General features: G+C 43.6%; 3 long non-coding RNA genes, 1 other non-coding gene and 3 pseudogenes across 5 annotated transcripts; 4 read left to right on the forward strand and 3 right to left on the reverse strand.

Annotated features, from left to right (window-relative positions):
- The first annotated feature begins 12,399 nt into the window (after positions 1–12,399).
- On the forward strand, positions 12,400–17,762 carry LOC114492183 (annotated as a pseudogene).
- A 512-nt stretch (positions 17,763–18,274) lies between these two features.
- On the forward strand, positions 18,275–19,522 carry LOC114492182 (annotated as a pseudogene).
- Positions 19,430–20,823, forward strand: LOC114492181 (annotated as a pseudogene).
- Positions 20,824–21,632: 809 nt separating this feature from the next.
- Positions 21,633–21,796, reverse strand: LOC114493459. Its single transcript, XR_003684134.1, has one exon. It is a non-coding gene; the product is annotated as a U1 spliceosomal RNA (small nuclear RNA).
- Positions 21,797–28,749: 6,953 nt separating this feature from the next.
- LOC118496822 lies at positions 28,750–30,537 on the reverse strand. The gene is made up of 2 exons (XR_004899377.1): positions 30,461–30,537; positions 28,750–29,691 (listed from the first exon to the last, which is right to left on the reverse strand). It is a non-coding gene; the product is annotated as an uncharacterized LOC118496822 (long non-coding RNA).
- Positions 30,538–38,724: 8,187 nt separating this feature from the next.
- On the reverse strand, positions 38,725–55,961 carry LOC118496823. 2 transcript variants are annotated; one of them, XR_004899378.1, is made up of 2 exons: positions 54,176–55,961; positions 38,725–39,043 (listed from the first exon to the last, which is right to left on the reverse strand). It is a non-coding gene; the product is annotated as an uncharacterized LOC118496823 (long non-coding RNA). The 2 variants fall into 2 exon arrangements; XR_004899379.1 differs by lacking the exon at positions 54,176–55,961 and adding an exon at positions 40,049–40,162.
- LOC118496824 lies at positions 38,976–46,520 on the forward strand. Its single transcript, XR_004899380.1, has 2 exons — positions 38,976–40,227; positions 45,352–46,520. It is a non-coding gene; the product is annotated as an uncharacterized LOC118496824 (long non-coding RNA).
- Positions 55,962–60,948: the final 4,987 nt, after the last annotated feature.

Genomic DNA, 60,948 nt, shown 5'->3' on the forward strand with positions numbered 1-60,948 from the left:
ATTGGCACATTCAGTTGCATACTGGTTGGGGACAGTGGGCAGCCTGGGGGGACTTTGCCCTTCCTTTGGCCAAACTAGCAACACAAGACCCTTAAATATGGAGCAAACTAAGTGAAAAAATTAAGGAAAATTAGAACCAGAAGCATTGGGAAAATTTTGCCTTTATGTAAAATTTCCCAAACCTTTTCTTCTTAAAAGAAAATTAGCTAATAAACATTTACTAAGCATTGGTCATTTGTGGCTTATAAAACTTTCGAAGACTCGGTGGCACTCGCCATTGCACACCTGTAGGTTTGAATGTGCCCTTAGACCTCATCCAGTTTTTCCTTTCCCAGAGCATATGTATACGCTGTCATGTCATGGAGACCAATGGACCTCCAGAAAATAGGAGATTCTTTGTCAGACACATATCCTGAGGCTTTTTCCTTCCAGTGCGGCCAGATGTAAGAGAGCCCTTCTCTCCCACAGAAGGAACACAGGCTCTGCCTGCTCACTGTGTCCGTCGCTCAAAGCTAGCAAAGCAGTGGGGAGCAGTCACAGATGTGGGAACGACATGCCCCCGCCATTGTCATGATCTCTTGGCCACATTCCTCCTGTGCCCATGAATGGATTTGAAGGTAATCTATGAGAATCTTTTTTTCCTGTTTTTAATGAGTGTTCCTGGTTTTCTACTGAATCTTCAAATACAGCCTGTATCTTATTTATGGTTGGATATATCAAGAATAGTGTTTTCCTGCTTCTGAAGAGCTTAAAAAATAGGCCATATTCCTATTTTTCTGAGAATTTAGTTCTGCTTGTAAGTAAGGAGGTAAAAATAGCCTTTTCAACCTATGGTCCTTAAGTTTATCTTCCCTCTTCACTTTACCAGGAAGTCAACAGGGCCCGAGTACATTCGGGGTGGAGGTAAGAGGCGAGAAGTGAAGTGAAGAGGTTGTTCTGCACTTAGAGGCCTGGCGAGTGTTTCAGCCTGGAGCCCGGGATTGCTGCAGTAATCTAAAATCAACAGAAGAAGCAATCCAGGGCCAATGGGCAGGGCAAAGTGCACAGCGGGACTCAGTCAGGGCTTACAAATTGATCTGAGAGTGAAGTTATGAGCCTGCATAAAGCTTTTACGGGGCTTGATTCCAGGAACTAAGGTGACTACATTTCCAAGGTAGTTAATTTAAAGCTGGAGCGTTCAGAACTTTAACAGCTTTCTGTTTTCCATAAGTGGTTGGGAACATGATGGGCATTTGTGTGGTTTGTGTTCTATTCAGCATCCCCTTTTCATCTGGAGGGAATTCCCCACTGCATGTGGTTTGGGAGAGGTTATTGGACCAAGGGGGATTGCCCTCTCCCTACCCCAGACATCCAGTGTTTGGTGTGAGACCCAGGCTCAGTCCCTCCTCTCTGGGCTTTTGAATTTCAAAGGAATGCAATAAATATTCAAGAATATTTCAGAAGCCACTTATGTTGCCAGTGTCACCCTGTGGGCAGCAGGTGTACCTCAGAGACAAACTTTTGAATGGGGCACTAGCCGGGGCAGATTGTCCTGTGCCGTGACCTTGACTATGATCCTTACTGCCCATTCTTTCTTTGTTTCCAGCCCTCCCATCCAATCTGTGAACTATTCAATATCTTTCTAAAACATTCCAGTTTAGAGAAAATTAGCCAGGGCTGACTTCTGTTGCCAGCGACCAAGAATCAGATTGGGCCACCTGAAGTTTCTGTCCTCAAATCTAAAGAGGTGTTTCCAGTGCTGTTGGTTGGTCTCTGTTTGGAATTGTTTGGACTCAGGCGTGAGAGAAGCTGGCATGTTCCCAAAATGGACACAGCCAATGATGGAGAGAAATTTAGTTGAGTATGGGCTCAAAATAGTCAACAATTGCTGGTGGGAATCCCAGGCCACAGACCTAGGTGGCAAGAGATACTAAGTTTTTCATGTGTATAAATCAACCTATTTCAGTTTCATCTTTTCTTACACAGCCAGAAGGAAATACATTCCCGGTATGCTTGACTGGCCCCAAAGTCCCCTTACCTCAAGGGTCAGTTGGAAGCCCAGGGTCTCAAAGTGCCAAGATATGGGAGAGGCCCTCTGGTCACCAGTCATTGGACTGTCTTGGTGACTGCTGAGACACCCATTGTCCTGGCCAGTGCAGTCCCTTTAAGCCTGTAGGCTATTTGTTTCCCTGTGGCACTGTAAGCAAGGGAATCTTTGGCAAGGCTACTGCCTAGAGTCTTATCTCCCTTGGTGTACCTCAGAGATAAACTTCTGAAGATTCGGTCACCTCCTTAGTTAAGGAGATGGCTCTTGTCACTGAAGCTTCAGGAACCCAGAGAACTCTGTCTCTCTTGCCTGTCTCTAAGGATCTTTCAGTGTGATGAACATTCCACTTTCCTCACGTTTCCCTTACGAACCCCTACACGCAGCTTCTGAAGAAAAAAAAAAGAAGGAAGATGTCTCACAGGCAAACTGTGCTTTCTGCTCTGCTGCAAACCTCCTTGTAAACAAGGAGGCCCAGAACCTATCAAAAGGGAGGAGTATAGGGTAGGAGGAATAAAAACAAATTGATAGATTTTAAAGTTTTGCCAATAAAATGTAAAATTAATGAGGGGGAAATAAAATAGAAGTGTGAAAGGCTATGGGCTGCGTAGTAGAAGGATTCATTGTATTTGGTGTCACTATCTTCCGTGATTCCTTAAACTTCATAAAAGAGGCAATCTATCTGGGTATGAATACTGTCACTCCCTCCTTTCACACCCTAACTTTTAGAGTCAGGAATGAGGAGTGTTTCTTGTCTACATTCTGGAAAACAAGTCAGCATTTCTATCTCTAATTAACATGGGACTTCCACTCTAGCTAGAAACAAATATTTGTGTTATAAGTGAAAGTGCCAACATATGGGAGTGTAAGAAATGAAAGTGCCACATAATCCACAATCAAGCTTCTTACTGAGTCCCATGTTCCAACTGTTCCTTTGAATAGAATCCACTTCAATTGTGGGTAGCAAGGTGGCTTAGGTGACATATCTCTGCCAGCAGGTGAGCCTCATAATTCACTGATACCTTCAAAATAAGCATTTGCCAAAAATTTTAAATTCATTTTATATGCTGATTCCAAGAAGCAAAAAACCCACATTTTGAGAATTTACAGGTTTAGTTTATTCCACACATACGAAACCTGGATCCTGGTAAAACTGATGAATCACTAGGAAGGGGGAGAGGGAGAGGAATCTTCATAAATCGTAATTACTACTAAGCTCAAGTCACAGAAACTGATTCAAATGGGCTTAAACCATAGCAGGATTTATGTTCCATTTAACAAGGCCAGGGGTAGCTTAGGTCTAAGACTGGTCAATCCAGGGGTCAGTGGCATCATAGAAGACCCAGATTTGGTCCTTCATTCCCCTCTACCATTCTCTATGTGTTGGCGCTTCCCCTTACGGTCCCATGGCAGCTAAAGCACTTGTAACCATCAAGATTTCCAGAGTGATCCCTCACTGGTGTGGCTCAGTTTGGTTGGATATCAACCTGCAAAGCAAAAGGTCGTCAGTTCAATTCCTGGTCAGAACACTGCCTGGGTTGCGGGTTCAGTCCCTAGATGGCACACACTGATTGATGTTTCTCTCCCTCTTTCTCCTCCCTTGCCCTCTCTCTCTAAAAAAAAAAAAAAAACAACAAATAAAATTCTTTAAAAAATAAGATTTCCAGAGTGAGAGGAAAAGAATGATTTCTTCTTGTTTATCTTAATAGCAAGAGAACTTCTCTCAGAACTATGCCTCTCCCCAGAAGATCCCTTTCGTGTTTCATTGGCTGGAAATGAATCAAGATCACTCCCTTGGGGCTCGACCCAGGGTGCCCTTTCCACAGCACATGGCCATGGGAACTGTATCTCTCTTTTCCCGAGGACAGAAGGGGTAGATTTAGACGGGTAACAAGCAGTGTATATCATACCAACTTATACTCCATGAGCTTATAAATAGCTTCTAAATGTCTTTTATACATTTCTGTTCCTGTGTTTCTTGAGGCGCTCTCCACATGCCCTGTGCTTGGGGTTACCCCACCTGCCATCATCCTTTCCCTAATGACCTTAAGTGTCTTCTCTCTCTAGGCCACACCCCATCACATACCCACTGAGAAGACTGACAGAGAGCTCAGAAGTCTGTTCTCTTAGTTCTTTATTCACTTAATATATATTTATTGAGTGTCTGCCATATGTCAGCCTGGCAGAGTGCTAGGTGCTAAGGATACAAAGGTACTTAAAGCACAGCTTCTGCCCTCAAGGAACTTGTGGAGGAAGTCAGTAAATAGGCAAACCATCCAGTATGAGGATTGTTATAGAAACCACATTATAAGTAGGGAGTAAGAGAACTACTGATAATGTGGTTCAGGGACACTGGGAAAAATAAGTATTTGCAAGGTGGATTGGGAATAAAGCCACATTGCTGATGTTTCCCAATTAATGGCTTAAAAATGAATTTTTGAAGAATAATCAATTTCCAAATTAGGAGCCATATAAAGTGTTCCATATTAAGAGGAAAGCATGAGGGGAACAGGTTAAATTCTTTAGCTTTTCAAAGCAGTTGGTGACTTTGTCCTTTACTCATCTTATTAGAAACATCTCTTATATAGACTTAAATAGCAGTAAATATATGATGTTAAAGTACATTCTTTACATTTTAAAGTATATTCTTTTACATATTCAGTACACTGCTGAATGTTTCTTGTGAATTTTCATGAAGTTTCAGAAGAAACAAAATATTTTAGAGTGAGCCCCTTAGTGATCAGTCTTTCTTATTCAAGATTATTTTCACATTTTTCAGAGAGTTGTTTCAGGAGTTAGGGAGGTATTATGTGATTTGGAGGCTCCTACTTCAGGAGAATCATCCCAAATTCCCAGATGGCTTTCTTAGCTCTCCTTCAGGCTCATCTAGTCATTGTCTCCACAACTTAGTCCTTTGCTCTTTGCTATTCTCTGGACATACCCTCTCCCCTGGAGATGGCATCTGCGTATCTGACTCTCCCATCAAAACTACATGAATTATGCCCAGATTTACACTTTGGTTCTCTCTCTCTTCTATGTGCTAAATCACATTTCCATATGACTGGTGGATATTTCCAATTGAGCATGTTGCTACTAATTCAAACTTAGTACACTTAAAGTCATCATATCCTCTTCCATCATCTCCAGTTCTATTCTTAATATTTATCTATTCAAGGCCAGTCAGTTCAAGTCCCACCTTCCCTATAATGTATCAAGTGCCCGTTATGGGACTTGACCTATTGCAGACCAGAGAATAGAGTGGTGAACATAGAGCTAGGTCACGATGTATCGGGTAATGAGTGACAAATCATCTCAATCATCTTGCTAAAACTGACTTCTCATTTCTGATCTTCTAAAACCTTCATTGTCTATATAATGCAGATACAGCCATAACAATGGCTTACTTGGAAGAGAATTTGCTTTGTGCTGGGTGCTATTGTAAGTGCTTAGTACACAGTAACAACGACCCTGTGAGATTTCAGCACTGTTTCCCCTACCATTTTTTACAGAAGAGGAAACAGAGTGAGGTCAAGCAACTCACCCAGGATTACAAAGCTAGTAAGTGATGAGTTTGCTTCCATGAAAGCCAAGAAAATAAAATTATAACAAATTCTTTTTGGGGTAAAATAAAGCATTTAAACTTAATGTTTTAAACACCTACTTTATAATTTTCAATGTTTTATCAACCACATTAATGTGCTGGAAAAAATCAATCATTAAAACATACACTGAACCATGTACAAAGGGATGCGCATTTTTCCTTCGGCCTTGGGCTCCAGTATGGCCTGGCACAGCATTATTGGAACCTGTCTTTATTTGAACTTTTGCTGTTGTGTGCATCAGAGTTTTTCCATTAATTTGATTTTTAAAAATATTGCATTAAATTTTGTGCTGGAAGTGAGTGCCTTTCTCTTATCTTGTCCTTGAGTGGTAGCGCTATGATTCGAACTAAAGCCATCTGGCTCCAAGTCTGTGCTCCTGACCATCACATTACTGGTGTCCTAGAGTACTTGATTTTTGTGTCTATGTCTACATATCACTGCTCTTTCCAATTCAACTGGCAATGCCTTGAGGGCATAGACCATTTATTACACTGCCTTCTTTATTCCCAAAGCATCTAGCATAGTGTTTGGTCAGCAGGCAAGGATATTGATAAAGTCTGGCTGAAAGGAATCAAAAAACTTTTCTAATGGGCTGAAATTTATCATCACCACCAGCTACTGTTACCACAACTTGTAGTTTTGCTTTTTTTCTTATTGAAATTCCCCTCTTATATATTGCAATTAATATTATAAAAATAATTAACTGAACAGTCTATCTAATGTAAAGGTGATGAGTGAACACATTAATAATAACATTATGAAAATAAAATGATTTCTTCAAACCAGTGTTAGTCTTTGGGAAGAAAACCTACAAGTTCTACTTTTGTGAGTGATCAGGTCAGTGTAGTACAGAGAAGGTGCTATGTTCATCGACATCGACATCATTGCCAGCTCTTTAGTTACAATGTGGTAGTTTCCGAAGGCACAGCAGTTCTGTGGGTTTATGCTTTCCTACACACCTGATGTTCACCTCCTACACCCTGCAGGGCAACCCTCTTCACCTGTGGGTGTGTCCATCTCAGTGTGGTAACATCACGCCTGGCTGGTGATATTTTCTCCAGCACTACTTCTGGGAATGACATCAGGGGATGAGTATTTTCTCTCCTCCCACTGGATGACCAGAAACGTGGCTTTTTGGAGGTGGGATCAATGATGAACACAATTTCTTCAGGGTGCGTTACACAAAACCCCTTGAGAACTCTGCTCAGGGTGGGAGTCTTGAAGATAAAATGAAGAAAATGTATGGCACCAGGGAGTAGTCATAGCAGGTGACTTCTGGAGGGCTCCTCTTGCGGAGCGCTGTTGCTGTCAAAGGAGCCTACATCCTTCCCGCCAGTCCACTCCCGGGCTGGCTTGGAAAAGATACAAATCACGTTAACTTGTTTGTCTGCATGTTCAAGTCCTCTGAGCAGGTTTGAGCTTCTCTTGAATTTTATTTTGGAGTATGGTATACTTCCTAGTTTATTGATTCATTTTACAAAGAACTTTTAAAGAATAGAGCCAGACAAATTATCACCCGTTTGAAAGTTGGGGTTCGTACTGATGCTTCCTGATGCTCCTGGGTTCTGCAGGGAATAAAATGCTGTACTCAGACTGATTTGGAAACCATATTGTTGTCTGATGTAGTGTGAAGCATTGTGTAATTACCAAAACTTCACAGCTATTATAATTTGCCCAAGCTTTGTCTCACTGTGGAAAAATGAGGTGTAAGGAGAACTGAATGGAATTGTTAATTTGCTCCAAAGACAGTTTTGCTGAACATCATTCTTCCCGACAGATTTGTGCACTGGAAACCCTGCTCTATCCCTGGTGCAAATATAACTTCATGAATTTTGGGGGAAGACGAAACACTCCTGGAGGACACAGTATTTTCCTGATGCTGCCGTTAGCAACTCCAGGGCACCTTTCTCTGCATCGCCTAGACCACCATCAAGAATAATGGGGTGCAAAATTTTAAAGTTTAACTAACACTCAAATCCATTGTAACTTCAATTTTAATAATCTGAACAAAGAATTTTTAGATCATCTGAGCTATAGTAAGCTGGTAAGAGACAGTCTCCAAATACATGAAGGAGAGAGTAGCAAGAAGAGTTGGTACAAAGGGAGAAAAAAGGTCGCAAAGGGTAGACAGTGGCAGGCCCTGGGCCTAAGTCCTGGTGCTATGTGTTACCTCTCTGAGCGTCCCCAGGGGAAAGGGAGGGACGTTTTGAAAATAAGGTGGCCAGAACCTCATCTGGGGTCAGCCAGGCTCAGACCAGTGCACAGCAGAGGTCAACACGTATCTTACTACTCCTTCTGTATCAAGGCCAGTTCTATGTACAGTGGCAGGGTGCTTAAATGTAGAGAAATGAGGGTTTAAAGTTGACATCTAGCCTTAGATTTAGATGTCAAAAGGTTAAGAAAGTAATAACTGGGGAGGTCTGGAAGGATGTGATTCAAGAAACACGAAGTGAGAGCCCACCATGGGGCAGGCGCTGACGTGGGGCTGGAAACACAGACACCATCAGACATGATGCTGTCCTCACGGAGCTGTGATCTATCTGTCCAGGGTCATGTGGTTTCCACTCTAGCCTACTACAGGTTTCCAAGATTGCATGGTGTAGAGAAGGTGCAAGTACTCGTTCAGAACCACATGCTAATGTGGACGGGGAATTTAACCAGAAAGGCCTGCGGTGATAGCACTCCCTTCTCGTCCCCTACTCCAGTGGCATTGCCTGCACTTCAAACAACCTCTGTACCCATCTTCCCCATCTTCCACACAACGTTTCTTCAACACCTGCCTTGACTTTTCTCCTGCTGAGCTCTGCTCTACCATACGTTTGCCTCCCCAGAGAGCTCATTATAAGCCTCTATTTTTGTGCCTCTTACAATGAAAGCTTGTGTCACATACCTATACACAAATTTCAAAGGTTGTAACTCCAGAACAGTGATGGAGCAGTGCTCTTGGGTATGTTCGCCATCCAAGTGATGGTTCAGGGAAGTTGAGACAGGTCTGATCGGGTCAGCGCTGGCCAAGTGGATGCCCCATAAGCGTTTATTGATAATAACCATGATGATGATGATGAAATGACCTAGTGCAAGTTTATTTGGGACATTTTCTATTTATAAAGAGGCAGAAGAATCTCTGTGTTCATCAAGATCGGAGCTTAGGCTACAGCATTCTGGAGGTAGGTGCACACTTTGCAAGGCACGGAGTTTTTCAGTCGCTCTTCTCTACCTTGAGAAATAATGTTTCTGATCTAACGGTAGTTGAGGATATTTGAATATTGGGTCTTAAGTTTGGATTTTTAATCACAGCCTTTCCTGTTAATGTTATAACCTCTTTTAGGCCTTTGATCTCTGACCCAGTTCTAAATGGCTGGGATGCTGTTATCACAGCCTCTTCTCAATTTCACAGGAATGAGGTGAAAAGTGGGGGAAAGGTAGAAATAGGAACAGTGTAAATGTTGATATACCTACACCTTGTATTTGGAAAAGGAAACTCAGGTCTTCCAAACTGTCTTTTATCGTCTCTTCAAGGTTGAGAGCTCTACAGAAATACCCCTCCCCTTAATACAAAACAAACAAAAACTCTGTTCAGAGCTTCCATGCACTTTTGTGTTTAAAGACGGAAATATCTGTGGGACTAAAAGTCTTCAAGCCTCACTGCAGATCCCTGGTTGCTGTGGGATTCTATAAAACCTTGTATTGCTGAAAACCCTCCTCTGTCTTCCTTCCATTTTGAAGCATGGTCCAGCCTTTTATCAGATTGACAGCAGGGAAATGTTTTACCTGTTTAACTGGTTCTCACTATTGTATTCAGGTCTCACTCAATGTTTCAACACTGTGCTGGGTGTGGGAGGCGTGACTCATCAGGGGAGAGGGTATGAGCTGTGTGCACGTCCAGGGTGTTGCAGGACGATTGAGGAACTCCACACTCCAGCCTGGCACCATTTTGTTTCTTCTCTTGTTCCTTCTCTTAGATTCACTTGGCTACTGCTCCCAAGGAGAACCAGTCAGTTGAGTGTTCAAATATTAAATCAATTCCTCTTTCTGCACAAGTAGCCAAACAAGTTTTTTACTGGAAACACCGACTAGTGCCTGAGGAAAGCTGGGGGTAAGGAGAAGAAAGACTAAGTTTAGGAGGCAAAGGAACCTGTAGGAAATTGCTTCTCTGCCTAATTACAAGTCTGATGACACTTTTTCATTGTCTGTGATCTTTGTGCATAAGCAGACTAAGAAAATATTTTAGTGAGAGTAACCTCACATTAATTTGTACCAAGAAGCTTCCTCTTTCTGGTCACAGCACCATCTATTTGGCCCAGAGCTCAGAGAGGGACCTGGCCCCTGGCCATCTGATTCCCCTGAGTGGCATTTTGCACATAATACCTCTTCCTTTCACTCTCTTTCAGACTAAGGGCTTATGCAGAACTCTAGTGGCTACAGACCTGCTACAACTGTGGGAAGAAGTTAGTTGAATGGGAGCTGCTACAGTCAGATGAAGCTGCACACAAGTGCACCCTGGTTCCTTCTGTGGGCAATAAAGTGATTCTAGGGTAGTAACCTTACTGGGTGATCTGATCATAAATTCCTAACTGGGCAGGTCATGGTGGATAGCCATGCCCCAGGCACATAAAAGAAGAATTCCCAGCTAACATCATACTCAATGATGGAAGACTGAAAGCTTTTCTCCTAAGATCAGGAACAAAACAAGGGTATCCACTTTTTTCAACGTAATATTAGAAGTTCCAGCCAGCATGATTAAGCATTAGAAAGAAATAAAAGGCCTCCAAATTGGAAAGGAAAGAGTAACATTATTTCTGTTCACAGATGGCATAATCTTCTATGTAGAAAATTCTAAGGATTTTACACACTTGTGTATACATACACCACAGCCAGAGCTGAAAAATTTAGTAGCTGCAGGATACACACTGACACACAAATGTCAATTATATTTCTATACACTAGCAATCAAAATCTGAAAAGGAAATTAAGAAAATAATTCCACTTACCATGGTATTAAAAACAATAAATGCTTGAGAATATTTTTTTTGAGAGAGGAGAAGGGAGGGAGAAAGAGAAGGAGAGAAACATCGATGTGAGAGAGAAACATGGAATGGTTGCCTCTCGTACATGCCCTGATTGGGGACCGAACTTGTAACCCAGGCACTGGCTCTGACTGGAAATCAAACTGGAAACCTTTCAGTTTGTGGGGCAATGCCAACCAACTGAGCCACACCGATCAGGGCAAGAATAAATTTTTTTTAAGATTTTATTTACTTATTTTTAGAGAGGGAAGGGAGGGAAAGAGAGAGAGAGAGAGAGAGAGAGAGAGAGAGAGAAACATCAATGTGTGGTTACTGGGGGTCATGGCCTGCAACCCAGGCATGTACCCTGACTGGGAATCGAACCTGCGACACTTTGGTTCGCAGCCCGCGCTCAATCCACTGAGCTACGCCAGCCAGGGGCAAGAATAAATTTTTAACCAAGGAGGCTAAAGACTTGTACACTGAAAATTATAAAAGGCTGCTGAGAAAATTATAGAAAATATAAATAAATGGAAAGACATACTGTGTTCATGTGTTGCAAGACTTAATATTGTTAAGATGAAAATACTACCCAAATTGCTCTACATGTTGAATGCCATCCAAATCAAAATCCCAACAGCACTATTTATACAAAATAGAAAAATCCATTCTAAAATTCACATGGAATCTCAAAGGGCCCTGAATAGTCAAAAACAATCTTGCAAAAGAACAAAGTTGAAGGTCTCACACTCCCTGATTTTAAAACTTACTACAAAGCTGCAGTAATCAAAGCAGCATGATACTGGCATATAGACAGACATATAGAACAAATGAATAGAATAGAGAAAAGTCTTTCTGCCAGAAACTCTTGCATATATGGTCAAATGATTTTTGACAATAGTGCCAAGACCATTCAGTGGGGAAAAGACAATCTTTTTAACAAATAGTGCTGGAAAAACTAGATATCCATATTCAAAAGAATTGGATATTGGATATTGAAATTGGAGTATATGGGACCTTATACCATATACAAAAACCAACTCAAAACAGAACAAAGACCTAAGCTTAAAAACTAAATTATAAAATTAGAAGTGAACAGAGGAAAACTTTTTTAAGACATTGGATTTGGTATTTTTATTTTTAGATATGACATCAAAAACACAGACAAAAAAAGAAAAATTGAGCTTAAACAAAATTAAAAAATTTAGTGCATCAAAAATCAGTATTAAGAGACTGAAAAGACAGCCCACAGGATGGGAAAAGATATTTGCAAATCGCATATTTGATAAAGGCTTAATATCCAGAATATATTAAAAATTGATCTAACTCAAAAACAGAAAAATCAAAACACCCTAATTTAAAAATGGGCAAAGAACATGAGTGAGGTCTTCTTGGCTCTTCCAGCCCAGCTCAGGTACCAAATAAATGCAGCTGCATGAGTGACCCCAGCCAACAGAATTGTCTCCACTCTACCTTAAGAATTGCAAGAAATAATAAATTGCTGTTGTTTTTTTTAATCGGCAAAAAACTTAAATATTTTTCAAAGAAGATATACATATAGTCAATAAGCACATGAAAAGATGCTAAACATTATTAGTCATTAGGGAAATCAAAACCACAATGAAATATTGCTTTACAAACCTTTGGATGGCTATTACAAAGAAAAAGAAAAAAGAAAAACAAACAAACAAGACTACCAGAAAATACCAACAATTGGCAAAGATGTGGAGAAATTAGAACTCTTGTGCATTGCTGATAAAAATGTAGAATGGCGCAGCTGTTGTGGAAAACAGGTTAGTGCTTCCTCACAAAGTTAAACACAGGATTATCATATGACCCAGAAATTTCTCCTAAAGAATTGAAAACATGCCATGTTCTTATAGCTCTGGGAGGGACTGAAAATCCAGAGCTCACAAGAGGCTGAGAAACCAGCTTCTTATCATTGCCTTGTTCATCACCACTGCCACCACAGTTGCTGACAAGAAACCTGGTCTTAGGCTTCAGTGGAGAACTCTTTCTGTGGGATAGAGAAGACATCTCTTTTTTAGTGGTTTGCCTTCTGGGTCTCAGTGGCACTGATAAGGAGACCTTCCTCTCTTAGAACCAGAGATTGCTTTCCATAATTCTTCCTGTTTGAAATCTATTAAGTCTTATGTCCAACACAACATCGTGTAGCACTGATAGGAATAAAAGGACTTACCCAGGTGTGTCTGGAAAATGTCCAGCCATTGTTAATATAATGAGACGGGTTTGTGCAACATCGATATAACCTGGCAGCCAAGGAGCGTGGAGTGGGATGCACATACATGAACAATGATGACTTCATTGTACTAGTCAGGGGAGGTTGTAGATGCCATTGAGCGAGCATGTGTACTGTGTAGCCACCACATTCAAAATGACTGAGTGAGTAGAGCAACAAATCTGCATCAAATTTTGTGTTAAGCTTGGACATTCCTCCATGGAAACTATGTGGCTGATACAGAAGGTCACAGCTATGGACAACTGGTGATTAGCAGCTTCATCATGACAATGCACCCACTCATGCATCATGCCTCATGCATAGTTTTTTGGTGAAACATCAAATCACCCAGGTCACTCATCCTCTCTACAGCCCAGATTTGGTGCCCTGCAATTTCTGGGTTTTCCCAAAACTAAAATCACCTTTGAAAGGAAAGAGATTTCAGACCATCAATGAGACTCAGGAAAATATGACAGGGCAGCTGATAGTGATTGGGAGAACAGTGTGAGGTCCCAAGGTGCCTACTTTGAAGGGGACTGAGGTGTCATTGTCCTATGTACAATATTTCTTCTATCTTGTATCTTCTTCAATAAATGTCTCTATTTGTCATAGTACATAGCTGGACATTTTCTGGGAAGCCCCTTGTATGTGATTAGAATTACTTAAAAGATGGTGAAAGAATTCTGAATTTGGAGACTTCTGGTCAGGATGGAGGTGTAGATAGACACACTTTCCCTCCTTATACAACATAAGAAGGATCACTACTAATTTCCAAACAAAAAAACACCCAGAACTGCCAGAAAATTGAACAGTAAGGAAGCCCAACAGCCAAAGACTTAAAGAAGCTATATTCATCCAGACAGTTGGGAGGGGCAGAGATGGGGAGCTTGGGCAGAGAGGACGAGGTGTGGCAGTGGCATGGCAGTGGCATGGAGGTGGCAGTGGCTGGCAGAACAGGCAGTCCCACATTCATGTGTGACGGATAAAAATTGGGAGGGATACCTGGGGAACAGACGATCCCAGCCCCAGCCCAGAATGTGCAGCCCAGATTTCCAGTGCTGGAAAAATAAAGCCTCATAACTTTTGGCTGTAAAAACCAGTGGGGATGAGGGCAGCAAAAGAAAATGCTGGTCTTTCAGAAGGTCCATTTAAAAGACCCTCATGGTCCTAGAATGTATGCAAACCTACCCACTCTGGGAAGCATAACTAGGGCAACAGCTAGAGGGGTGCCAGTTGTATATGGGAAGTGGGTGAAGTGACTGGGAATGCGGTGAGTGACAAGCAAACTTCTAGCAGCTAGGCAGTGGCATTGTCCCTTCTCCGACCCCTCCTCCACATATAGAGCCACAAAGCAGTGAAGCGGGTCGCCCTGCCCTGGCAATTACCTAAGGCTCCACTCCATACAATATAACAGGTATGCCAACAAAGGAAGTCAAAGCAGCTCTACCTAATACACAGAAACAAATACAGTGAGGCTGCCAAAATGAGGAGGTAAAGAATTATGGCTCAAAGGGAAAACAGAACAATCCCTGAAAAGAAACTAAACAAAACAGAGATAGCCCACCTGTCAGATGCAGAGTTTGAAACACTGGTGATAAGGATGCTCACAGAAATCACTGAGTATGGCAAAAGCATAAGGGAGGAAGTGAAGGTTACACTAAGAGCAATAAAGAAAAATCCATAGGGAATCAACAGTGAAGGGAAGGAAGCTGGGGTTCAGATCAATGATTTGGGACATAAGGAAGATATAAACATTCAACCAGATCAAAATGAAGAAACAAGAATTCAAAAAATGAGGAGAGAATAAGAAGACTCTGGGACATCTCCACAAGGGCCAACATCCGAATCATAGGGATGCTAGAAGGAGAAGAGGAAGAACAAGAAACTGAAAACTTTTTTGAAAAAATAATTGAAGAAAACCTTAATTTGGCCAAGGAAATGGATATACAAGTGAATGAAACACAGAGAATGCCAAACAAGTTGGACCCAAAGAGGATCACACTAAGACACATCATAATTAAAATGCTAAAGGTTAAAGATAAGGAGAGACTCTTAAAAGCAGCAAGAGAAAAGCAGATAGTTACCTACAAAAGAGTTCCCATAAGACTATGAGCTGATTTCTCAACAGAAACTTTGTAGGCAAGAAGGGACTAGCAAGAAGTATCCAAAGTCATGAAAGGCAAGGACCTACAACCAAGATTACTCTGTCCAGCAAAGCTATCATTTAGAATGGAAGGACAGATAAAGTGCTTCCCAGACAAGGTAAAGCTAAAGGAGTTCATCATCATCAAGCTCTTATTATATGAATTGTTAAAGGGACTTATTTAAGAAAAAGAAGATCAAAACTCTGAACAGTAAAATGACAACAAACTCATAACTATCAACAACTGAACCTAAAAAACAAAAACAAACTAAGTGAGCAACTATAGAACAGGAACAGAATCATAGATATGGAGATCATTTGGAGGGTTATCAGTGGGGAGGGGGAAGGGGGAGAATGGGGCAAAATGTGCAAGGATTAAAAAGCGTAATTTGTAGGTACAAAATAGACAGGGGGATGTTGAGAATAGTATAGGAAATGGAGGAACATGTATAAAGGACTCATGGACATAGACAATAGAGTAGGGGGTGGATTGAAGGTGGGAGGTGCTGGTGGGTAGGGCAGGGAGAGTAATGGGGAAAAATGGGGACAACTGTAATTGAACAACAATAAAAAAATGCATAGTATAGCAAATAGAGAAGCCAAAGAACTTATGTGCATGACTCATGGACATGAACTAAGAGGGGGATTGCTGGAGGGAAGGGGGTACCAGGCAAAAGGGGGCAAAGGGAGAAATATTGGGACAACTCTTAATAGCATAATCAAGAAAATATACTTAAAAATCAACAAATGAATACACGAATAAGTGGAACAATAAATTGATATTTCTCTTTCTTTAAAAAAAAGAATTCTGAATTTGAAGGTGGAAAATTAACAATGAACTACAGTACCATTGGAATTGCTGAGATTTCCCACCAGTTCTACCTCTCTGACTCTAGCATGCTGCCTGGTATCCAAATGAAATCTTGTGTCCCTGCAGAGTGCTGTGAACGTGAGACCATGTGATAAGAATTTACTCTCTATGTGAGCTCTAGACACCCACTAAGGTCATCATATTGTTATAAGCAGAAGAGGAAAATCTAATACTCAAATAAAGGAAGGGTATATACCACATCTCTAGGAGAGCCAGCAGCTGCATTTGACTTTGGGCCATTGGCAGCAGTCCCAAAAAATATATTTGGATAAAAAGACAAAGATTAAGTTGTGACATACCCACTGTACATCTTATGTGAGAATGGGGAGGCTTTTCTTACATACATTAGTGTGTTATACAGCCCTGGGAATATCAGGGAACTGTTACGTCCATTGCCCATGCATCCTGCAGCTGAAGATAACTATGGTTATAATGCCTGTGCTGTACTCTGCTTACCCTATGTGTCCAACTTCTTCGTGATTGCTGCTGAGTCAGGAATGCTGTATTGCTGTGTTGTGCTGCAAGGGGAAGAAGAAGAAGACCAATCATCAGAAAAGCCCTGGAATTGCAGGGCCGACTTCATTCCTTCTCTGCATGTGTTGGAGTGTGCTGAGTTGGAGCTTGTCCTGAAACTGGCATTTGTAGAGGATGATCCCTTTTTGATTCTGACTTTCCTCATCCCGTTAATCTTCACAGAAATCCCAAGTGTTCCTCAAGATATAACTGGACTCAGGAAGCTGGTGTACATACTGTTGGGCTAACTTGGATTTATAAGCTTCCAAAATGTCTTGGGTCAGATAAAGATGATAAGGATAGTCCAGGAACTTGCAACTGAACAGAAATGCTCTGTAGAACATGTCCTTTATACAAAGCACTGTCTTGCAGGCAGCCAGCTCCAATTCAAAGGCTGGGCCCGCAATGATCTGCACCACTAGTGCCTGCAAATGCCTCATAAGGCTTTTATTAAGCACAGTACATCCAGCGTTTCCTCCCCTTCATACCCAAGAAAATGTTGAATTGGTAGAGTATTCCCTCTGAATTCTGGCTAAAACCCCAATTCCTCTGAAAAACACATTAGAAGCACTTTGCAACATAGTGTTGAAAATCTAGCATTTTTTAAATCATCTGAAAAAGATATGGCTCCCAAAGAATGTCTTCATCTCATCAGCAGACCCATCCAGGTGTTCAGAGAACAGTACATTCTTAAACAGGACTTGGCAGAGAAAACGACTCAGCGGTAGGTCACATTATTATGTGACCAAAAAAAAGAAAAAAATAGAAGATCTTGAGAGAAGAGGAAAAGTCTGTGAGAAATGGTTGAGCACTTAGCTGACAAATATGAGGAAGTCAAGAAAAAACAAAAATATATCATGAACAGGATGAATAAAGTACTTCAAGTTTTTATTCTCAGCTCCCAGATCTCTCCGATAGCGAGAGAGAAATGAAGAAACAATTACAGTTAATACCTGAGCAATTTTGACATTTGGGCTCTGCCATCAAACAGGTTATTGTGAAAAAAGACTATTAGCAGCAAAAGATGGAAAAGGCACTGAGTCCTCAAAACCCCACTATTATTCTCAGCACCTACTAACCAAGGAATGTTCAGTCCATCCTGAAGGTGGAGGGTGAACACGTAGGAGAACTGCTGAAGCAAATTAATGATACCTGAAATCGTGTAAATTTCTGACACCACCAAGAACACAGTCATACCTGAAGTTAAACAAGCAAAGGCTTAAATTCATATTGTAAAACAAACAAGTAGCATTATTTAATTTATAAAGAGGTATTTGGATTAAAAAAATTGAAAACAGGGACTGAAATAGATATTTATACACCAGTGTTCATAGTGGCATTATTCACAATAGCCAAAGCGGTAGAAATAACCCAGCGGTCTACCAACAGATGAGTGGATAAACAAAATGTCGTATATATAATGATATTATTTAGCTATTAAAAAGGAATAAAATTCTAATACATGCTATGACATAGATGAACCTTGAAAAATCATGTTAAGTGAGATAAGCCAAACACAAAAGGACAAATATTTTATGATTCCATTTATCTGAGGTACCCAGAAGGTAGAACAGAGGTTGCCAGGAGTTTGGGGGAGTTAGTGTTTAATGGGTACAGAATTTCTGTTTGAGATCAGGATAGTGTGATGATGACACAAATGGTGAATGTACTTACTGGCATAGAATTGGACACTTAAAATGGTTAGTTAAAATGGTAAATTTCATATTACGTATATTTTACCACAGCACAAAAATATTCCAAAAAACATGCACATGCGGTTTTGCAGTCTTGCTTGAAGTCCTATGGACCCCGCATGCGCACTGCACCTGAGCGGCTGCACCCACCACAGGTTTTTCAAACAGAAATGTTTCTCTGTTCCTGAGTGCCTTTTGCTCAGGAACAGCTTCAGCTGCTCAAAAACTTAATGGCAGTTTAGATGCACAATGGAACCAGTGGAAGGCCATACACAGGAAACTGTGTGGCTTGAATGAAGAAGGATGGAGGAGAGCAGTGTGGGAGAAGAATATGAAAATGATTGAACAGCATAACAAGGAATTCAATCTAGGGAAACAGAGCTTCCCCATGGCAGCAAATGCCTTTGGTAACATGACCAATGAAGAATTCAGGCAGGTGATGAATGGTCTTCAAAACCAAAAGCAGCCCTGGCTGGTGTGGCTGAGTGGATTGAGTGTGGCCTGCAAATCAAAGTGTCACTGGTTCAATTTCCAATCAGGGCACACACCTGAGTTGTGGGCCCGGTCCCCAGTAGTGCAACCACACACTGATGTTTCTCTCCTTCTCTTTCTCCCTCCTTTCCCCTCTGTGTAAAAGTAAATAAACAAAATCTTAAAAAAAAAGTACAAGAAGCTGAAATTCCCCTAACTGTGGACTGGAGAGAGGAAGTCTATGTAACTCCTGTGAAGGGTCAGAGCTACTGTGATTCTTGGGCTTTTAGTGCAACCGGTGCTCCTGAAAGACAGGTATTCTAGAAAACTGTCAAACTTATTTCACTGAGCAAGCAGAACCTTGTGGATGGCTCTCAGTCTTAAAGCAATGAGGGCTGCAGTGCCGACCTAATGAATATTGTCTTCCAGGATGGTAAGTCCCGCCAGGCCTGGACTCCGAGGAATCCTATCCATATCATGCAAAGGTTGGATCCTGCAAACACAAGCCTGACAATTCTGTTGCCAATGACAGTGGCTTCGTTGACATTCATCAGAAACAGCGGCCCCTCATGAAGGCAGAGACAACTGTGAGGCCCATCTCTGTTGCTACAGAGGCAGGCTATGGCAGCTTCAGGTTCTACAAACAAGGCATTTATTATGATCCACACTGCAGCAGTGAAGACCTAGATCATGGTGTTCTGATGGTTTGCTATCACTTTAAAGGAGTAGAATCAAATAACAATAAACATGGGATTGTCAAGGGCAGCTAGGCTATGGCTTAGGGCAAGAATGGCTTCACGAAGATGGCCTAAGACTGGAACAACCACTGTGGAACCGCCACCCAGGCCAGCTATGCTACTGTGTGAGATGCTGGTGACAAAGAAAGACTTCATTGAGAACAGTATATCCAGAGGAGGAATTTTGTCCTAAAACTGACCACATTTTAGGCTGATCAGTAGCAGGAGCAGAGAGCAGCAGACCTTCAGAGAGCCCTGAGCAGCCCCACGGCCGCCAGCCCAGTTACCACCACACTGCGGGGGAGCTGCAGCTGCAGCAACTGACCCCAGTCACCATCACTGCAACCTCGAGCAGCCAGGCCTAAACTCAGCAGCCACCCGTACCCTTTCCTGCCCCCAGAGCCCCATCCTCAGCACTGTGTACACTGAGCCCAGTACCATGGGCAGCAGTGTAGGGAGCAGCGGCAAGCAGCGTCACATTGGTGGGACGAGAAGATCATTGCAACGAAGATTTTGGGAACACTAAAATGGTTCAGTGCAAGAACAGCTATGGTTTCATCAACAGGAATGACACTAAGGAAGATGTCTTTGACCACCAGACTGCCACACAGAAGAATAACCCCAGGAAGTACCTTTGCAGTGTAGGAGATGGAGACTGTGGAGTTTGATGCTGTTGAAAGAGAAAAGGGTGCACAAGCAGCAAAAGTTACAGGCCCTGGAGGAGCTCCAATACAAGGCAGTAAACATGCAGCAGATCGTAATCATTATAGACACTATCCACGTTGCAGGGGTCCCCCACGCAATAACCAGCAGAATTACCAGGAAAGTGAGAGTGGGGAAAAGAATGAGGCATCAGAGAGTGCTCTTGAAGGCCAGGCCCAACAGCGTCAGCCCTACTGTAGGCAATGGTTCCTGCCTTACTACGTGAGGAGATCCTATGGGCTTGACCACAATATTCCAACCCTCCTGTGCAGGGAGAAGTGATGGAGGTGCTGACTACCACAGTGTGGGGGAACAAGGTAGACCAGTGAGACAGAGTATGTATCGGGCCTACAGACCACATTTTGCAGGAACCCTTCTCGCCAAAGACAGCCTAGAGGGGACGGCAATGAAGAAGATAAGGAAATCTAGGAGCTGAGACCATAGGTCAGCAGACACCTCAACAGTAACCTTAATTACTGATGGGGATGCCCAGAAAACCCTAAACCACAAGATGGCAAAGAGACAAAAGCAGCAGATCCACCAGCTGAGAATTCGTCTGCTCCCGAGGTTGAACAGGGTGGGGCTGAGTAGATGCCAGTTTACTGTCTCTACCATCATCCGGTTTAGTCATCCAGCCAGAAGAAAGGAATATGAAATTCCTGCAATAAGAAGTGAACAGAAGATTGGAGCTGAAGACCTTCAGTGCTTGCTTTTTGCCTGTTGACCAGATAAGTAGAACTATCTGCATTATCTAGGCAGCATGGGGTTTTTATTATTTTTACTTAAAGATGTCTCTTTTTGGTAATGACAAATGTGTTTGTTGGTTTTTTTTTTTAATAAGCCTGTTTTTTCTCAGGCTTTATTAAAAAAACCTTTAAAGTTTTTTAATTGTTTCATATCTGGTCAAGCTGAGATTTTTAAGAACCTCATTTTGAATTTGTGATAAAAGTTTACAACTTGATTTTTCCCCAAAAAGTCAACAAACTGCAAGCACCTGTTAATAAAGATCTTAAATAATTGTAAACACACACACACACACAGAACAAAAACTGGCCACATTTTACTGCATGGAATAAAACACTTGAATCTTGAAGATCCAAGCTGTGATTTGAATTCTGTGATGTTTTACACTGGTAAAATGTTACCACTTCTTTAATTACTGCTGTAAACAGCTTTGTATGACTGACTTGCCTAGTAATTTTGAAATTTTATGTTTTAAAAGTATGTATAAAGTTTAACCTTTTAAAATAAAACTTAATTTTATATGCAACAAAAAGAAGTACACATACCCCAGCCTTGAAGAGGCTAATTAACTGAAGCAGTGAATATGGGTTGGGAACCTGGAATCGGTATATTTTAAAATGCCTTCCTGTCTTTCTCAGGCATGGCTATGTTAGAAAATTTAGGATTTAATCTCTGCCAGTTCTTTCTAAGGGAACCGGTGGCTGTCTGTGAGGAAATGTTCACCAAACCATGTGAAATATGTGTGTATTTTTGTAGATCTAAATGTATAAAACTTAAAGGGCTGTTTTTAAAGTCTGAGATCACTGTGACCACTCATGGTAAGGTGCCCACTCATTTAAGTGATACTGACAATCATTCAGTTTGCTTTTTATTTTTATTATTTTTTTCAGGGGAGAGCATGAACACAGCCCCCCATGACAACAAGTTATGGAGTCGAGTTTCCCCCACTTGGGGAAATCGCAGGGGTCAGCACAGCCGGAGTGCAGTGGGTGAGCCTGGCCCTGGGAAAACCACCACTGTGATCACAGTATCTCCCCTGCCAGGTAAGTGTAATAGTTCAGGCTGTACTTCACAAAATAAAAATGAGCCATCCTAAATTTTTGGAATTTTAATGGTTACTGAAATTCCAAAGTCTGGGAAACTGCTCCAGACACCAACATTTTGAAAATAATGTAGTAGAGACTATGTCTGCTGTTTATTTTATTTGCACAATAAGAAGTAGAAAGGACGAGTACATTTTCTGTTGTTCATAGGATCCTGGAGCAAAAAAATGGCAGAGTCAAAATTGACAGCATTAGGATGTTATTTCTCTTGCTGCTTGTTGCAGTGTTCTTCCTCAGCCCACAGGAAAGTTAGACCAGGAGGACATAGGTGGAGGTGGGGCCAGGAGGGTACAGAACAGTATAACTCTTTCTGGGGAACAGACAGAAAGGAAGTTGTCTGGTCCAGGACAGTGCCTTGAAGGCCCTCCTCATCCTGCCCAGTGGAGTCTGGGAGGTGAGGGAGGGCAGGGGCTGAGGAACAGCCATTTCTGGGGGATGCCTTGGCTTTCCAAAGAGAGCAGCAGGGGGGCAGAGGGGAGGGAGTGCTCAGTCTTTGGGAGCCCAGCCCCCTCCTTTAGGCGGATTAGTTAATTACTGGAAAGCACCTCTGCAGCAGGAAGATCTGGAGACACCGCCTGTGCTGTTGCTCAGGCCTGTGTGGGAGCTGGCATTTCAGAGACGCCAAGGCTCTTCTAGGAGGCTGTGGAAGAAGAAACTGCTCCTTCCTGCTATGGGGCAGTCCTTTCAGAGAGACAGTCTCAGAGAGTTCTCGTGCAGTGCAATCTGTTTCAAGAGGGAAGCTGAGTTTATTTTGTAAGATATTTGAGTAAATGAGCCACACCAGATTTTAGTTTTGTTTTCTATTTTTTGTAAGTTTTTAAAGTTTACATTCAAGTCATTTATACATAAACAAGATCACGCAACATGTTCTGTTTTGGGATTTTTTTTTCCTTTTTACTTTAACAATGTTCCCTGTGGCTCTTCCTGTGTTGGTGCGTATCGGCTTCCCCCATTAACAGCCACATTCCTTCCAGACTGTGCAGCTGTATTACAGTTTCTGTACCTACTATTCTAGCACAGGACACAGCTGTTTTGCTTTTTTTTTTTTACCACTACAGACAACATTATAACAAATATTCTTGTATACAAATTTGTGTGCATATGTATATTTTTAAAAGATATATTCCAAGGAATGGAATTTCTGGACCAAAAGACATGCACATTCAATTTTTGGTAAATAATATCAAGGCTCTCTCCTAAAATTCTGTTCTAATTTAGATAGCCACCATCATACTCATCAACAATGGACATTTTCAATGTTTTTAATTGCCAGTATCAGGTACAGAAAAGGCTATGTCATTTTAAATTTCATCTCTCTGATTTACTAGTTAGATTGTGCATCTTTTCATAAGCCTACTGATCATTTGGATTTTTTCAATTTTTTTCTTGAATTATAAAAAATACAAAAAAGGTACTCAAGTCGTAAGTGGACTACCTAAGGAATTAGTACAAGGTGAATTCTTCTTGTAATCACCACCCGGATCAAGAAATAGAATATTATCAGCCCTTCTCCCACTTCCCCCAAAGTAGTCACTGTCCTGATACCTAACCCCTACAGATTAGTCGTGCCTGTTTTTGAACTTTGGATAAATGGAATTAAAGAGCACGCACTCTTTTAGCCCTGCCTGGCGTAGCTCAGTGGATTGAGCTCGGGCTGTGAACCAAAGTGTTGCAGGTTCGATTCCCAGCCAGGGTACATTCCTGGGTTGCAGGCCATAACCCCCAGCAACCGCACATTGATGTTTCTCTCTCTCTCTCTCTCCCCCCTCCCTTCCCTCTCTAAAAATAAATAAATAAATAAAATCTTTAAAAAATATTTTTTTTTAACTTTTTTTTTTTTTTTAAGATTTTATTTATTTATTTTTAGAGAGGGAAGGGAGGAAGGGAGGGAGGGGGAGAGAGAGACAGACAGACAGACAGACAGACATCAATGTGCGGTTGCTGGGGGTTATGGCCTGCAACCCAGGAATGTACCCTGGCTGGGAATCGAACCTGGGACACTGTGGTTCCCAGCCCGCGCTCAATCCACTGAGCTACGCCAGCCAGGGCAAAAAATATTTAAAAAATATTTAAAAAAAAGAGCATGCACTCTTTTGCGTCTGGCTTTATTCATTCAACATTATGTTTATGAGTCATTCATGTTCTTGCCTGTAACTGTAATATATTCATTTACATTTCTTATTATATTCCATTATGTGAATATACCACAATTTATTCACTGATGGACATGTGGATTGTTTCCAACTTAAAGCTATTAGCAAATAATGTTGCCATGAACATTCTTATGCCCGTGTTTTTGTATATATGCACATAAAGTTCTATTGGATACATATCTAAAAATAAAACTTGGGGTTATGAGCAATGTTTTACCAACCTACCCTGGCCAATTATATTTGTGGATTTCTTATGAATATTCCTTGCACATTAAATATTGGGTTGTTTGTTTTTATTATTGATTTGTATGTGCTGTATTTATTCTGAATATTAATTCTATGTTATATCTGTTGTAAGTATTTCTCCTAGTCTTTACTTATATTGCCTTTTACTTTACAAAGCTTAAAACTTTACACAGTGAAATCTGTAAATCTTTTTCTTTATGGTTTCTGGGTTATATATCTTGCTTGGAAAATTCTTCCCTATGTCAAGGTGATAAATATTCTCTTACATTTCCTTCTAATACTCATTTTATTTTGATTTTCACTTTAGGCTCTTTGATCAGTCTGGAATTTATTTTGTGAGGATGAGAGACAGAAGCTAATTTATTACCTAACACTTGGGGAATGAACAAAATTATACCATTTGTTGCCTAGATTTTTTGAATATTTATTTTTCAAAATCTCAAGACAGATGACAACACCAAAGAGGTAAGAAACCATAAAAAATTAAGGGTTTGTTTGTTTGTTTGTTTGTTTGTTTTTACTGTGGGACAGCCTCTTCTATGTTGAGCCTAAGTTAACATCTCAACAGGCACATGCTCTAGATTGGCGGTTGGCCCCCAAACTGCCATGCGTACAAATGGCCAGTGACTGACTAGCCATTCACCGAGTATGTATGGAACTTCAAAGTGCAATTCTCACAGGCTGTGTGTCCAACGAGGAGGAAGACTCCATCCTGACACCCTCCAGGCAGCTGGGCCGCACACCAGACCTACATCGGGAAAACCACAACTGCTTCTTCCCTCCTAACACCCATATCCTCCCAATCTGAGTAGATGCCCTGAAATGGATTATGTGCTCTGAGCTCATCTCCAATATAGACAGAGGTCCAATTCAAACTTTATTGCAACCCCCAGGGTCAGCTTTGGTTTACTCATCTGACTTCCCTAGGCAAGACTCCCTGCCTGAAGGAAACTTTCTTGGCTGGCTTGGTGATGGGTGTAGAGTCACATATGGGAGAAGTGTGAACTCAGTCCATTTTCCCCCTTTGTCTAAAACCAAGCACTGGCTTGCCCTGCTTATTAACTTGCAGCACTCAGCGTGGAATTAATTGGTTGTATACATATTCTCCAGTTGCTCATAGTGTGAGGTGGTCTTGTCCAGCTTGCCCCCCCTCTTTCCTTTTTCCTTACACATTTTTGGGAAGGTTGATTACTTGAGATTTAGTTGATTACTTGGAGCTTGAGCTGGGGTGAGGAGAAGAAACGTCCCCTTAGCGTGACAAAGAGCTTGGTTTAAGACTAGTGAGCTGATGAGCAACTGTGAACTGCCTGAGCTGGTTTTCTTGGAAATTGCTCTGCTGGCCAAGCTCCAGAAATGTAATCAAAAGTGGCCTGAAATCACACATTTTACTGCTTGCATTCTTAGCTTTGTAATTTAAAGATTTGGCTGGTGCCTGTCTTGAAAGCGCAGAATTCTCTACTGTTAGTAGCTCATGTCATTGAGTGTGTGCATATGTGTGTGTGTGCATGGACATGTGCAGTGCACAAGGGCTTGGGCTTGTCTGCACAGGCATGTTTTGCAGCTGAACTCTTTATGTCTACTGGGCAGCAGTGACTAAAGAACAGTTTTCTTTGATTTCAAGAATCACACATCTGGGTTTGTAAGTCAGTGTTTGGGGGGAAACACAGTGGAGAATCTTGCATATAAGTGCAACTGATCCACTAAGCACAGGACCTTACCTCAGAAATATCTGAGGATAATTAGGGGAATTCACATACCATTTTTTGGAGGGACAGGTATGTTTGACCACACATTGGAGGAAGTGAAGATGTGAGCTTTAAGGAAGTCAAGTGTGAGACTACCACAGGCAGTTATTTATATCAGAATGATGTGTATTGAAAGCAGAAGACTTTCACTCCACCACTGTCACCAAACTTTTTTGAGAAGAGAAAGGGCATGCATTTTGCCCTATTAAACATCTACTGCACTAAGAGCTTTTGATACAGTTCAGATTTCTGGCAATCTGTACCCAGGCTCCATTGTCAATGAATGGGATGCTTGCACTCTTCCTTCAGCCTACTTTGCAGATCAAGTGGCTTACTTCCAATTGATTGATAGATGTCTGACTTGATTCTTGCTTCCTTTCCCAAAATGCCACCCACCTCCTCACGTGAGCAGCCTGGTATATAAGTGTGGAGGGAGAGGAATGACTTTTCATTATGTCTAAGCTCAAAATAAGGATGCTGGACTCTAACAATGACCAAAAACAATACCCTAGGAACTTTCATGTTTGCTATTATAACAAATGAAGCCTCACATAACTAGTGTCCATTTTTTATATCTCTTGAGTGCTAAAGTCTGTCCCCCCCATCTCATCAAGCTCTTCTGATTTGGGGGAAGGAGTGTGTTTTGGGACAAACATGTCAGAAATATGAGGGAGAAACTTGACAGTGGAACAAACTATGTGATATGCTTGACAAGAATTGAGAAACAATACATTGAAGATTTTCTGAGACAGTCTTCAATTTTAGGTTCATAAGTGACACTAAGAAGCCACAAAAGGGAAGTACCTTACAGCTTCATTAGGGCCATTAACAGTTAGTTTTCACTAAGGAGCCAACAGAAAATACTTCTGCACAGAAAGATGAGAGGCCTGTAGGAGGAAACCTTTGTCCTGCTTCCGCCAGGGGTAGATGGAGATTGGAAGGAGAGAACATGTGGTTGGTCATTTGCTTTAAGTGGGAAGACTAAGGAGATAGATGTCCCGCAAGCAGAATACAGAAGACTGGACCAGTGAGGAAATGCTAGGTGGCAGGAAACATGAGCTTGTTTGCATAAATGTTGAGATTTTTCTGGGCTTGCCTAATCCCAGGCCTTCAGACCTTGCCTTTTATGAGGGCAAATATGGTTTCAGAGTGAGCAAATATTAGTTCACATAATTAAAACCTGTTGAGTTGAACAGGAAATATTTAAGAGAAATCTGCAGGTACTTGCAAGCATGGGGGACAATAGCAGAAACTTGGTATGTCGGCTCCTTCTCCCCAGGGTTGTCCCTGGAATGAAGCCGCCAACGACAGGAGAGGAAACAGATGGTGTGTAAAAAGTATGAGCAGCATGGAAAGGTCCTGAACTTATTAATAAGCTGCTAGCCCTGGAGAGAGTGTAGCAGGCATCTGGGGTATTTGCATGTTTGTTTATTGGAGGGAGGAAGGCTTCTCACAACTCTCTTTCTCTCTAATTCATTCAGGACGTGACATTTCCAAGACTACTGCCATCTGAGGGTTTGAATCTGTTTTCAGCTTCCCTCCAGGTTTCGCCGTGCATGTTAAAGAAAGACGTTCCAGGATGACGTGAAAAAGGAAAGCCAGTCTGACTTGTAAAATGCCACCTCACACCATGGAGGGGCCATGTGACTTCTCCCTCCACACCACGCCACAGTCTTTCCATTTCAAGGCCTGGTCGCATCAGGACAGAAACCCTCATGCTCAGGCTTTTGGTGATGAACGGAAGGCGTGCCCTGCTCAAGCTCGGCCTGAAGTCTCTTTCAAACCCAAGTGGAGACAAATGGGTGTGTAACTCACCATAATCCATGGCAAGATATGATACATGCCATGAGAGAAAAATAAGCAGAGTGCTGATGGAAAATTAATCTCATTAGGGAGATTCGTTTGTGGTACATTTGAAAGAAGCCTGAAAAACGAGTAGGATTTTGACAGATGGGGAAGAGCGTCCCTGGCATTATTATGGTATTTATATTTGATAACATCTAAAGGGATCTGGACGTGCACAGGGCGCTTTGAGCTTTTGCAAGGCCTGGCCTCAGCACACTATCATGCTGTCAGGAGCGTCCCAACGAGTCTTTGGAAGACCATCTTTTTCCCACTCTCAACCTAAGTGGTTTAAATGAGGCTGACCTCACCCCAGGCTCCAGGCTTAGGCATGTGACCCAGACTAGCCAGTAAGAGAACCATATTTCCTTAGTTTGCTGATTGGCTCAAGGATGGGCATATGACCCATGCCGGGTGAGTCCTGATGCTTTTTCTGGAACCACTGGGGAAAAGGCTTCCTCTTTCTGCTCGGGTTTCTGCACTGGTAGAGTGTAATTTAGGAGCTGCAAGGGACCTATTTTGTTACCAAGAGGGAAAACCTGAGCTACGGAGAAATTCCTGAGCACCTGGATTTAGTCATTGAAACTTCTGTTGGGCTTTTTAGTCACTCAAGCCAATAAATTTACTTTTTCACGAGCCATTTTATGGTTTTCCTCAGCAAACAAAAAAGTCTTCGCCAAAATAAAAATCTTAAAATAATTTGCACAAATAAGCTAAAACAACGACGAAAACCAAACACACAACAAACAAAAACAAATACGTAACAGAAAATACACAGACAACTGTGAGGGTAAGAGGGGGTGGCAGGCTCACAGAGCAGGTTACTAGCAAAAGGAAATCTAACTATTGCTAACGCTTTTCCAGGTCAGCTTCTTTGGGCCCCAGTGACTTAGATATTGGAAACTTTATTTTTAAACCCCCTGGTCTGGCGCCTCGCACCAATATAGCTGGCTCTCGTGTGCTGGATATTTTTCCATGAATCAGAAATGAAATATGCAGCGCTGGAGCCACAAAGCAATGAAAACAGCTCGTTTGCTTTTCGTGTCTCTCCAAGCTCTGTTCTCCCTGGGTCACACGTCGTAAGTGAAGAGTCGCAGTGATAATTCAGTTTGGATTTATTAACAGTTGAACAGATGATTGAGAGAGGCTCGTTAATCACCAGAGGCGAATCCATTGCCGGAGCATGGCAAACAGAGAGTGGGGCAACTGCCTCGAGCCAACTAATTTTCTGGCCCTTCAGGGAAAATTCTTGGATGTTTAAGATCAAATGCCACATCTGGAAATGTGGGAAGGTGATTGCTTTTATCAAATGCCTATATGTCCTTGGTACTAAGAACAGCACATTGCCTGCATCCCCTTAATTCCATCAACTCCACCTGGTCAGGCCCAACCCTAATCCTGTGTCACAGGCGAGGAGCGAGGCAGGTACTCCCAGTTGCTCTGCAGCATCCATTTTCTCACTGTCCCCTACAGAGTCAACCCCACACAGGTACTGCTTCCGGTCCAAAGTTTAGTTTCTTAGAACAATTACTGTAGCCTCTTCAGCAGTTATCAATGGCAATGTGAGTCCATTCTGGCCAGTGAGACCTGAGTAAAAGTCTTCTGGGAGACTTCAGGGACAGTGCTGCTTTCCTGATACCGGCATCGCCTTCTCTTCCCTGTTCCTTCCTTCTCCCTGCTCCTTCCTTCTCCCTGCCTGGGACATAGAGACGAGGCTGCTGGCAGAGCAGTCCGGCTGTGGGGATGTGGAGGACAGCTGTGTTCTATGGGAGGTGGAGCAGGAAGACAGAAGGAAACTGGGATATTGCTGACATCGCAAAGCCACTGTTTCTGTCCTGGAAGCACTACTTTTAAACTCTTAATATGAAGAAAAAAAACCCCAACATTATTTGTTTAACACAGCGAAGTCGGTTTCTGTTATAGGCAACTGAATGCAGGAAAACTGAGCTGAAGGAGTTTAAGGGACTTGCTCTCACTTCCAAATAAAGCAGTACCTCAAAGACAAATAAGATGTAGTATCCACACTTAAAGAATTCAAGCCCAGTATGGGAGGCAGATACATAAAGAAACAATTGCAATATAATGTCTTTGGTGCAATGAGAGTGGTTTGGTAACCTGTGGTAACCCACAGGTTACCATGAGTGCCTAGGAGAAAAAAAAATCGAATGGAACAAAAGTGGAACAGAAGTTAACCAAGCAAAGGAGAGAGATGGGAAAGGGAGTTACAGCTCAAAAAAAGTAAGGAAGTGAGACACAGCTTAGCATATACAACAAGCCACAAGCTGGTGTGATTTGCTGGAGCGTAACGTGTAAGGCAGGCAATGGGGAGAAATGCAGCTGGAGAGGTGTTTTATTTAGCTGTTGCTGCACAATAAGCTACCCCCACAATTCAGTGGCTTAAAACTACATTTTAGCACTTAGCATAATTGTACAATCTAAGCTGAATTCAGCTGGGTGGTTCTTCCATTCGTGGAGTATCTGTTGGGGTTGGAACATCCAAGAAAACTTCTCAACTTCCATGTCTGGGATACATGGGATAGCTGGTACTGACTTCGCATCTCTCTCCCTCTCTCTCTCTCTCTCTCTCTCTCTGTCCACCCCACCCCCGGCATCCCCCTTCCCTCACCTTTCCCTGTGGATAGCTAGGACTTCCTCAAAGCATGACGATCTCAGGGTGGTTGGACTTCTTACATGGTGGATGGCTTCTCATTGAGAGAAAGAGGAAGCTGCCAGTTCATTTCAGATCTTGGCTCAGAAGTACCAGAACATCACTTCCACTGCACTCTGTTGATCAAAGCAAGTCACAAGGCCAGTCCTGAATCAGAGAGAGGAAGTAGCTTCTACTTCTTGATGGGAGGAGCAATAAACACATACAGGGAGAGATGAATTAACAGTGGTTATCTTTGCAGACTCCCCACCACAGAGATAAGAAGGGTACAGATGAAGGACAACCTTGTCTGCTGGTCAGGTAGGTTGATGTGAACACCAGATGTAGAGGATTTGCCCTGTCTCATATTTGGGATCTGAAAGGAGGATGCCTTTCAAACTGCCCTGACCTATCAGAGTAAAATAGAGTGGTGTGATTGGGCAGAGGAAGGGCTGGAGTTCAACTTCCCTGTGGCATGGACAGCACTCAGAGGTTCCCATATGTCATGGGAGATGGTTGAGTTGAGAGTCAGAGAGCCCTCTCTGGGGTCTGATGTGATGAAGGGCAAGGTGAGCCCATGACAGAGGTTAGGTGGGCCTCTCAGGCTGCAGGCTGGAGGGGTGGCTGACAGAGAACCCCCAGAGTCAGGGTGGCAGGGGAAGCTAAGCAGGTTGCGTCCACCTGGGAGAGAAGGGCTGAGGCCCTGGCTAAGCCGAGGGTCCAGAGGAGAAGCCACCCTGCAGCAGAAACCGGTGAGCATCTGGAGGACATGGTAAAATTGTTTTTGTCCCAAACTGAAATTGAGACAATTTTGGAAGACCCAAAACTACAAAGTTGCATTTCAGACATATCAATGTCTCTAAAGCTTTTCTCCAAAAAAAGTAGATTTCAATTATGGTATGAAATCTATTGATAGAAATGATAAAAGGGTTTTGGTTTTCTAAAACCAATACTATATTCAAAAGTAACACAGCTATGAAATAAGATAATCAAGAAAGGAAAGTTTTCATATAAAAAAACATTTGAATGAATCAGTCCAAACTGTTAGGGCATTTCCTCTGAGATGTTAGAATTGCTTTCTGAGTGCTTTTCTTACTAACGCTTTGGAACCCACTTACATAAACTGTAACCTTCTGGCCTGCAACCCGTGCCTGTAAGAATAGGCATGGGCAAATAAGCTCATGGCTTCTGCTCCACTCAGTCCTCGGACTCCCACAGACCTGCGTGGGGGCTGTCCAAGGGCCCTTCACTTGACTTCTCTGCTTCCGGCCTTTGAACACCAGCCATCTCAGACAGCGGGGTGCTTGTTTTCTTTCAAGGACTCCTCTGAAAACCTCCCCTCCCTTTTGGTTTTGGTTTTCTTATCTTGAGCATCTGATTTTTTTTTATGTCCCTTTAGCTCTCAGGACCTTCACTGCTAAGCTACCTCTTATTCTGGGCTTGTCCTTCTGGGGTTGGCAGTCCTGTCCCAGACCTTCTGCCCACGCCTTATTCTGGGCCAGGTGTTAACAGCCAGCTGATTGGATCAATAACCTGGGGGAAAGGCTGAGGTCTTGGAGTCGAATGTGGTACTTTTCACAAGTAATATGTTTACATTTTAATAGTGTCTCCTGTGGGGAAGAGCTGTTCATTTAAAGGGGTTTCCAGGGATTGAATAAGTTGGTTTGTGTTGAGGGTGGGGTGAGGGGGAAGTCGTCTGTCAGAGAGAAGGAGGAGGAGGAGATAAAGGAAGAGGACAAGGAGGAGAAGGAAGAAGAGGAGGAGGAGGCAGAAATAAGTGGCTCAATGCAACAAAAAGAACATAGAGAATACCTTCTATCCCTTCCATTCAGAGGCTAACCCTACTAATATTTTGTATAGATATGAATGAATATCTTTACCTCTAGAAGTCAAATTGAAACACTTCCATAAAACTCAGAAGTTGCATACATGGTTTCTATGTGTACCTTTTAGTAACACACTCCTTGTTTCAGTAACCCCACTTCTAGGAATTTATCCTAAAGAAAAATCTAGAATAATAAGAATAACATTAGCTATCACATACTGAATTTTAATTGTGTACCAAGAACTCTACACACATTGGCTCATTTAATTCTTACACCAAGACTAGAGAGCGGAAAACGTCATCCGTTGCCTGAGGCTGCAAAAGTTAAGGACCTTGTCCAGAGCTGGCAGGTTGGTCTGGGACTGGGGCTCAGTGTGGGGGTGGGTACCCCAGGAAAAGACCTCATCTATCTGGACCCTGTCAGAGATGAGTGTAACTCCTTGTCCCAGAGTCTCCTGTTCTCCCCCAGTTCTCCAAAGGCCCTGGATGGGGGTGGGGGTGGGGGGCAGTGTGACCCAAAGTCTGGCCCTCCTCACCGTCAGGGGTTGGGAGGCAGCAAGTGGCAGTGCCTCTTCCATGAAGCCTTCCCTCAGTCTCTCAGACTAATTCAGTCTCTTCTTTCTGTGTTTCTCTGGTGCTTTGGAGCTACCTCTGTACAGCACAGAAGATACCCTACTGCCTTCCAACTCATCAAAGTGTTTCTCAAAATGCGTTCTTAGGATCCCAGTCAGAATCCTCTGGGGAGCTGCTAAAAGCACAGACCGACCAAGTCGTCCACTGGTGACGGAGCCCGGGAACCTGCATCTCACAAACACGTAGTGGTGCTAGTAGCCCTCTCCTCAGAGCGGGGCTCTCGCAGGGCCCTCTGCGTTCCCCAGCGCACTCAGCACCGCGATGCCCAGCAGGCAGAGTGTTTGGTGAATTCAGTGCAGAGATGTATTTCTTAGGACGGAAATGAGAAAGGGGGAAGTGGAAAAAATGGGGTTATGGGTGTGGAATAACTAAAGAGGGTGTAATTTGAGAGCTGTTGTAGGAGAGTAAATAAAATGGGAACTCTCAGGGCTGATTTGGGGTCCCGACTGCTGAGATCTTTGGAGTGCTACCATAGAAATTCAGTCAACACCTCTTCCCCTCCTTTTTTTCTTCAGATACATACTTTAGTCGCAGGAATTTTTTTTTTTTGAAACCTGAACTTTCTATGCCAGAATGAGAAATTGTGTACAAAGTGGGTCACGAGGAAGTGATAACTAATGCACAGACTATTTTAACTGCTGAATCAGAAATCTCTACATTATGAAATATGCAGGAAGGAAAATAAGCAGATGATAAGAGTGGAAGGAATCCTAAAATAATATTTTCACAAACAATTCTGGCCCAACATATGTCTGGGGTGGGGGTGGAGGAACAGAATAAAATTGCTGAGCCGGAAATTTTTCCGAATGACGTGGGACCTCCTGAGGCACATGACCACCCAATCCCTCAGCCCAAAAGGCGCTGGCAGTGTCTTGGGGTCATTTCAGTTACTCTGCTTCATAGCACAGGCAGGCGGGGCTTACAGAAAGCAAGGACAAGAAAAAACAAAACCCACATACAAAATTTAAAATCTGGTTCCCACCATTTTGGTTTAATTTCCTTCAGAGATATTTTTTGTTGTGGCAAGGCATATATAACATAAAAAATCACCATTTTAACCATGTGTGAAGGTGAAATTCAGCGGCCAGTAAGCACATGCACAATGTTGTGCAACTGTCCCCACTGTCTCTTTCCAGGACTTTTCATCATCCTAACGGTAACTATGTACCCGATGAGCAGCGGCTTCCCATCCCCCGTCCTCCAGTCCCTGGTAACCATCCTTCTACTTTCTGTCCCTGCACATTTGCCTGTTCTGGGTACCTCATATAAATGGAATCATATAATAGTTATCCTTCTGCGTCTGCTTATTTCACTTAGCCTGATGTTTTCAAGGTCCATCCATGTTGAAGTATGTACACCAGAATTCCCCTCCTCTTTAGGACCGAGTAATTTTCCACTGCACGTAGCCCACATTTTATTCCAGTTCTTCACTTGTGTGTACCACTGGACCACCCCACCCCACCACCCTGCTCAGGCATACGTGGGGACAGAATTTTTTTGTAAAAATATTATTTTCAGATTCCTCCCATTGCTGTCACCCGCTTATTTTCCTTCTTTTATAATGTAGACAGAGATTTTCAATTCAGCTGTTAGGTAGTCTGTGGGAATATCACATTTTGTCGATCCCTTCCTGGGGTGATGGACAGTGGGGTTGTTTCTACCGCCAGCTGTTGTGAAAACGCTATCAGCACTGGCGTGCAAGTGTCGGTTGTAGTCCCTGTTTTCAGGCCTTCTGAGTATACACCAAGGAGTAGAGTTACTGAGTTATATGGTGATTTTATGTTTCACTCCCGAGGAACCACAAATTGTTTTCTCTGGTGGCACTCTATTTTACATTCCTACCAGTAGCACATGAGGGTTCCAGTTCCTCCACATTCTTGCCAATATTTGCTCGTTTCCTGTTTCTTAATAAAATAATGGCCATCCTAATGGGTGTGAGATGGTATCTCTTTGTGGTTTGGATAGATGTTTAAACAGAAATCATACTGAGGGCACATATTATAGGCAATTTCACATAGTTTAGGCTTTTGAACAGAAACTAAGAATCATAATGTACTGAAAATTATATGAAGTCATTCCAGAAGGTATCTAGACATGCAATATGAAAAATAGGGACATTTATTAAACAAGATACAAAAACATTGCACATAGGACAATGATGCCTCAGTTCTCTTCAAAATAGGCACCTTGGGACCTCACACAGTTCTCCCAGTCACCATCAGCTGCCTCGTCATATTTTCCTGAATCTCATCAATGATCTGAAATCTCTTCCCTTTCAAAGGTGACTTTGGCTTGGGAAAAGCCAGAAGTCGCAGTGTGCCAAACCTGGGCCATAGGGGAGCTGTGTAACCTGAGTGATTTGATGTTTCACCAAAAAACTCTGCATGAGACATGATGAATGAGCCTGCCTGTTGTCATGATGAAGCTGCCAATCACCAGTTGCCCATAGCTGCAGCTTTCTGAATCATCCAAATAGTTTCTGCAGAGGAATGTTCAAGCTTAACAAAAAATTTGATGCAGAGTTGTTGCTCTACCAGCTCAGTCATTTTTAATGCGACAGCCACACAGTACACATGCTCACTCAATGGTGTCTACTGCCCCCACTGACTAGTACAGTGAAGTCATCATTGTTCACACATGCTCATTCCAATCCTCTCTCCTTGGCTGCCAGGTTGCATTGATGTCGTGCAAACTGTTCTCATTATATTAACAATGGCTGGACTTTTTCCGGACAGCCTTCAAACTAAGCCTATTTGTAGTCCATCTTATCATGCACAGTATCTTTTTGTTTATCATGTTTTTGGTGTAAAAGTCTGCATTGTTCTATATTCTCACCTTGTGTTTTAATGTTTCTTCCTGATACAAGTTTCAAATCGTATCCAATGTTTTAAAAATAATTTTTGTACATGACTTTCAAAGATGTTTTGGCCTCTGATGACAATTGTTATTGCTTCTGGTATCCTACGGAAGCAGACTTTGAGGTTCTATAGACTTTTTTTTTTTAATTTTTAATCCTCACCTGAGGGTATGTTTAATCATTTTATATTTTAAAAAGATTTTATTTATTTAATTTTAGAGAGAGGGAAAGAGAGGGAGAGAAACATCAATGTGTGGTTGCCTCTCCCATGCCTCCCACTAGGGACCTGACCTGCACCCCAGGCGTGTGCCCTGACTGGGAATTGAACCAGTGACTTTGGTTCACAGGCCAGTGCTCAGTCCACTGAGCCACACCAGCCAGGGCTGTTTAATGATTTTAGAGAGAGAGGAAGGGAAAGGCAGAGAGAAAATTGATGTGAGAGAGAAACATCAATTAGTTGCATCCCATACACACCACAGTGGAGGATCAAACCCACAACATAGGTGTGTGCCCTGAGAATCGAACCCACCACATTTTGGTGTACAGGATGACACTCCAACCAATGAGCCGCTCAGCCAGGGCAAGAATCTTTTGATTCCATTGTTATGTGGCATCCTGTGGTCCTGAGGAACAAAGATAAGAAATTGTTTCTTTGAAGATAAGCTACAGTTTTTTTTCTTAAAACACTTAACTGTAGTCAAAGGACAGATCTAATGTATTGAAATACTCTGTTAAATGTTAATTTTCTTTGAGCCTAACCAACACATTTGATAAAGAGACACCTTTCAAGAGCACTTTGTCAGTAAATATTTGAAAGCCTCCTGTCAGTCAGCCATTGTGCTGGGAGCTAGGTAACACCGGTGAGTGGACAGGCCTCAAGCCCCAGGTGTAAGTGTGCAGGAAGGGACAGTTCCATCGTCTCTCCTTCCTGATTAATAACTGAAGAGACAACTCAGGAAAGTTCAGGGACACATTTGGCCTGGGACCAAATTGTATTTATCGAATTGATTTTTTACACATTTTTCCTAGAAGGATTTGTTAGTGTATAAGAGATACAGACTATAATGCTAACATACAGAAAGATAGAAACAGGACCAATAAGTAAGGAAGGCAGCAACACACTAGCTGTAAGTTGTGTATGTTTGACACAGTTCCTGTTATGTAATTACTATGTCATTAAGTTTGACACAGACTCTAGGGATGCATTTGCCTGAAAAAACAAAACAAAACAAAACAACGTTGACATAACCAAATTAGAGGCTCATTTACCTCAAAGAACCAGAACCCTGAAATTAATTATGCAATCCAGGGCTAGTGCAGAAACTCTCTGTTAGGGACCCAGATTCTTCATGTTTCTTCTCTGCCATCCCATCTTCAGATGTAGCCTTTGTCTTCGTGCTGTCACCTTATGGTCCCAAATTGGTCGCTGTACCTCAAGGCAGGAGGAAAGGGGAAGGGCCAAGAGGCAAGAGTTTTCACCTACCTCACTTTTTTATTCTGAAAGGAATATCTTGTCAAGAACTATGGAGAGTCTGAGATTTCGCCCTATTAACAAACTAAAAGTTAGTCTGCCATGGTTTCATGGATGCTGGCAGAAGTCGCAAGACTCCTGGGTCAGAGGTAAAGGACTTTATTACCCACAACACATCAAGTAGCAGGAGTATCAGCATTATTTGTAGCAGTTCTCCTTGCCCTCGAGACCCAAGGGAGCAATACAGGGAGGCCCGCAGGAATGCATTACAGGAGAAGAAACTGAACTTAGGAAACTCAAATCTTGCAAAATGGTCAGTAGGTAAGCTTGGCCTTTGCCCTGGACTAAAACAGTATCTCTGTCTTCCAAGATTTGGAGAGGCAGTATGCCTCTCTTCCAGGATTGTATGCCATACAACCATCCTTGGGAAGAGGATGTAAAACGAAAGATAGTGCCCCTGCTCGCAAGATAAACAGATACTCGAGAGACCAGGGAAAATTGTCTCCTAACAATACCCTCCTCAGGGACTTCTGCCTGAATACTATTGGCCAGAACTACATCATGTGGCCACCTCGAGCTGCAAGGGAGGGTATGAAATTGAGTATTTTTGGCTGAGCACATTGCTACTCTAAATAAAATTGTGGTTCTGCTAGTAAGGGAATGCAAGCGAGGCATGGAGCTTGGCAAAAACTGTGCACAACTATCTTCATCTGTGTTCCCAATGTCTTTTCCCCAGTGCATAACACATTTTATGACACTTTATTTATTGAACCTGCCAGAAATAATTTGTACAACTTAGAAGAAAACTCCTAGTTAAGTACCATTTTACATATTAAGCCATTGGTAATGTAGTGCAGAATTTTAACGTCACAACTGCATTACATATCTAAGTGTACAAGCCCATAAATCCTTAGAACTCTCTTCATTTAAAGAATCCGTATTAATTATTTTACAGGCTATTTTTTTGAGAGATGAGAATAACAATTCTTTTAAGAAAATGTTTATGTCATGAAATTTCCCCCAAATCTTTGAATGCCTATAGCCTAAAGGACACATTCTATTTTGTGAATGGATAGGTGTTCGGTAAGAGGTTTATAAATATAACTTTTTCTGCTTTCATTTATTTTAAGAAGATTTTTCACCTCATGACAGTCATTTGGGGCTGACAGTGTTACCATGGTAACCATGCTCCAAAATGCTGGTTGCCAGTAAATATTGATCCTTAGCACCTTTCAGTACGACGCTCACCCCCTTCCAGGAAAGAGGCTTTGCTCAGAGCATTCAGGTCAAGGAGCCCACACCCAGTGGCGAGTAGGTATGATAACAGGAATTGACTGGATTTTCCTCCCAGGAACCAGTCTAAGGATTCCATTGAGAATCCTGGCTCAACCCACATCATTATGGCTTTGCATTTCCACAGAAACAGACAGGGCATAACTTTATTTTCTTTTCAGCTGCATAGTGAGAGCTCAGTAGCTCAGTCAGTGCATCACCTAAGGCACTGAGGGAAAATTTCAGATGTGAATGGACTTGCCTTCCCCAGAGGCAAAGAAATTTGCAAATTAATTTTCAAGGCCCTTACTTCATGATTTTGAAATTTAAAAAGAAAAAAAATGTTTCTCCCCGGAAAGGGAGGGAGAGATTTTTGGTCTGGGCAGTGCACTGGGAACTTAATGATTGACCCGGATCAGGTTCAGGGATGTCGTGGAGTAGGCTGACCACAGTTGTCCACCTCTGTCCTGTAAGTGGGGAGAGCCTCTGCCCTTCAGCAAGGAGCTGTGAGGATGAGAAAGGGGAGACTGGTTACAGAGAGAGGCTCTGAGCACTTAGCTTCCTTGCCAAGAACTAATGGACGGTCTTCAACGTGCATGAAAAATGCGCTCTGCTTGGGACCAGAGAAGCCGCAACGAGGCCTCCACAGACCTGATTCGGTGTCAGTCTATTTCGGTGTGCGAAGACCTGGATGCACTTATTTTACTCTCTGCCGTAACTGAGAAAAAAACCAAACAACTGCAAAGGTTCAATGAGACAGCAGTCGGTCACGAGAAAGGAATTTGAACCGAGATAACGTTAGTTACATTCTATCCACGTGTTCCTGAAGCCCGTGCACTTCCAGTTGAACAAATGTGACTTGGCCTTTCATCATTAGATTAAAATGGAATCAGATCAGCATAGACTTTGTATAATTAAGAGAATCTACATATACACATGGGCACACAGGTGTCTTTTGATAGGTTAAGAACTACTGACAGAGTTAAAGGATCGTGAGATGTTTCCCTTTCTTATCATCTCTGTCCTGTGTCGGGAGGGGCCCATGTGTGTTTTAGTGAAATGTCCAGGGAGAAAGTGAAGTAGAAACTGTTCGCCTCTTACTTGTGGCAACAGCTCTCATCTGTGGCGCTCTGACTGGGAGCCAGGCACGGCCCTTCAGTGCTTTACAGCAGGATTTTGTTAAATGCTCATTAACAGTCCTATGGGGTGAATGTGATTATAAGTCCCACTATATGTTTGTGGCAACTGAGGCACAGAGAAGGTAAGTGACTTGCCCAACATCACACAGCTGGTTGTACAGGTCCCATGTCCCTTGTGCAAAATGACGTACGCCACAGCTCTCATCCCCACCTCCCACCAGCTTCCCAGCTCAGGGTCCTCTGGGCAAAATACTGCAGCAGGGAGGGGAGAGGACGTCAGGCTGCAGTATGCTGGAGTGGAAAAAAACAAAAGGGAGGTCCTTAAAGTCAAGGCAAGAACAGTGTCTCGGAGGACAGTGCAATGTCTCACCAGTGAGGCAGTGGTCAGCCTCCCCAGACTCAGAGGCCTGTCCAGGGTTTCTTTGCCGCCAGGGTCACGTTGCTCAACTGCCTGTAGGGTGCTGCAGCCCTGGAAAGGAGCCCAGGCTGTCGGGCTGCCAGGTCCTGGCTGGTTTTCCACTCAACGACAGAGGCGAATGTCATTCCTTGGTAAGTTCTCCTTCAAATGACCTTTCCGAGATAAGTCCTGTCTGTTTCACTGTCTACGCTCCTCAGTATTTCTTCATCAGCACCAAAAGGACATATCCTCTGCTATCCAACCAGTTCCCCGGTGTCCTTGGGTGCTGGGGACTGTTTGCACTCCTAGGGGAGTGGAGTCATTCCCAGTATTGCCTTTCTGACAGTGTTGTGACGCCCAAGAACAGACCAGCTTATCAGCAAAACACACCTCTTTTTAGTTGATGCTGCCTGTTTGCCCCGGAGAATAGAGCCCCGTGTAAGCCAAGTGCTATATGGGAAACACTTGGAACTGCGATGTCACCATCTGTTGTCGGAAACTGAAAAGCCGAGGGGACGTATGCCAACACCTTCTTTTGGAATTTATCTGCCCTCTCATTATAGGAACAGAGCCTCTTATAGCTCGGACCTTTCCACCATGTAGCATTTGGCTGTCAGGATAACGAATGCTCTGGTCCTGAAATGTGCTATCACAAACGTTTGTTTAGAATGAATATGACCAGACCAACCAACAAGCTTTCCAAATCCAAATCAAGCCCTCTGGGTTAAACCTACAAAGTCAGGTCTCATGGGTTTAGTTTTAAATTTAGAGCAATGCTTTAGAGCATAATTTAGCCCTGGCCAGTGTGGCTCAGTTGATTGGGCATTGTCCCATCAACGATGGAAAGGTCGCAGTCCAGGTTCCCTTGTCAGGAGGCGCCCAGTCCGTGCTTCTCTCCTGCCTTCCCCCTTCTCTAAAACCAATAAGCATGTCCCCAAGTGAGGATTAAAAAAATAAAAATAAAATGTTAATGCATAATTTACCTATTCCTCTGAAATCTAGAACTTCAAAAAACCCAGTTGGGGATAATTGTTCATGTCTGCCTAATGATGTTTTTATTTGAAAAGACATAATAGAAAGTAAAATTTTACATTTTTTACAATAGCTTTTAGTTTATTATTAAAATCAAAATAGGAAAATTCATGTGAAAGAACTAGATAATTCTGAAAGGTATTCTTTATATGAGGACACAAAGTAACACAGTTTGTTGGTATTATCAGACTTTATTTGTATGCTCTGTGCAGGTGAGGTGGGGAGGAGATGTTTTGTCTCTATCTAGACAATAATTCACTTCATTGTTATTGTTTGACTTTTCCTTGTGTGTGCTCTTTATGGATGACTGCTCCCTGCAATGCTCTCTATGAGGCCTGAAATGTACAATTAGGGTCAGAAGAACTTGAGAGAATAAAAAAACTAATATCATCATTCTGGCCTCTCTCAGTTACTCATACCCAGGCAAAATCATACCTGTTATCTGTGAAGATTCAGAGAAGCCCAGCGCTGACTCAGCTGCTGCTGCTGCTGACCATGACTGTGTTGCTCTGGGCCACACAGGCCTCACCCATGGGGTTTAGAACATTTAGGACAGAAGGAAGTTAGGAACTGACTCTTGAAGAACAGACCTGTGTTGGAAAGCACATAGTTCCAGTAGTTCCAGGGAAAGACTAGTGAATGAAGAAGGGTAAATATGAATGGGGTCTAACTGGAGCATGACACAGATGAAGTTCAAGTGTGCAATGAGTTAAACTGAAGCCAAGGTTCTCATGAAAGACTAATGGTGTCTAATAAAAGACAGTCACTGCTCAAAACATGCTTCTTAACTGAATAAATCAGAAGCTGCTGGTCAGGGCTTCCTGGGTGGGGTGCAGTAGGGAACCAGCTTGGGATGTGAAAGGTCCATGGAGAGGGTAATTGCAGTTTGAACCAGGAGGTCTCCTTGGAAACAGGCACCAAGCAGCAGAACTAAACAGAAGCCCAACTTGTTTGATAAGTGGGGTGGGGCAGAAATTACTACTTGCCTACCCAGTGTCTACTCTCCCATTTTACTGTAGGAACACAACCCAGATTTTAATCTGGGTGGCAATGTACCCAGCTGAAAGACTACATTTGTCAGTCACATTTGTACCTGGACTGGCCATTGAGATATAAACAGAAGTTGTTGGGTGGGTATTTTGTGAAGACTTCTTGAAAGGGGCTAGACTACGAACACACTCATTTTTTTCCTTCTTCCTTCCTTCTGTACCTTCCTGGAACAGGAAGATCAATGTGATGGCTGGAGCTCCAGCTGCCACATTGGACCATGAAGTGAATCTGAAGATAGATGCTATGTAAGAATAGCAGAAGAAAAAGATCGGGGAAACCTGGGACCTTGATGACGTGATAGCTCCAACACCAGCCAGATTCCAGCCTTCTTTTATATGACAGAGAAATACGTTTCTATTTTGTTGAAATCACTGTTATTTCCTCATTCACCTGAGATAGCACAAGCCTAGGGATCTTGGGAAGGCTTTGACTAAAGAGTGAAAAATTAGGAGTTCTGTTTTTTGGTGTGTTTATTTAAGTTATGTAAGCTATAAGATAAAGGTAATTTAAGATGAAAAAAATATAGCCTCTGAGATCAGTTATAAAAAAGAATCAAGGTGTTATAATATTGGGTTGTATGTTTAGCTTAAACCAAAAAGAGGCTTTATTTGTCATGTCAGTGAAAAGCCCAGAAATCAGGTAGGCTTATATAGTAGCTGGACAAGTCAATAATGTCCCAGTGACTTCACGGTACCAGTCTGCCATGGCACTGTTTACCTTACCTGGAGCGGGCCTGCCTTGGACCCGCCGATAGTGTGTGGGTTTTTGAGGTCATGCAGGAAAGATTTCACAACACAAGTCCTGGTGATTTTGAGAGTGTGTTTATTATAGCTGAAGACAGTGAAACAAGAAGAGCTTAAGGTAGAAGAAGCAACAAGAGAGATAAAGTCAGTGAAAAAGGAGGCCTTGGAGACGGGTTCAGGGCGTACGCTGGGGATGAGCTGCCTCTGCCCAATGCCCCCTCTTTGCAAGTCTCATGGGGTCCCTTCCAGTTTAGGAGAAAAACAGCAGAATACAAGGCTTGGGCATGCTCTAGTGAGAGCGCCCAAAGGTTCTTTGTCTTGAGGCTTTTTATCTTTCTTTGGTCTGCCCACCTAAATCCTAGGGGAGGGTCTTAACAGAATATTCATTAGCTTTTCAAAGAAAGATGGGGACCAAGGCCATTCTGTCCTGGGACAGTGTAGAATGTGTAAACCATTTGCTCCTAAGTGTCCTTGATTAAGGAAGATAAAATCTTGTGTTCCATTAGCCGGCTGTAAAGTGCTCAAATCATTTGGCCCCGTTTAATTATTTTGTCTCAGTTTCCCTTATTCCATTTGTCAAGGGATTTCCCTTGCTTCTCACTACCCTGCCACAGCACTGGCTTTATTCTTAGACTGGCTCACCTGATGACCTCAAGATCCCAGAGGCCCTTGGTAAAGTCGCCTTGCATCTGGGCCAGGGGGCCATCTCCAAACCAGTATCTGTGGCAAGGATGGTGAGGACCATGGAGCCCACTGCATAGCTGAGCACTACCAAGGTCCACCCAGACAACAGCAGCTACGTTAATCCCTTCCAACTGTACGGGTGGGAAGTATGGAAACTTGATAGGAAGGGGAGGAAAGGGAATGCATGTGGGGTGGTCATCCCGTGTCCTGTATCTCTCCTGGCCATTCTCACCAGGTAGTGTTATTTAAAAGTCTTCCACTTTCAAAAAGGCAAAGGTCTTTTGCTCCCAAATTCATTTTTACTAGCCAGTATGCCAACATTGGTTTGGGGTAAGGCATGGGATTTCCAGAGAATCTTTGCTCCTCTTACTGTCATCCATTACTGGTCATTCTGGGATACTGGTTCTGTGTGATACAACCAGGTCTTGCCTGAGAGGATGGGCACATATTAGGACATTATGACTAGTGGCTAGCCCACGGGGGCACACATACTCTCTATGAAGGTCAGAAGCAAGTATGAGGGTGTGGGAAATAGGACAGATTGGCCTTGCTAATGATGAGGAAACGGAAGGAGGAGCTGGGTATCGGGGGTGCCCAGAGACAGTGAACCTGTGTGGGCCCCTCACCACGGCCCCTGGGGAGGTTGTTGGTTCTGTGAACCTGAGAAAGGGAAAGCAGGATGTGAGGGGCAGAAGTAGGGGCTTCAAACTGTGACTGTTTTGCTGTTTTACCAGGGCTGGCTTTTTGATTGGGGCTCTGAGTCCCCCTGGAAGTCTCTGGGTAGAGTTAGTGGTTCTTCATTTGGGCTTTATGGGTAAAATGCTAAGAAGTGAGAGAAAATCCTGAAACTCCCGGGGAGAATCTTCCCCAATCCAGCTAGCCTGCTGCTCTCCTGATCCTGGAACAGCTTCCTGGGCTTTTCAGTTTATCATGACACAATTCTTTCTTTCTGCAAGAGTCAGGGAATAAGGGCTTCGTAACCCAAATAGTTCACACAGCATGCTATTTGTCTCTATTTAAAATCATCTCCCGTGGGGTTCAATTAACAATGTACATGTCAAATTATGTCACACCCATTCTTGCTCTAATTTGGCTAGGCTGGGTCAGGCAGTCCCTGAACTGACAGAGCTGTTCACCTCCCAGCATGCCAGCACAGCTGCAGTGCCCGACTGTCCTTGGCCTAAGTTGCATCAGGGCGTAACATCCACTACGAAGTATCAGGCAGTGCTACAGGAAAGGTCAAGCTCATGATGACAGTGGCCTGTCACCAACCCCCTGTGTCAGATCTTTGCCCCTAGACACTGAAGTGTGTGGGCTTGAATCATGGCTCTGTCATTTAGCAGACATGTGATCTTGGGCAAGTTGGTCAAATATTTTGAGCCTTGTTTTCCACATCTGTAAATGGGAATGCTCATAACACTTTGTTTATATGAGGATTAAATATGATAATATATATGAAGTGTTTGGCAGAATGCCTGTACTTAATAATAACTCAGTGCTAGCTATTTATTAGTAGTGGTAGCATTTAATTTCTTATCTTGTTCAGTCCTTCAAAATTGGGGCTCCTCCCATGATTGCCCACAGGAAATATTTTACCAGGCCTCCAGAAACCAAGAGAAGGCAGACAGCCCTTCCTGGAGGACAGGCAGGGTAGCCAGAAATACCACAATGATATCTTGACATCCGAATGATTAAAAATGTGGCAGGAGTGACCTGGACTTCAAGAATAACTTTGTGTGGGTACAGAAAGTTTCTTTTTCTGCCCAGGAGTGAATCACCAGATGCCTTTGTGTGGCCATTCAATCAGTCTGCAGAGCGCTGAACAAGCAGACATAAGGGTGCCAGTCATTCTGTCCATGGTATAAAGAGGTAAAGCGAGGCACAGAGAAGTCTACACTCACATACACAGTTCTTTCCCCCACCTTGCAAAGAACAAGTGAAACTGTGGTAATGATAGAGCTGGAAGCAGAATCTCCTGCTCAGATGACTTGAGACTGAGACATCTGGGTCATAAACCACAGCGGAAGCCAATATGGGGAAATTATCTGGAGTTACTTTACATACACAAAGACTATGCTTCTGACCCTCTTTTACATTCAGAATCTCTGTGTAGTCTGGAAGCCCCTTTGTGAGCACATCCAGGAGGAGGTGGTGTGCTGTAGAAAAAGCCCTGGGTTACAGTCAAGAGACCCAGTCCTGTCGAACCAGCTGAGTGGCCGGGAAAAGTTAAGTAACCTGGGATTATATTTCAGAAACAGAGGTGAAGGCTTTGGACAATATCAGTGGTTCCCAAACCTGCCTGCTCAGGAGAATCACTGTGTGTGTGTGTGTGTGTGTGTGTGTGTGTGTGTGTGTGTGTTGGGAGAAGGAGGTATGAGAGCTGCAGCCTGGGAACCTGTATTTTGAACATGGTCTAGGTGATTCTGAAGAGCAGCCACAATTGGTGACCCCAGAGCAGATGTTGTCTAAGATACTCACAGAGCTCTGATGTTTTCTGACTCTGGAGCCCCTTTTAGCACATTCCACACTATTCAGTCCAGAGGAAATGGCAGCACTCATAGTGGACCCCCATGAGAAAGTCGGTGTGTGACTTCAGGGAGCAGCCAGCGTGGCCCAGCGTCCTGCTCCAGGGGTGCCAGGTGTGCGTGGGCTCTGGGACAAACCTGTTTTTTGGCTGGTTCAGCTTTGGAGCCTGAGGATAGGGCTCTCTGGGGCCAGCAGTGCTTGGCCCTGACTGTGATCATCCGCTGCCTTGTTCCTGAAGATGCGGGCCCTGTCACCACTGTGCTGTGGTCTGGGACACAGAGTCAGCCTCGAGTCTGAAGAGCATGTCAAGAATCCTGACAAGCAGGCCTTGCCTCTTTGAGGCAGGTCTGCTTCACACGAGCTTTTGAATGCAGTCACGTGTCTCCAGTTGTCCCAGGACTGTGGAATGCTAAGGCTAAAGCTGCCTTTAGCTCTTTTTTTGAAAGTTTCAATTATGGCTTAATCCTGACATTCTTTGGCTTTAGTAAATGGGGAGGAGGCTTTTATGTTTTACATAGTGGCTCCCAGGGCTGACTTTAATCTGGAATGTGTGTCTAGACTCCCTCGGAGTGGCAGAGAGAACAGGGGAGAGGTGTCCCCTCACTGCCTGCAGGGTACCCACGCAGGAACGGGGGCAGCATGCACATGTGCTGTGGGGAGGAGAGGAGAGGGCATTTTCTTAAAAAAATAGATCAACATTTATTTTTTAAAAAAGGAACTTCCAGTCCAGATGGTGGCATAGGTAAACATGGCTTGCCACCTCGCACAATCACATCAAAATTACAACTAAAGGAAGTATAGAACGACCATCGCTCAGAAACATCAGAAATTGACTTGAATGGAAGTCTGACAACTATAGAATTAAAGAAACCACATCCTTCCAGACTGGTAGGAGGAGAAGAAATGTGGAACAGGCTGGTGTCAGATCCACATGTGGTGGATAAAATTTTGAGTGGGGGTATCTCGGGAGTGAGGAGTCCCAGCCCCACACCAGGTCCCCCAACCCAAAGTTCCAATACCAGGAAGATAAGTCTCCATAACTTCTAGCTATAAAAACCAGCAGGACTGAGTTGGTGGAAGACATTGCTGGAGTCCCAAGTGGTTCCTCTTCAAGAACCCACACAAGGATTTACTCAGACTCACTCCCTCTGAGATCTGGCACATTAGGGTAGCAGCTTGAAAGGCACCAGGGGCCCACAGGGAGGAACTGAAGTGTCTGACATCAACGTGGGAGCTGGGGGACAGTTTTTTTCTCAGACAAAAAGGCAGGCAGAGGCCATTGTCCTTTGTTGAGCCCTTCCCTAACAGAACTACAGAGCCAGCAGGTGGGTGCCGTATCTGAAACACTATCAACCTGGCTAACATTGTTTTCCCTGCCTTGGAGATCTGCTGAGACTCCATGACACCTAACTTGTGAGCCTACCCAAGCTGTTAACTGTGAGTTTTCCGTAAGAGTGGCTGATTTTGGCTCATACTTCACAACTCCTTAAATCCTATCAAACAAGCAACAGTCAATCTCAGTAAGCCCCCAAACCCCATACTTTTTGCTAAGTGGCCCCAGGCCCAGCACTAGCAGAAGCCAGATAAGAATCATAGCTTGGCTTTGCCTGGGAATCTTCAAGCCCAGCAAAAGTAGCAGCCATCTCAGACTGTTTTATGGCTCAGGAAGGGCAGCCAAGGCAAAACACAGGTGGGGGCTGACCTTGGTCTGCACCACCCAGGAAACCCCAGGGCCAGTGCACCCAGTGGACAGCTACAGACTATGTCAGAGCACCACCACCCTGCCCCTGCACAGCTGATCCTCCACAGATGGTGGAAGTTGGTGGTTAGTGGTCACAGCCAGTCCTTGCAGCTGGATGGCCTGGGTAAATCCCTCCCAGTGATCTGCTAACAGCAACCAAGGCTCAACTACAAGGGGAGGGTGTACTCAGACCATGCAAAGGGTGAACCTTGAGTACCCAGCTGGGGTGATAGGCTGTGCCACCAGACCCTACAGGACACCTACTGCATTAGGCTAACTACCAAGACACAAAGTCAAACCAACTCTACCTAATACATAGAAACAAACACAGGGAGGCTGCCAAAATGAGGAGACAAAGAAACATGCCCCAAATGAAAGAACAGATCAAAACTCTAAAAAGAACTAAACAAAATGGAGATAAACAATCTATCAGATTCAGAGTTCAAAACACTGATTATAAGGATGCTCAAGAAGCTTAGTGAGGACCTCAAGGGCATAAAAAAGATCCAGTCAGAAACAAAGGATACACTAATTGGAATAAAGAACAATTTACAGGGAAACAACAGCAGAGTGGATGAACCTGAATCAAATCGGTAATTTGAAACATAAGAAAGCAAAAAACAACCAACCAGAACAAGAAGAAGAAAGAAGAATCCAAAAAAATAAGGATAGTGTAAGGATCCTCTGGCACAACTTCAGGTGTTCCAACATTTGCATCATAGGGGTGCCAGAAAAAGAAGAGAAAGAGCAAGAAGTTGGAAATCTATTTGAAAAATAATGAAAGAAAACCTCCCTAATATAGTGAAGGAAATAGACATGCAAGTCCAGAAAGCACAGTGAGTCCCAAACAAGATGTATGCAAAGAAGCCCACTCTAAGACACATCAGAATTAAAATGCCAAAAGTTAAAAATAAAGACAGAAACTTAAAAGCAGCAAGAGAAAAGAAGTTAGTTACCTACAGGAGAGTTCCATAAGACTGTTAGCTGATTTCTCAAAAGAAACTTTGCAGGCTAGACTGGACTAGAAAAATATACAAGGTCATGACAAACAGGGACCTACAGCCAAGATTGCACTACCCAGCAAAGATATTATTTAGTTTTGAAGGGCAAATAAAGAGCTTCCCAGACAAGAAAAAACTCTAGGAGTCCATCATCACCAAACCACTATTACATGAAATATTAAAGGGGCTTATTTAAGAAAAAGATCAAAACTATGAACAATAAAATGGCAAAAAATACAAATCTATCAACAATTGAATCTAAAGAACAAACTAAGCAAAAAAAAAGAACAGAGACAGAATCATGGATATAGACAGCATTTTGATGTTTACCGGATGGGAGGTGTGGGAGGTAGGGAATGGGTGAAGACATGAGTGGATTAAGAAGTACAAATAGGTAGTTACAGAATAGCCACAGGGATGTAAAGTACAGTATAGGAAATGGAGTAGCCAAAGAACTTACATGCATGACCCATGGGCATGAAACAATGGTGGGGGATTGCCTGAGGGAGGTGGGTGCTGGGTGGAAGGGGACAAAGGGGCAAGAACTGAGATAATTGTAATAGGGTAATCGATAAATTTAAAAAAATAAATAAACCTTTGGTTGATGTTAAACAAATAAACAAACAAACAAACAACCTCCAAGAGCCAAGTGTTGGCCCTGCCATTGTGATTTGTCAGGGCCTTGTGAATGGGAGAGACTTGGGCAGGATGAGATCCCAGAACAACCCAGTGCAACACTGGCCCCACTGCTCAAGAATGTATTCAATTCGGTGGTTAAGAATTTTGAGCCTAGTGCTTGAAAGTATCCTGGACCAAGAAGATCCATTCTTACCTCTAGGCTGAGCCATTCAGGCTAAACCAAACCAACTCCTTGGTAAAGGTCAGTGGTAATGTCAGTAACATCCCAGACAGCTGTTCCCATGGGATTCTTCTGCCAGGTAGCCAGATGGCTCATTATGACCAACACACATCCCTCTGGGCCCAGTGCCATGGCTTGTTGGCAACAGAAAGCATGAGGGATGGGGCCTTAATCTCATTCCTCAGAATATATCCCAGAGGATCCTGCCCATGATCCCCTTGTTGGGATCAGCAAACTCAAGGGAGACTAGGGAAGATTTCCTTAGAGTTCATTTCAAAGTGACTTCTAAACTTTAGAAAGGTAGTACAAAATGAAATACTTGCTATTGCCAGGAAGTGGTTGAGTTCTCTCTGTCACCATAATGCTACTATTTGGAATTATTTCAAGTAAGTGATCCATGTATAACTCAGAGGGCTTCAATATTTCAAAATAAATAAATAAACACATTGGCGGTTGTCATCACACTTATCAACTGCCTCAACAGCACACAACTCTGTTCTGGAAAAGTGGCCATCGGCCACTGGCAGGAACTTGCACTGTTCTCACTTAAATGTATCTGTTAATAGATGGTTTGACTGCACGCTTTTCCTTTGACTTTTCAAGCAGTAGTAATTCAACACTGAAAAGGAATGTGATGTTTGTAGCTTATGTTTCTCCTCAGGAACAAAGAAATCTGGCAGCACATACACACAGGTGTGGACCTGCCTTCAGAGTTAGTTATGCACAATTATTACTTTTTAGTTGGAGTGTGTGTTTGGGGCACAAGGGGGCAAAAGCCACTTCTGCAGAGGGGGTGCTCCACCCTGCATCTTCTTCTATCCTGAGCCAACTCCCTGCGCCGCCCCGGGGGTGTGCTGTGCTTTCATCTGCCTCGCTGAGCTCACCCACAGCACTTCCTTCGCCGCCTCCCCCAGGCCTGACGGAGCAGGAAGTCCCACCGCAGTGGAGAGGCCGAAGGTGAGCATCTTCCCTGGCCCTCGAGGTGGACGGTGACCTTGAGGACAGGTCTGAGGCTTGGGGCCACTTCACAGCACAACCATCTTTCTACTCTACATTTTGCTGTAGAACTCCATTGGTTTTCTTTGTCTCAAATGCCCTCATGAGTCTGCGCGTCTCCTAAAGCCTCTTCTGGTTTGCTACTTCTGAGTCTGCTAAACACAGATAATAAAATGGTGGCTGAGACAAGAGGTTTGGTAACATCAGGTCCCGGTGATATGAGATATAGACGATATATGTGCAATTTCTCAACATGCACGTGGCCTAAACACTGTCACATGCAGCATCTTGAGAATAGAGAGTGACTTTAATTTTTTTTTAAAGGAATGATAGTAGTCCAACAAACACAAATCACCTGAGAACACTTACTCCTTTCCAGGCACTATTGCAGGACCATGAAATTCATTGCCATAGAGCCCCTGCCCTCTAGAGTTTCACAGTTTGTTGGAAAGAGGTTCTTGTTAAAAAGTAAAAATCCGAATCACTCTTGCTCCTCATGTTGGGTCCTCATATCTAGGGGTCAGCCACAGCCTGCTGAGTGCTGTGAGAGCATGCAGCCACGGGCTGGCCATGGCTCACACGCTCCTGGAATCAAATGTCCTCAAAGATTTGGAGGGAACATTGATTATTTTTTTTTAATTAAAATAACCACAAACCTATTCTGGAATAACATAGAAAATCATATAGCTCACCCCATCCCCAATTGCATCCCCTCCTTTATGCATGTTTCCTCAGTGGAAAGGGGGCTGCTCCTTAAGATAAGGGGTTCAGGGGGAAACAGAGGAGCAGAGGGCACAGTGGAGAAGGGAGAGGAAGCAGGGCCTGCCAGAGAGGCAGCGGAGAGGGCAGAGACACCACAATGGTGTCAACCACAGAAAGGAGCCCTGCGAGGGGAGGTTGGGGCATTCCTGTAGAGGCCCATGGGCCCACTTAGAGGCAGGAATACAGAATGTCCTGGGGGCCTTGTAAACACCAACAGCTCTTCTTTTTGTCTCAGGAATGGGGGAGAGACATTCACTGAGTGCTTCTGACTGGCAGGAGACAGCCTTTGAAGCAAGCCAGGGTCTTCTCAGAGGCAGCCTTGTCTGCTTTGAAGTTCTCGGCCACTCTCCCCAGGAAGTGGGGAGGCTCTCCAGCGACTGAAGCAGAGAATTTGTGTAGAACAGACAGAGCCGAGGGAGGCACGCCTGCCCTCCAGCACAGCAGCCTGGCAGGAAGCTCTGCTGAGTAACTTTGGTTTTAGTTGGAAACCCTCTGTCATGTTCCTGTCGTGGCAGCAGGCAGCAGCGGTGGAGAGTGTGGTTTGATTTCCTCCTTCCCTGCAGTAGACAGGGGTGGTGGGTGAGGGGAGGGAGCAAAGGACAAGTGGAGAAGTGACCTCGGGAGGAGGTGGAGGTCACCACAGAAGGTTTTCAACTCATAAAAGCACTTCTGCTGTGAGCAGAACGAGAGGCATTCGCCTATGGGACAGGCCACTGGAGATTCCAGAGGAGGGACCCGCCCAGGCCTCCTGACTTGTGGCTTTAATTATCCAGTTACTCATTGGTTTACTGTCATCCAAGTTTAATAATGACCTGTGAGCAAAAATGTTGCTCAAGCCAAAAAAAAAAAAAGGAGAAGAAGAAAGAAAGAACGAAGGAAAGAAAGAAAAGAAATGAAACCACTCTGGGCAGCCTCGCAGGCTGAGGCAGAACCCTCAGAGCCCACCAGCCTTGCAGAAGTGGGGACTGCCTGTTGTTTTCCTTCTTTCTTTGGAGCTGTGATCTTGAACTCAGGGCCTCAAGCACAGGCCAGTCAGGTCAAACTGGAAAAATTTAGGAGTCGACAGCTCAGAGAGAAATTTCACTAGCACAGAGCACCCTTTACGGCAGAAGCCAGATTTACAAGCCTAGGAGGGTGTGGGTGAGGTGCTAGGACTCTGCCACCGGCTGCTCACCCAGTTTTTCATGGGAGCTGGCAGATCTCTGTCAGCCCTGGCGCCCTGCCCATGCCCTGGGAGGAACGGGTGTGTTTGGATGGCGTCCTCCTCGATGGGAATAGGCAGGTTTTTGTCCACCTGACCTTGAGCAAAGCCTGAAACTCACCGTGCAGAGCTCAGGCTTCCATGCTGAGAAATGTGATCCTTGGACCTGAACACTCTGCTCTTTGTGTTGTGTACAACAGGATGGTCCTGCTCCTCGCTCAGCTCAGTGAATGTTCTGGCTTCATCTTCCCTCCTGAGCACCTGACGGGGGCTGTCGGTTTACTGTGACTCACTGCCATTATATCTGCCTGGACTTATGTTTCCAGCCTCTCACCAGAGCTGCCGGAACACCTCTCCCCGGCAAGGCTTTGCACTCAGAGGCCGCCATCCAGTAGGAAGGAGACCTCCAATCCATCTGTCAGCATTTGAAAAGTTTCATCCATACATACTTCTCTTCGAACCACCTGGCCTATTTTAGTTTCCCTGAACCATAAAAGCCAGAGGCGCCATCAGCCTATTCCTCCTCAGGAGCAGGGCGCATCGCCCTGAGCGCCCGAGGAGCCCCAGCACACTGGTTTCTTTGTGAGGTCATCTGTGCAGTGGTTTCCGGCATGCTGGCCTCCTTCCTGGTAGCCTCACACGTTCTGGTTTGCCAGAGTTCTGAAGCTGCTTCAGTTCAGTGAAAACATACGGGCATTCTGCACATACACCCCTGTGCTTCGCATGGTGGAGGACACAGAAGTCCCCAGGGGACTTATTGAAGACTTAGTCAAGACTTACCAAAGGTGTGTCCACCCAACAAGAGCCCCAAAAAGAAAGAATTCCATTGTCAATTAGATTGTGAAATCTTAATGATTCAAAACACACGTGTTTATAAAAGGGGTGGGCAAAAGTATAGGTTTACAGTTGTGAGTACTTGAAGCAGTTTATTCTTGAATTATTAATTATTGCATTATTTATTTGTATTACAACTATAAACCTACTTTTGCCCATCCCATATTAAAGGCTCTGAGAAGTCCTGCACTAAAGAAATTCTGTTCCTTCTTTTAAACCTACCATTTCCCAACTATGGTGTAACGTTGACCATGGTCTCTTTTCAAGGCATACCTACTTACATCTCAAGGAACTAATTATCTTTTAGAATGTAGTTTAGGAAAGGATTTAACAGTGGTTTTCAACCTAAGGAGGCACCTCAGTCTCTAAAGAGTATTTGGACATAGGTGGCGGCATCTTTGGTTGGCACAAAGATGGGGAGGTGCTACTGGCATTCAACGCCGGGTTGGGGGTGGGTAGCGATGCTAAACGTCTTGCAAAGCAGCCCCGTCTCCATTAGGCCAAGAACTGTCCTGCCCCAAGTGTCCACAGCTATTTCCTCCCCCACTGAGAGGCAGCGGTTGGACAAGGGCTCAGCGCTGTGTTTTTAAAACCTCCTCTGCAGGTTTAAACACCTCCGTTGCTATTTTTTTTTGCCCTCTTCCCACCCCCACCCTTCGCCCCTCCCTTACTTCCTCCTGTTTGGGGTGCCTGCATGGTGTTACTGCAGAGAGTTCATTCTTGGCCTGTTGCGGGTCTGGTCCCATTTGAAGTCCACTACAGAGAGGAAAAGCGGATGTGGCTTTGACCTCTCCTCACCCAACAGGGAAAAAGGGTGTCCTTGGCTCAAGCCTAAGCGAAAACACCTGGAACTCAGCCAAGGTCAGGTGACTTGAGAAGGAAAGTGAGAATGGCAGGTGCAGATCTCCATTCTTCCGGATAAAGCAGCGGAGACACCAACCTCCACAACCTGCGACTCAAAGTCGAGGGGTTCGTGTGTCCCTGCTTCTGTCAAAACAGAAAACGCCCATGGCAACTGGCAAGTGTTGCCTGAAACTGCGGTGTGTGTTTAACAAAACAAGGGCGGCTCATTGATACAGTGAACCAGGGAGATTCTGGCGCTGAGCCCAGGAGGCGGCAGGTCCCCCTCTGCGGGGAGGACGGATCTCGGCCGAGCTGGCTGGGTTTCCGGCACCGCCCGCAGGGAGGGGCCGCTGGGCTGGGCCTGCAGAGAGATGCCCATCGGTCCGCTGTCAGCCGTGGCTCCAGCGCGGGTGGGAGAAGTGAGTAATTGACTTTTAACAGAGAAGTGTGATGTCACCAGCCTCCTGCCCCACACTCAACTGAAGTGGCAACGCCTGTCAACTTATAACGATCCTCTCCCAGCCCAGAGCGTTTCACATACTTGCTTCTGTGGCTGTTTCCCGCTTCCTTTTTTGAAAAGGGTGTGGTGCATTTTTGAATTATTATTTTGAAAATGGCCCTTAGGGCAAAGTCTTGCCAAGTGTGCAGTTCAATAGCCCCATTTTATAGATGAGGACGCTGGGCTCCAGTTAGATCAGATTTAGGGTCACACTGCCCGTCAGCTGCAAAGCCAGGCAGAGGGCCCTGGGGCCCCACTGCTTGGGCGTTATGTCACGGGCATTCACTATTGTTCCCCCTTATTTGATACCCATTAAAGCAAAAGGGTGATTTTTCTCTCTGTTAAGAAGAATATTAAAACTTGGGGTGGAGGACAAAAACTCTTTCAATATTAAAATAAAGCAACGTCTAACAAGCCCATCTGGGGGTCATCTGGCTCCCTAGGGGAAGGTAACTTCTGCTTGCTATTTACTATCAAATGGAGTCCAAACATGCATAACTCTGTAAAATTAGATGATACTTGTAAAAGCTGTTAAAATGTAAATGACTTTTCTGTTCAGTAGAGATGCAAATGAATTCTATCTGGTAGAACAAAATAATCCTAAAGTTACTGTTTTGTTGCTCTGCAGGACATTAACCAGTTTTGTATCTGACTTTGCAATCGTACTTCAGCATTCCTTTGTGTTCTCGGAGTGCACAAAATCTTTGTTCTCGTATCTTCTTTTAAACTAGCCTTGTAACCCTGCAGATTCCCTTATTAATGATTTAATTAAATCATTGGCATACCATCGTTTGTCAAGGCTTCATATTCCTCTTCCTATATAGTCCCCTCCCCCATCCACTATTAGCTGCAATGCACATTACACACCCACTGTTGATTCTCTGACCCCGGGGGAGCATACCTAGAACATTGGGGGGACCTAGGGATATGTGCTCCCTAACTTTGCAGAGTAAAGGAAATCTCTGCGATTGTCAGAAGCACACCAGAACTGTCAAAACTGCAAACTCAACATGTTGCTTCAAGTAATCTGTTCCCCTCCCCTCTCACATGTTTTATCCTTTTTATTGAAGTTATTGGGCTGACACTGGTTAACAAAACTATACATGTTTCAGTCCTGGCTGGGCAGCTCAGTAGGTTAGAGCATTGTCCTGATAAGCCAAGGTTGTGGATTCCATCCCCGTTCAGCGCACATACGAGAATCAACCAATGAATGCATAAATAAGTGGGACAACAAATCAATGTCTCTCTCTCTCCCCCTTCCTCTCTCTCTAAAATAAATAAATCAATAAATAATTTTTTAAAAAAGGAAAGAAAAGCATCATTAAAAAATGCCTGTGGCAGACGCACAAGCCCACAACACATCATCTGTGCCCTGCATTGTGTGTTCGCCCCCAAGTCAAGTCTCCCTCCATCACCATTTATCACCCTTCTACCCTTCTCCACCCCCCTCCCTGCAGTCCTTACACTGTTGTCCGTGCTCATGAGGTTTTTTTTCTCTTTTTCTCGTTCCTTCCACCACCACCACCCTCAACTCACTGATTCCCCCACTCCAAGAGCTGTCAGCCTACTCTGTCTGTGGGTCTGTCTCTATTTTGCTTGATAGTTCATTTTGTCACATTTTAATTATGTCCGGTCTGTGATCAGTGGTGAGGGGCTCTGGCCCTCAGGACACCTGCTGTGCCTTCTGTCTCTGTGAAGAACCTCTGGCCAGACATGCAGTCATACCTATGACCCCACCACCCTTGGCTGCACACATGGCCCCAGCAGCAACTCACTTACCTGTTGGTTGGCCAGGGAAGGCTTAGCCCAACTATACCAATGAGATCCTGTCTTGGCAAACTTGACAAGGAGAGTTAGAGGGAACACTTGGTAGTAAACGAGACTGAGACAAGGCAGGCGTTTCAGGTCCTGAAGCAGTAGATGCTTAAATAAAGCAGCAGGAAGAACAGAGGCAGAAAAAGGAATACTCGAGTTGCCCTAGCAGCAGAAAAAGGCAAGGACTGATGGAGTCTGCTACTGCTGCTGAGCTAGCCAGGACATGGAGTGTCTCCTTTTTTGAAGTTGTGTCTGATCATATGGACAAAAAAATGGGTTCTACGGAAAGTAACCTCACAGGGCGAGCTGATCATGAATTACTAAATGGGTAGATTATAGTGGGTAACCATGCCCCAGGCGTGTAACTTCTTTGTCAAAAGGTTTATCTTTGCCCTAAACAAGCCCTGTCCATTGTTCTTATGCATCTAGGTTAACACACTTTGGAATGAGTGTAACCACCCTCAAAGAGCATATAATTTTAACTATCCTGTAGTCCAATCCTTGCTTTCTTTCTCCCACCTTCCTGTCATCTGCCTTATGTCCCCTCCTTAATTTCAAGTGCATAAAATAAACTGCAAAACTATTATTCTCTGGAGCATTTGAGATCTCACTTCTAGGCAATTGTCCACAATTTTGGCCCAAATAAACTCATAAAAATTCTCTACAGTTTAGAAGTTTATTGTGCAGACAATCTTGAAAGACCTCTTGGTTCCTGAACTGCATCCCAGGCTCTGTCAGGCTCCGCTCTGCTCCTATTCCTCCCCATAGGCTGAGCCGTGTGCCTTGTCCTGGGTTGCCATTAGACCCATCATTTGGTCTACAGCCCTTACCTTCTTACCCATATGTGGCCCTAAAATAAATCCCACAAACTGAAGGGAACCTAGTGAATCTCTACTCCTTCTAATAAAATTGTCTTTAAAAACCCTCTTATCTTTTCTAGTAACTTAAGTACTAATACAAGAGTTTTATTACTTTTTGTTCTGCCAATTCACTCCAGGATCGTTAAGAATTTTCTAGGAAAGAGAAAGTTTCCTTGGTGAGAGCTGGCCTCCCTCTCTGTCTCCCTCCATTCATTTATATTCAATCATTCATTCATGTCCAATCATTCATTCATTCTCTCCACAAACACACCATGGATTCTAAAATGAGTAAGGCAATATTCATGCTATGAAGGAGCTCACGATCTTGCAAGGGTTACAAGAGGGGTTGGTGTAGGAGTGAAGGGATAGGATGGGTGTTGTGTGCACTCCAAGCTGGGAGTCCCAGAACCTGGGGTGTCAGCATGGAGTGGGGAAGGACTCACTCCATGGCCTGCATGGGCAGTTTTTCTCCCTGGTTCTCCCACGACCCTTGGCTTTCATGCCTCTGGCCTGGAACCACTTGTAATCAGAGCCACATGTTCAAGTTGGATTAATTAAAAGGGGGCCTCAGCAAATTTCTGGTGTTGCTTCAGATGCTTTTGGATATAATATCTTTAATATTTGTTACTGTGTGTTGTTTCTTATGTTTAACCCTGTGGCTGAGATTTTATTAGTCTTTAAAATTTAAATGGTAAAAGACTTCTGGTCTTGATTTTTAAAAATAAGCGTTTATTTTATGAGAATATATCTTCTCTCTTCCAGGTTGGTCCTCAGAGGGTCCAAAGTCCTGATTTTTAATGACTGCAATCTTAACTATAATATCATTTTTAAAAATGTATTTATTTTTAAATTATATTTTATTGATTATACTATTACAGTGGCCCCAACCAGGGCTTCTTCTTTTTCTTAAATAATGTTAATTATTAATTATTTCTTAAATTAATGTTAAGTCCCTTTAACATTTCACCTAATAATGGTTTGTTGATGATGAACTCCTTTAGTTTTTTCTTGTCTAGGAAGCTCTTCATCTAACTTTGGATTCTAAATGATAGCTTTGCTGGGTAGAGCAATCTTGGCTGTAGGTCCCTGCTTTTCATGGCTTTGAATATTTCTTGCCAATCTCTTCTAGCCTGCAAAATTTCTTTCGAGACATCAGCTAGCAGTCTTGTGGGAACTCTCCAGTAGGTAACTAACTTCTTTTCTCATGCTGCCTTTAAGTTTCTGTCTTTATTTTTAACTTTTGGCATTTTAATTACAATGTGCCTTAGAGTGGGCCTCTTTGTATCCATCTTGTTTTGGACTCTCTGTGCTTTCTGGACTTGCATGTGTATTTCCTTCACCAAATTAGGGAAGTTTTCTGTCATCATTTTTTTCAAATAGTTTTCCACCTTCTTGCTCTTTGTCTTCTCCTTCTGGCACCCCTATGATACAAATGTTGTAATGCTTAAAGTTGTCCCAGAGGCTGATTACACTATCCTCATTTTCTGTATTTTCTCTTCTTCTTGTTCTGGTTGGTTATTTTTTTGCTTCCTTACGTTCCAAATCACTGATTTGAATCTGAACTTCACTCTGCTGCTGTTTCCCTGTAAAATGTTCTTTATTTCAATTAGTGTATCCTTCATTTCTGAGATCTTTTTTAAGGTCCTCACTAAGCTTCTTGAGCATCCTTATAACCAGTGTTTTGAATTCTGCATCTGATAGACTGTTTATCTCCATTTTGTTTAGTTCTTTTTCTGGAGTTTTGATCTGTTCTTTCATTTGGGGCATGTTTTTTTGTCTCCTCATTTTGGCAGCCTCCCTGTGTTTGTTTTTATGTATTAGATAGAGCTGCTATGACTCCCTGTCTTGGTAGAGTGGCCTAACATAGTGGTAACACCTCCCCATCACCCAAGCTGGGTACACAAGGTATACCTTTTGTGTGGGCTGAGTACACTCTCCTCTTTTAGTTGAGGCTTGATTGCTGTTGGCAGGTCAATGGAAGAGATTTACCCAGGCCATCCAGCTGTAAGGACTGGCTGTGACCACTGACTAGCAACCTGTGCCCTCTGAGGAGGATCAGCTGTGCAGGGGCAGGGTGGTGGTGCTCTGACATAGTCGGTAGCTGTCTGCTGGGTGCACTGGCCCAGGAGTTTCCTGAGTGGTGGAGACCAAAGTCAGCTCCCACCTGTGTTTTACCTGGGGCCACCATGCCTGGGCTATAAAGCAATCTGAGATGGCTGCTACTTTTGCTGGGCTTGGGGATACCCAGGTAAAGCCAAGCTATGAAACTAGGCTGGCAACTGCTAGCACTGGGCCTGGGGCCACTTAGCAAGAGCTACAGAGGCTCAGGGCTCAGGGCTTACTGAGATTGGATGTTTCTTATTTGATAGGATTTAGGAATTTGTGAAGAATGAGCCACAATCAGCTATTCATATGGAAAAGTCACGGTTAACAGCTTGAATGGGCCTGTAAGTTGGGTGGCACAGAGTCTGAGGGGATCTCCAGGGCAGAGCAAACAGTGTTAGCCAGGTTGAAAGTGTTTCGCGTATGACACTCACCTGCTGGCTCTGTGACTCTGTGGGAAGAGGGTTTAGAAGAGGGATAATGGCCTTTCTGCCTGGGAGAAAGCTGTCCCCCAGCTCTTACCTTGATATCAGACTCTTCATTTCCTTCCTGTATGTCACTGGTGCCTTTCAAGCTGCTACCACAAAGCTGGAGCTCAGAGGGAATGAGTCTCAGTTGGTGACTCCATGTGTGAGTTTTTGAAGAGGAACCATTTGGGACTCCAGCAGTGTCCTCTTCTGACTGAGTCCCTGCTGGTTTTTGCAGACAGAAGTTATGGAGGCTTATATTCATGTCACTGGAACCCTAGGCTGGGAGGCCAGGTATGGGGCTGGGACTCCTCATTACTGAGATATCCTTCCCTAACTCTTATCCACCACACATGGGTGTGTATGAGACCAGCCTGTTCCACATCTCTACCCCTCCTACCAGTCTGGATGGATGTGGTTTCTTTAATTCCATAGTCATCAGACATCCATTTGACTTGATCTGATGGTTCTGAGTGATTGTTCTGTATTTTAGTTGTAATTTTGATGTGGTTGTGCAAGGAGGTGAGCCATGTTTACCTATGCTGCCATCTTAACCGGAAGTCTCTTAACTATAATCTTATGTAAGATGGGAGATGACTAATCTTAACTGATTTTAGGAAGTGGTATAAGAATAGGCTGTGCTATGAACTCAAAATCCTGATCCTCAGTTCATAGCACCAAGCTGAAGAAAATAATTAAATTCCCAGTCCAGTTCCTAACTGCAGATGTCCAAGCACCCAAGATGCCAGGGAAAAGGAAAAGGATGTGCCCTTTTAGCAATGGGCCTCTCAGATTTGGTCCAGGCCTGAGCTGGCAGATGAGGCCAGCAGCATTTACCCAGACAGCATGTATACACA

Source organism: Phyllostomus discolor, chromosome 1, assembly GCF_004126475.2.
Source record: "Phyllostomus discolor isolate MPI-MPIP mPhyDis1 chromosome 1, mPhyDis1.pri.v3, whole genome shotgun sequence".
Lineage (NCBI taxonomy): Eukaryota > Metazoa > Chordata > Mammalia > Chiroptera > Phyllostomidae > Phyllostomus > Phyllostomus discolor.